This window comes from Drosophila bipectinata, chromosome XR (assembly GCF_030179905.1).
Source record: "Drosophila bipectinata strain 14024-0381.07 chromosome XR, DbipHiC1v2, whole genome shotgun sequence".
In the NCBI taxonomy this organism is placed as follows: domain Eukaryota; kingdom Metazoa; phylum Arthropoda; class Insecta; order Diptera; family Drosophilidae; genus Drosophila; species Drosophila bipectinata.
This window is the reverse complement of record NC_091735.1, coordinates 7,751,697-7,823,785: the sequence shown is the minus strand read 5'-3', so window position 1 is coordinate 7,823,785 and position 72,089 is coordinate 7,751,697. Positions and strand designations below refer to the sequence as shown.

At 36.2% G+C, this 72,089-nt stretch overlaps 1 protein-coding gene and 2 long non-coding RNA genes across 5 annotated transcripts; 1 reads left to right on the top strand and 2 right to left on the bottom strand.

Annotated features, from left to right (window-relative positions):
- Window positions 1–4,790: 4,790 nt before the first annotated feature.
- LOC122321383 (uncharacterized) lies at window positions 4,791–6,137 on the bottom strand. Its single transcript, XR_006246103.2, has 2 exons — window positions 5,507–6,137; window positions 4,791–5,448 (listed from the first exon to the last, which is right to left on the bottom strand). It is a non-coding gene; the product is annotated as an uncharacterized lncRNA (long non-coding RNA).
- A 15,550-nt stretch (window positions 6,138–21,687) lies between these two features.
- On the bottom strand, window positions 21,688–44,746 carry Rop (Syntaxin-binding protein Rop). Of its 3 annotated transcripts, XM_043211332.2 has the most exons (8): window positions 44,600–44,746; window positions 35,944–36,123; window positions 35,736–35,891; window positions 33,532–33,635; window positions 24,490–25,009; window positions 24,186–24,421; window positions 22,404–22,571; window positions 21,688–22,345 (listed from the first exon to the last, which is right to left on the bottom strand). In XM_043211332.2, the coding sequence occupies exons 1-8, from the start codon at window positions 44,625–44,627 to the stop codon at window positions 21,938–21,940; spliced, it is 1,800 nt and encodes a 599-aa protein (XP_043067267.1). In that variant the 5' UTR covers window positions 44,628–44,746; the 3' UTR covers window positions 21,688–21,937. The 3 variants fall into 3 exon arrangements, with proteins under 3 accessions (XP_043067267.1, XP_070132724.1, XP_070132725.1); XM_070276623.1 differs by lacking the exon at window positions 44,600–44,746 and having other exon boundaries at window positions 35,736–35,885; window positions 35,940–36,066; XM_070276624.1 differs by lacking the exons at window positions 33,532–33,635; window positions 35,944–36,123; window positions 44,600–44,746 and having other exon boundaries at window positions 35,736–35,875.
- LOC122321428 (uncharacterized) lies at window positions 42,934–43,644 on the top strand. Its single transcript, XR_006246110.2, has 2 exons — window positions 42,934–43,120; window positions 43,176–43,644. It is a non-coding gene; the product is annotated as an uncharacterized lncRNA (long non-coding RNA).
- Window positions 44,747–72,089: the final 27,343 nt, after the last annotated feature.

Below are 72,089 nucleotides of genomic sequence, written 5' to 3'. Positions count from 1 at the left end.
GCACGGCCCTATCCCGAGGGCATAGAAAATTTCTCTGCCCGAGCTCTGCCACACACACACTGGAATGAATCACACGCTAGACGCAGGAATGAATCAGATATAAATGCTCGATGTTCCTGTTGTCGTTGTTGGTCATTTGTTCTGCGTCTATTGACTGTGAAACGACGTGATTGTCGTTGCTCTAATCTTCTGACATTGCGTTCAGCTCGTGTATCTTCTGGCTCTTCTTAACGCAATTGCGCTATTCTAAAATTGATCAAATTACCCACTTCGCGTTTCCTTGGCATTGTTCACTGTACAAAACACTCACAACTAGAATTAATGTATTTACCTAATAATTAAGAATTTTTCCCCTTTTAAATTGAGTTTATGTTCTATGGTAGCGTGAGTTTTTCAGTATGATGAGGTAGTAACTCACATTATATGCGATTTTTGGTATGTCGAACAGGATTTAAGAGGATAATACGCTCATCAATACGATATTACTAAATACGCTCACAAAATTTCATGAGAGTCGGTATAGCCGTTTCGGAGGAGTATGGTAATAAAAACTGTGACACGAAAATTTTATATATATTGATTTTATTTCAAGTAACAAAGAATTTAAGTAAGATAATCTATAGATGAAAGTTATAAATACTGGAGTACAACACGCCATCAAAACTTTAGTTGAATTGCATATTTGACTTGAATAGGAGTATGCATATTTTTTAAATATTTTTTTTAAGAATAATATAGTGTACAATATATTAAACTTCTAAAACAATTCTAAATCGTAAATAGGTTTATATTTTTTCAATGCTAAATAAAACTAGTTAATCTTCCTTTGAAAGACTTCCCAAATCACTTAAAAAGATTTCAGGAGATAATACGTGCGAAGAGCCCACCAATACTTCCCAATTGCGAACTGAATTGGTAACTTCGTAAGCACATCTCATTTCAGACATACTTAAACCGCCAACAACAAATACGATAAGTCTGGGAACATTTTTGACTTGAGTCTGGCCTTTGTCTTTATGCCAGTGGCCGTATCGAGCACTCGTTGGCGCGTGGTAATTAGTATTTTGTGCTCGATCTTCAAGAAAAGGAAAATTACGCAAATCTAGCTTATCTTCTATGCAATCCTCCATGATGTCTTTTATTACTGGTGTCCAACGAGACATCTGATAGGTACTTTCTGTTATCCTTTCCTTTCGTGGAACAGAGTACAACTTTTTTCGTGACTGAAAAGAATAATTAACTAGCTTTTATTTGCGTTTAAAAAAATATGACTTTACTTACATCAGCAATGACATTAATTCCCAAATAACTCAGATTTCTGACCATATCCTGATCTTTAGAGGACAACTGGGCGTGTGTAAAGAGTTTAGTTAGATTTTCCTCCGAAATTCCATTTTTAATCATCACATAAAGAGCGATGATACGAACTTTGTCGTAGTTGGACACATTCTGTATAAAAATTTTATATGCATACGACATACCAAAAAATGTAAATCATACCAATGATTATAAAGTACACAGATGGGACAGGACATCTCATACAAAGAAAAATTTTCTATGGTGGGTTCCAGCGCTGGAACCCGCTGGAACGAACGGGTTCCACAGCGCGACAAGTTAAGTTTGAGAAATTTTTCGCGCGACAAAGAATGAGGAATAGCCGAGTGGTAGAGTGCTTGGCTGATGTGCAAAGTAAAACGAGTTCAAACCAGGCTCGGGACATCCATTTTTTTACATTTTAAATCTATTTATATTATATTTTTATTCTTTTAATGTGTTTATTTAAATATAAATTCTATTAAAAAAATATACAAAATTTTAAAATCGCCTTAACATCGTCTCAGTTCGTAGTTGAACCCGCTTTAAAAATGTCTATAAGTGCGGGTTCTACGGCATTTTGGCAGGCCGCGTCGTGGAACCCGCTCTCAGATGTTTTCATTTTTTCCGTCGTGGAACCCGCTATAAAAATGAAAACATTTGAGAGCGGGTTCCACTACAAACGTCTGGCAGATTAAAGAGGGAAAGAGAGAATTATATTTTTAAATCGTAACATCTTTGGAACGATGAAAGTTTGAAACGTTCAAATCGAACCAGTGTGAGAGCAATGAGATCAGATATACCCTATACTATCCTTATTCTTCAGGTCTGTTTTTGGTATGGATTCTATCTAGGGCTTACTTTAAAACAGAGGTCGGCACGGCCCTATCCCGAGGGCATAGAAAATTTCTCTGCCCGAGCTCTGCCACACACACACTGGAATGAATCACACGCTAGACGCAGGAATGAATCAGATATAAATGCTCGATGTTCCTGTTGTCGTTGTTGGTCATTTGTTCTGCGTCTATTGACTGTGAAACGACGTGATTGTCGTTGCTCTAATCTTCTGACATTGCGTTCAGCTCGTGTATCTTCTGGCTCTTCTTAACGCAATTGCGCTATTCTAAAATTGATCAAATTACCCACTTCGCGTTTCCTTGGCATTGTTCACTGTACAAAACACTCACAACTAGAATTAATGTATTTACCTAATAATTAAGAATTTTTCCCCTTTTAAATTGAGTTTATGTTCTATGGTAGCGTGAGTTTTTCAGTATGATGAGGTAGTAACTCACATTATATGCGATTTTTGGTATGTCGAACAGGATTTAAGAGGATAATACGCTCATCAATACGATATTACTAAATACGCTCACAAAATTTCATGAGAGTCGGTATAGCCGTTTCGGAGGAGTATGGTAATAAAAACTGTGACACGAAAATTTTATATATATTGATTTTATTTCAAGTAACAAAGAATTTAAGTAAGATAATCTATAGATGAAAGTTATAAATACTGGAGTACAACACGCCATCAAAGCTTTAGTTGAATTGCATATTTGACTTGAATAGGAGTATGCATATTTTTTAAATATTTTTTTTAAGAATAATATAGTGTACAATATATTAAACTTCTAAAACAATTCTAAATCGTAAATAGGTTTATATTTTTTCAATGCTAAATAAAACTAGTTAATCTTCCTTTGAAAGACTTCCCAAATCACTTAAAAAGATTTCAGGAGATAATACGTGCGAAGAGCCCACCAATACTTCCCAATTGCGAACTGAATTGGTAACTTCGTAAGCACATCTCATTTCAGACATACTTAAACCGCCAACAACAAATACGATAAGTCTGGGAACATTTTTGACTTGAGTCTGGCCTTTGTCTTTATGCCAGTGGCCGTATCGAGCACTCGTTGGCGCGTGGTAATTAGTATTTTGTGCTCGATCTTCAAGAAAAGGAAAATGACGCAAATCTAGCTTATCTTCTATGCAATCCTCCATGATGTCTTTTATTACTGGTGTCCAACGAGACATCTGATAGGTACTTTCTGTTATCCTTTCCTTTCGTGGAACAGAGTACAACTTTTTTCGTGACTGAAAAGAATAATTAACTAGCTTTTATTTGCGTTTAAAAAAATATGACTTTACTTACATCAGCAATGACATTAATTCCCAAATAACTCAGATTTCTGACCATATCCTGATCTTTAGAGGACAACTGGGCGTGTGTAAAGAGTTTAGTTAGATTTTCCTCCGAAATTCCATTTTTAATCATCACATAAAGAGCGATGATACGAACTTTGTCGTAGTTGGACACATTCTGTATACAAATTTTATATGCATACGACATACCAAAAAATGTATATCATACCAATGATTATAAAGTAAATAGATGGGACAGGACATCTCATACAAAGAAAAATTTTCTATGGCGGGTTCCAGCGCTGGAACCCGCTGGAACGAACGATATTTTTATTCTTTTAATGTGTTTATCTAAATTTAAAATCTATTAAAAAATAATACAAAATTTTAAAATCGCCTTAACATTGTCTCAGTTTGTAGTTGAACCCGCTTTAAAAATGTCTATAAGTGCGGGTTCTACGGCATTTTGGCAGGCCGCGTCGTGGAACCCGCTCTCAGATGTTTTTATTTTTTCCGTCGTGGAACCCGCTATAAAAATGAAAACATTTGAGAGCGGGTTCCACTACAAACGTCTGGCAGATGAAAGAGGGAAAGAGAGAATTATATTTTTAAATCGTAACATCTTTGGAACGATGAAAGTTTGAAACGTTCAAATCGAACCAGTGTGAGAGCAATGAGATCAGATATACCCTATACTATCCTTATTCTTCAGGTCTGTTTTTGGTATGGATTCTATCTAGGGCTTACTTTAAAACAGAGGTCGGCACGGCCCTATCCCGAGGGCATAGAAAATTTCTCTGCCCGAGCTCTGCCACACACACACTGGAATGAATCACACGCTAGACGCAGGAATGAATCAGATATAAATGCTCGATGTTCCTGTTGTCGTTGTTGGTCATTTGTTCTGCGTCTATTGACTGTGAAACGACGTGATTGTCGTTGCTCTAATCTTCTGACATTGCGTTCAGCTCGTGTATCTTCTGGCTCTTCTTAACACAATTGCGCTATTCTAAAATTGATCAAATTACCCACTTCGCGTTTCCTTGGCATTGTTCACTGTACAAAACACTCACAACTAGAATTAATGTATTTACCTAATAATTAAGAATGTTTCCCCTTTTAAATTGAGTTTATGTTCTATGGTAGCGTGAGTTTTTCAGTATGATGAGGTAGTAACTCATATTATATGCGATTTTTGGTATGTCGAACAGGATTTAAGAGGATAATACGCTCATCAATACGATATTACTAAATACGCTCACAAAATTTCATGAGAGTCGGTATAGCCGTTTCGGAGGAGTATGGTAATAAAAACTGTGACACGAAAATTTTATATATATTGATTTTATTTCAAGTAACAAAGAATTTAAGTAAGATAATCTATAGATGAAAGTTATAAATACTGGAGTACAACACGCCATCAAAGCTTTAGTTGAATTGCATATTTGACTTGAATAGGAGTATGCATATTTTTTAAATATTTTTTTTAAGAATAATATAGTGTACAATATATTAAACTTCTAAAACAATTCTAAATCGTAAATAGGTTTATATTTTTTCAATGCTAAATAAAACTAGTTAATCTTCCTTTGAAAGACTTCCCAAATCACTTAAAAAGATTTCAGGAGATAATACGTGCGAAGAGCCCACCAATACTTCCCAATTGCGAACTGAATTGGTAACTTCGTAAGCACATCTCATTTCAGACATACTTACACCGCCAACAACAAATACGATAAGTCTGGGAACATTTTTGACTTGTGTCTGGCCTTTGTCTTTATGCCAGTGGCCGTATCGAGCACTCGTTGGCGCGTGGTAATTAGTATTTTGTGCTCGGCCTTCAAGAAAAGGAAAATTACGCAAATCTAGCTTATCTTCTATGCAATCCTCCATGATGTCTTTTATTACTGGTGTCCAACGAGACATCTGATAGGTACTTTCTGTTATCCTTTCCTTTCGTGGAACAGAGTACAACTTTTTTCGTGACTGAAAAGAATAATTAACTAGCTTTTATTTGCGTTTAAAAAAATATGACTTTACTTACATCAGCAATGACATTAATTCCCAAATAACTCAGATTTCTGACCATATCCTGATCTTTAGCGGACAATTGGGCGTGTGTAAAGAGTTTAGTTAGATTTTCCTCCGAAATTCCATTTTTAATCATCACATAAAGAGCGATGATACGAACTTTGTCGTAGTTGGACACATTCTGTATAAAAATTTTATATGCATACGACATACCAAAAAATGTAAATCATACCAATGATTATAAAGTACACAGATGGGACAGGACATCTCATACAAAGAAAAATTTTCTATGGTGGGTTCCAGCGCTGGAACCCGCTGGAACGAACGGGTTCCACAGCGCGACAAGTTAAGTTTGAGAAATTTTTCGCGCGACAAAGAATGAGGAATAGCCGAGTGGTAGAGTGCTTGGCTGATGTGCAAAGTAAAACGAGTTCAAACCAGGCTCGGGACATCCATTTTTTTACATTTTAAATCTATTTATATTATATTTTTATTCTTTTAATGTGTTTATTTAAATATAAATTCTATTAAAAAAATATACAAAATTTTAAAATCGCCTTAACATCGTCTCAGTTCGTAGTTGAACCCGCTTTAAAAATGTCTATAAGTGCGGGTTCTACGGCATTTTGGCAGGCCGCGTCGTGGAACCCGCTCTCAGATGTTTTCATTTTTTCCGTCGTGGAACCCGCTATAAAAATGAAAACATTTGAGAGCGGGTTCCACTACAAACGTCTGGCAGATTAAAGAGGGAAAGAGAGAATTATATTTTTAAATCGTAACATCTTTGGAACGATGAAAGTTTGAAACGTTCAAATCGAACCAGTGTGAGAGCAATGAGATCAGATATACCCTATACTATCCTTATTCTTCAGGTCTGTTTTTGGTATGGATTCTATCTAGGGCTTACTTTAAAACAGAGGTCGGCACGGCCCTATCCCGAGGGCATAGAAAATTTCTCTGCCCGAGCTCTGCCACACACACACTGGAATGAATCACACGCTAGACGCAGGAATGAATCAGATATAAATGCTCGATGTTCCTGTTGTCGTTGTTGGTCATTTGTTCTGCGTCTATTGACTGTGAAACGACGTGATTGTCGTTGCTCTAATCTTCTGACATTGCGTTCAGCTCGTGTATCTTCTGGCTCTTCTTAACGCAATTGCGCTATTCTAAAATTGATCAAATTACCCACTTCGCGTTTCCTTGGCATTGTTCACTGTACAAAACACTCACAACTAGAATTAATGTATTTACCTAATAATTAAGAATTTTTCCCCTTTTAAATTGAGTTTATGTTCTATGGTAGCGTGAGTTTTTCAGTATGATGAGGTAGTAACTCACATTATATGCGATTTTTGGTATGTCGAACAGGATTTAAGAGGATAATACGCTCATCAATACGATATTACTAAATACGCTCACAAAATTTCATGAGAGTCGGTATAGCCGTTTCGGAGGAGTATGGTAATAAAAACTGTGACACGAAAATTTTATATATATTGATTTTATTTCAAGTAACAAAGAATTTAAGTAAGATAATCTATAGATGAAAGTTATAAATACTGGAGTACAACACGCCATCAAAGCTTTAGTTGAATTGCATATTTGACTTGAATAGGAGTATGCATATTTTTTAAATATTTTTTTAAGAATAATATAGTGTACAATATATTAAACTTCTAAAACAATTCTAAATCGTAAATAGGTTTATATTTTTTCAATGCTAAATAAAACTAGTTAATCTTCCTTTGAAAGACTTCCCAAATCACTTTAAAAGATTTCAGGAGATAATACGTGCGAAGAGCCCACCAATACTTCCCAATTGCGAACTGAATTGGTAACTTCGTAAGCACATCTCATTTCAGACATACTTAAACCGCCAACAACAAATACGATAAGTCTGGGAACATTTTTGACTTGAGTCTGGCCTTTGTCTTTATGCCAGTGGCCGTATCGAGCACTCGTTGGCGCGTGGTAATTAGTATTTTGTGCTCGGTCTTCAAGAAAAGGAAAATGACGCAAATCTAGCTTATCTTCTATGCAATCCTCCATGATGTCTTTTATTACTGGTGTCCAACGAGACATCTGATAGGTACTTTCTGTTATCCTTTCCTTTCGTGGAACAGAGTACAACTTTTTTCGTGACTGAAAAGAATAATTAACTAGCTTTTATTTGCGTTTAAAAAAATATGACTTTACTTACATCAGCAATGACATTAATTCCCAAATAACTCAGATTTCTGACCATATCCTGATCTTTAGAGGACAACTGGGCGTGTGTAAAGAGTTTAGTTAGATTTTCCTCCGAAATTCCATTTTTAATCATCACATAAAGAGCGATGATACGAACTTTTTCGTAGTTGGACAAATTCTGTATACAAATTTTATATGCATACGACATACCAAAAAATGTATATCATACCAATGATTATAAAGTAAATAGATGGGACAGGACATCTCATACAAAGAAAAATTTTCTATGGCGGGTTCCAGCGCTGGAACCCGCTGGAACGAACGATATTTTTATTCTTTTAATGTGTTTATCTAAATTTAAAATCTATTAAAAAATAATACAAAATTTTAAAATCGCCTTAACATCGTCTCAGTTTGTAGTTGAACCCGCTTTAAAAATGTCTGTAAGTGCGGGTTCTACGGCATTTTGGCAGGCCGCGTCGTGGAACCCGCTCTCAGATGTTTTTATTTTTTCCGTCGTGGAACCCGCTATAAAAATGAAAACATTTGAGAGCGGGTTCCACTACAAACGTCTGGCAGATGAAAGAGGGAAAGAGAGAATTATATTTTTAAATCGTAACATCTTTGGAACGATGAAAGTTTGAAACGTTCAAATTGAACCAGTGTGAGAGCAATGAGATCAGATATACCCTATACTATCCTTATTCTTCAGGTCTGTTTTTGGTATGGATTCTATCTAGGGCTTACTTTAAAACAGAGGTCGGCACGGCCCTATCCCGAGGGCATAGAAAATTTCTCTGCCCGAGCTCTGCCACACACACACTGGAATGAATCACACGCTAGACGCAGGAATGAATCAGATATAAATGCTCGATGTTCCTGTTGTCGTTGTTGGTCATTTGTTCTGCGTCTATTGACTGTGAAACGACGTGATTGTCGTTGCTCTAATCTTCTGACATTGCGTTCAGCTCGTGTATCTTCTGGCTCTTCTTAACGCAATTGCGCTATTCTAAAATTGATCAAATTACCCACTTCGCGTTTCCTTGGCATTGTTCACTGTACAAAACACTCACAACTAGAATTAATGTATTTACCTAATAATTAAGAATTTTTCCCCTTTTAAATTGAGTTTATGTTCTATGGTAGCGTGAGTTTTTCAGTATGATGAGGTAGTAACTCACATTATATGCGATTTTTGGTATGTCGAACAGGATTTAAGAGGATAATACGCTCATCAATACGATATTACTAAATACGCTCACAAAATTTCATGAGAGTCGGTATAGCCGTTTCGGAGGAGTATGGTAATAAAAACTGTGACACGAAAATTTTATATATATTGATTTTATTTCAAGTAACAAAGAATTTAAGTAAGATAATCTATAGATGAAAGTTATAAATACTGGAGTACAACACGCCATCAAAACTTTAGTTGAATTGCATATTTGACTTGAATAGGAGTATGCATATTTTTTAAATATTTTTTTTAAGAATAATATAGTGTACAATATATTAAACTTCTAAAACAATTCTAAATCGTAAATAGGTTTATATTTTTTCAATGCTAAATAAAACTAGTTAATCTTCCTTTGAAAGACTTCCCAAATCACTTAAAAAGATTTCAGGAGATAATACGTGCGAAGAGCCCACCAATACTTCCCAATTGCGAACTGAATTGGTAACTTCGTAAGCACATCTCATTTCAGACATACTTAAACCGCCAACAACAAATACGATAAGTCTGGGAACATTTTTGACTTGAGTCTGGCCTTTGTCTTTATGCCAGTGGCCGTATCGAGCACTCGTTGGCGCGTGGTAATTAGTATTTTGTGCTCGATCTTCAAGAAAAGGAAAATTACGCAAATCTAGCTTATCTTCTATGCAATCCTCCATGATGTCTTTTATTACTGGTGTCCAACGAGACATCTGATAGGTACTTTCTGTTATCCTTTCCTTTCGTGGAACAGAGTACAACTTTTTTCGTGACTGAAAAGAATAATTAACTAGCTTTTATTTGCGTTTAAAAAAATATGACTTTACTTACATCAGCAATGACATTAATTCCCAAATAACTCAGATTTCTGACCATATCCTGATCTTTAGAGGACAACTGGGCGTGTGTAAAGAGTTTAGTTAGATTTTCCTCCGAAATTCCATTTTTAATCATCACATAAAGAGCGATGATACGAACTTTGTCGTAGTTGGACACATTCTGTATAAAAATTTTATATGCATACGACATACCAAAAAATGTAAATCATACCAATGATTATAAAGTACACAGATGGGACAGGACATCTCATACAAAGAAAAATTTTCTATGGTGGGTTCCAGCGCTGGAACCCGCTGGAACGAACGGGTTCCATAGCGCGACAAGTTAAGTTTGAGAAATTTTTCGCGCGACAACGAATGAGGGATAGCCTAGTGGTAGAGTGCTTGGCTGATGTGCAAAGTAAAACGAGTTCAAACCAGGCTCGGGACATCCATATTTTTTAAATTTTAAATCTATTTATATTATATTTTTATTCTTTTAATGTGTTTATTTAAATATAAATTCTATTAAAAAAATATACAAAATTTTAAAATCGCCTTAACATCGTCTCAGTTCGTAGTTGAACCCGCTTTAAAAATGTCTATAAGTGCGGGTTCTACGGCATTTTGGCAGGCCGCGTCGTGGAACCCGCTCTCAGATGTTTTCATTTTTTCCGTCGTGGAACCCGCTATAAAATGAAAACATTTGAGAGCGGGTTCCACTACAAACGTCTGGCAGATTAAAGAGGGAAAGAGAGAATTATATTTTTAAATCGTAACATCTTTGGAACGATGAAAGTTTGAAACGTTCAAATCGAACCAGTGTGAGAGCAATGAGATCAGATATACCCTATACTATCCTTATTCTTCAGGTCTGTTTTTGGTATGGATTCTATCTAGGGCTTACTTTAAAACAGAGGTCGGCACGGCCCTATCCCGAGGGCATAGAAAATTTCTCTGCCCGAGCTCTGCCACACACACACTGGAATGAATCACACGCTAGACGCAGGAATGAATCAGATATAAATGCTCGATGTTCCTGTTGTCGTTGTTGGTCATTTGTTCTGCGTCTATTGACTGTGAAACGACGTGATTGTCGTTGCTCTAATCTTCTGACATTGCGTTCAGCTCGTGTATCTTCTGGCTCTTCTTAACGCAATTGCGCTATTCTAAAATTGATCAAATTACCCACTTCGCGTTTCCTTGGCATTGTTCACTGTACAAAACACTCACAACTAGAATTAATGTATTTACCTAATAATTAAGAATTTTTCCCCTTTTAAATTGAGTTTATGTTCTATGGTAGCGTGAGTTTTTCAGTATGATGAGGTAGTAACTCACATTATATGCGATTTTGGTATGTCGAACAGGATTTAAGAGGATAATACGCTCATCAATACGATATTACTAAATACGCTCACAAAATTTCATGAGAGTCGGTATAGCCGTTTCGGAGGAGTATGGTAATAAAACTGTGACACGAAAATTTTATATATATTGATTTTATTTCAAGTAACAAAGAATTTAAGTAAGATAATCTATAGATGAAAGTTATAAATACTGGAGTACAACACGCCATCAAAGCTTTAGTTGAATTGCATATTTGACTTGAATAGGAGTATGCATATTTTTTAAATATTTTTTTTAAGAATAATATAGTGTACAATATATTAAACTTCTAAAACAATTCTAAATCGTAAATAGGTTTATATTTTTTCAATGCTAAATAAAACTAGTTAATCTTCCTTTGAAAGACTTCCCAAATCACTTAAAAAGATTTCAGGAGATAATACGTGCGAAGAGCCCACCAATACTTCCCAATTGCGAACTGAATTGGTAACTTCGTAAGCACATCTCATTTCAGACATACTTAAACCGCCAACAACAAATACGATAAGTCTGGGAACATTTTTGACTTGAGTCTGGCCTTTGTCTTTATGCCAGTGGCCGTATCGAGCACTCGTTGGCGCGTGGTAATTAGTATTTTGTGCTCGATCTTCAAGAAAAGGAAAATGACGCAAATCTAGCTTATCTTCTATGCAATCCTCCATGATGTCTTTTATTACTGGTGTCCAACGAGACATCTGATAGGTACTTTCTGTTATCCTTTCCTTTCGTGGAACAGAGTACAACTTTTTTCGTGACTGAAAAGAATAATTAACTAGCTTTTATTTGCGTTTAAAAAAATATGACTTTACTTACATCAGCAATGACATTAATTCCCAAATAACTCAGATTTCTGACCATATCCTGATCTTTAGAGGACAACTGGGCGTGTGTAAAGAGTTTAGTTAGATTTTCCTCCGAAATTCCATTTTTAATCATCACATAAAGAGCGATGATACGAACTTTGTCGTAGTTGGACACATTCTGTATACAAATTTTATATGCATACGACATACCAAAAAATGTATATCATACCAATGATTATAAAGTAAATAGATGGGACAGGACATCTCATACAAAGAAAAATTTTCTATGGCGGGTTCCAGCGCTGGAACCCGCTGGAACGAACGATATTTTTATTCTTTTAATGTGTTTATCTAAATTTAAAATCTATTAAAAAATAATACAAAATTTTAAAATCGCCTTAACATTGTCTCAGTTTGTAGTTGAACCCGCTTTAAAAATGTCTATAAGTGCGGGTTCTACGGCATTTTGGCAGGCCGCGTCGTGGAACCCGCTCTCAGATGTTTTTATTTTTTCCGTCGTGGAACCCGCTATAAAAATGAAAACATTTGAGAGCGGGTTCCACTACAAACGTCTGGCAGATGAAAGAGGGAAAGAGAGAATTATATTTTTAAATCGTAACATCTTTGGAACGATGAAAGTTTGAAACGTTCAAATCGAACCAGTGTGAGAGCAATGAGATCAGATATACCCTATACTATCCTTATTCTTCAGGTCTGTTTTTGGTATGGATTCTATCTAGGGCTTACTTTAAAACAGAGGTCGGCACGGCCCTATCCCGAGGGCATAGAAAATTTCTCTGCCCGAGCTCTGCCACACACACACTGGAATGAATCACACGCTAGACGCAGGAATGAATCAGATATAAATGCTCGATGTTCCTGTTGTCGTTGTTGGTCATTTGTTCTGCGTCTATTGACTGTGAAACGACGTGATTGTCGTTGCTCTAATCTTCTGACATTGCGTTCAGCTCGTGTATCTTCTGGCTCTTCTTAACACAATTGCGCTATTCTAAAATTGATCAAATTACCCACTTCGCGTTTCCTTGGCATTGTTCACTGTACAAAACACTCACAACTAGAATTAATGTATTTACCTAATAATTAAGAATGTTTCCCCTTTTAAATTGAGTTTATGTTCTATGGTAGCGTGAGTTTTTCAGTATGATGAGGTAGTAACTCATATTATATGCGATTTTTGGTATGTCGAACAGGATTTAAGAGGATAATACGCTCATCAATACGATATTACTAAATACGCTCACAAAATTTCATGAGAGTCGGTATAGCCGTTTCGGAGGAGTATGGTAATAAAAACTGTGACACGAAAATTTTATATATATTGATTTTATTTCAAGTAACAAAGAATTTAAGTAAGATAATCTATAGATGAAAGTTATAAATACTGGAGTACAACACGCCATCAAAGCTTTAGTTGAATTGCATATTTGACTTGAATAGGAGTATGCATATTTTTTAAATATTTTTTTTAAGAATAATATAGTGTACAATATATTAAACTTCTAAAACAATTCTAAATCGTAAATAGGTTTATATTTTTTCAATGCTAAATAAAACTAGTTAATCTTCCTTTGAAAGACTTCCCAAATCACTTAAAAAGATTTCAGGAGATAATACGTGCGAAGAGCCCACCAATACTTCCCAATTGCGAACTGAATTGGTAACTTCGTAAGCACATCTCATTTCAGACATACTTACACCGCCAACAACAAATACGATAAGTCTGGGAACATTTTTGACTTGTGTCTGGCCTTTGTCTTTATGCCAGTGGCCGTATCGAGCACTCGTTGGCGCGTGGTAATTAGTATTTTGTGCTCGGTCTTCAAGAAAAGGAAAATGACGCAAATCTAGCTTATCTTCTATGCAATCCTCCATGATGTCTTTTATTACTGGTGTCCAACGAGACATCTGATAGGTACTTTCTGTTATCCTTTCCTTTCGTGGAACAGAGTACAACTTTTTTCGTGACTGAAAAGAATAATTAACTAGCTTTTATTTGCGTTTAAAAAAATATGACTTTACTTACATCAGCAATGACATTAATTCCCAAATAACTCAGATTTCTGACCATATCCTGATCTTTAGAGGACAACTGGGCGTGTGTAAAGAGTTTAGTTAGATTTTCCTCCGAAATTCCATTTTTAATCATCACATAAAGAGCGATGATACGAACTTTGTCGTAGTTGGACACATTCTGTATAAAAATTTTATATGCATACGACATACCAAAAAATGTAAATCATACCAATGATTATAAAGTACACAGATGGGACAGGACATCTCATACAAAGAAAAATTTTCTATGGTGGGTTCCAGCGCTGGAACCCGCTGGAACGAACGGGTTCCACAGCGCGACAAGTTAAGTTTGAGAAATTTTTCGCGCGACAAAGAATGAGGAATAGCCGAGTGGTAGAGTGCTTGGCTGATGTGCAAAGTAAAACGAGTTCAAACCAGGCTCGGGACATCCATTTTTTTACATTTTAAATCTATTTATATTATATTTTTATTCTTTTAATGTGTTTATTTAAATATAAATTCTATTAAAAAAATATACAAAATTTTAAAATCGCCTTAACATCGTCTCAGTTCGTAGTTGAACCCGCTTTAAAAATGTCTATAAGTGCGGGTTCTACGGCATTTTGGCAGGCCGCGTCGTGGAACCCGCTCTCAGATGTTTTCATTTTTTCCGTCGTGGAACCCGCTATAAAAATGAAAACATTTGAGAGCGGGTTCCACTACAAACGTCTGGCAGATTAAAGAGGGAAAGAGAGAATTATATTTTTAAATCGTAACATCTTTGGAACGATGAAAGTTTGAAACGTTCAAATCGAACCAGTGTGAGAGCAATGAGATCAGATATACCCTATACTATCCTTATTCTTCAGGTCTGTTTTTGGTATGGATTCTATCTAGGGCTTACTTTAAAACAGAGGTCGGCACGGCCCTATCCCGAGGGCATAGAAAATTTCTCTGCCCGAGCTCTGCCACACACACACTGGAATGAATCACACGCTAGACGCAGGAATGAATCAGATATAAATGCTCGATGTTCCTGTTGTCGTTGTTGGTCATTTGTTCTGCGTCTATTGACTGTGAAACGACGTGATTGTCGTTGCTCTAATCTTCTGACATTGCGTTCAGCTCGTGTATCTTCTGGCTCTTCTTAACGCAATTGCGCTATTCTAAAATTGATCAAATTACCCACTTCGCGTTTCCTTGGCATTGTTCACTGTACAAAACACTCACAACTAGAATTAATGTATTTACCTAATAATTAAGAATTTTTCCCCTTTTAAATTGAGTTTATGTTCTATGGTAGCGTGAGTTTTTCAGTATGATGAGGTAGTAACTCACATTATATGCGATTTTTGGTATGTCGAACAGGATTTAAGAGGATAATACGCTCATCAATACGATATTACTAAATACGCTCACAAAATTTCATGAGAGTCGGTATAGCCGTTTCGGAGGAGTATGGTAATAAAAACTGTGACACGAAAATTTTATATATATTGATTTTATTTCAAGTAACAAAGAATTTAAGTAAGATAATCTATAGATGAAAGTTATAAATACTGGAGTACAACACGCCATCAAAGCTTTAGTTGAATTGCATATTTGACTTGAATAGGAGTATGCATATTTTTTAAATATTTTTTTTAAGAATAATATAGTGTACAATATATTAAACTTCTAAAACAATTCTAAATCGTAAATAGGTTTATATTTTTTCAATGCTAAATAAAACTAGTTAATCTTCCTTTGAAAGACTTCCCAAATCACTTAAAAAGATTTCAGGAGATAATACGTGCGAAGAGCCCACCAATACTTCCCAATTGCGAACTGAATTGGTAACTTCGTAAGCACATCTCATTTCAGACATACTTAAACCGCCAACAACAAATACGATAAGTCTGGGAACATTTTTGACTTGAGTCTGGCCTTTGTCTTTATGCCAGTGGCCGTATCGAGCACTCGTTGGCGCGTGGTAATTAGTATTTTGTGCTCGATCTTCAAGAAAAGGAAAATGACGCAAATCTAGCTTATCTTCTATGCAATCCTCCATGATGTCTTTTATTACTGGTGTCCAACGAGACATCTGATAGGTACTTTCTGTTATCCTTTCCTTTCGTGGAACAGAGTACAACTTTTTTCGTGACTGAAAAGAATAATTAACTAGCTTTTATTTGCGTTTAAAAAAATATGACTTTACTTACATCAGCAATGACATTAATTCCCAAATAACTCAGATTTCTGACCATATCCTGATCTTTAGAGGACAACTGGGCGTGTGTAAAGAGTTTAGTTAGATTTTCCTCCGAAATTCCATTTTTAATCATCACATAAAGAGCGATGATACGAACTTTGTCGTAGTTGGACACATTCTGTATACAAATTTTATATGCATACGACATACCAAAAAATGTATATCATACCAATGATTATAAAGTAAATAGATGGGACAGGACATCTCATACAAAGAAAAATTTTCTATGGCGGGTTCCAGCGCTGGAACCCGCTGGAACGAACGATATTTTTATTCTTTTAATGTGTTTATCTAAATTTAAAATCTATTAAAAAATAATACAAAATTTTAAAATCGCCTTAACATTGTCTCAGTTTGTAGTTGAACCCGCTTTAAAAATGTCTATAAGTGCGGGTTCTACGGCATTTTGGCAGGCCGCGTCGTGGAACCCGCTCTCAGATGTTTTTATTTTTTCCGTCGTGGAACCCGCTATAAAAATGAAAACATTTGAGAGCGGGTTCCACTACAAACGTCTGGCAGATGAAAGAGGGAAAGAGAGAATTATATTTTTAAATCGTAACATCTTTGGAACGATGAAAGTTTGAAACGTTCAAATCGAACCAGTGTGAGAGCAATGAGATCAGATATACCCTATACTATCCTTATTCTTCAGGTCTGTTTTTGGTATGGATTCTATCTAGGGCTTACTTTAAAACAGAGGTCGGCACGGCCCTATCCCGAGGGCATAGAAAATTTCTCTGCCCGAGCTCTGCCACACACACACTGGAATGAATCACACGCTAGACGCAGGAATGAATCAGATATAAATGCTCGATGTTCCTGTTGTCGTTGTTGGTCATTTGTTCTGCGTCTATTGACTGTGAAACGACGTGATTGTCGTTGCTCTAATCTTCTGACATTGCGTTCAGCTCGTGTATCTTCTGGCTCTTCTTAACACAATTGCGCTATTCTAAAATTGATCAAATTACCCACTTCGCGTTTCCTTGGCATTGTTCACTGTACAAAACACTCACAACTAGAATTAATGTATTTACCTAATAATTAAGAATGTTTCCCCTTTTAAATTGAGTTTATGTTCTATGGTAGCGTGAGTTTTTCAGTATGATGAGGTAGTAACTCATATTATATGCGATTTTTGGTATGTCGAACAGGATTTAAGAGGATAATACGCTCATCAATACGATATTACTAAATACGCTCACAAAATTTCATGAGAGTCGGTATAGCCGTTTCGGAGGAGTATGGTAATAAAAACTGTGACACGAAAATTTTATATATATTGATTTTATTTCAAGTAACAAAGAATTTAAGTAAGATAATCTATAGATGAAAGTTATAAATACTGGAGTACAACACGCCATCAAAGCTTTAGTTGAATTGCATATTTGACTTGAATAGGAGTATGCATATTTTTTAAATATTTTTTTTAAGAATAATATAGTGTACAATATATTAAACTTCTAAAACAATTCTAAATCGTAAATAGGTTTATATTTTTTCAATGCTAAATAAAACTAGTTAATCTTCCTTTGAAAGACTTCCCAAATCACTTAAAAAGATTTCAGGAGATAATACGTGCGAAGAGCCCACCAATACTTCCCAATTGCGAACTGAATTGGTAACTTCGTAAGCACATCTCATTTCAGACATACTTACACCGCCAACAACAAATACGATAAGTCTGGGAACATTTTTGACTTGTGTCTGGCCTTTGTCTTTATGCCAGTGGCCGTATCGAGCACTCGTTGGCGCGTGGTAATTAGTATTTTGTGCTCGGCCTTCAAGAAAAGGAAAATTACGCAAATCTAGCTTATCTTCTATGCAATCCTCCATGATGTCTTTTATTACTGGTGTCCAACGAGACATCTGATAGGTACTTTCTGTTATCCTTTCCTTTCGTGGAACAGAGTACAACTTTTTTCGTGACTGAAAAGAATAATTAACTAGCTTTTATTTGCGTTTAAAAAAATATGACTTTACTTACATCAGCAATGACATTAATTCCCAAATAACTCAGATTTCTGACCATATCCTGATCTTTAGCGGACAATTGGGCGTGTGTAAAGAGTTTAGTTAGATTTTCCTCCGAAATTCCATTTTTAATCATCACATAAAGAGCGATGATACGAACTTTGTCGTAGTTGGACACATTCTGTATAAAAATTTTATATGCATACGACATACCAAAAAATGTAAATCATACCAATGATTATAAAGTACACAGATGGGACAGGACATCTCATACAAAGAAAAATTTTCTATGGTGGGTTCCAGCGCTGGAACCCGCTGGAACGAACGGGTTCCACAGCGCGACAAGTTAAGTTTGAGAAATTTTTCGCGCGACAAAGAATGAGGAATAGCCGAGTGGTAGAGTGCTTGGCTGATGTGCAAAGTAAAACGAGTTCAAACCAGGCTCGGGACATCCATTTTTTTACATTTTAAATCTATTTATATTATATTTTTATTCTTTTAATGTGTTTATTTAAATATAAATTCTATTAAAAAAATATACAAAATTTTAAAATCGCCTTAACATCGTCTCAGTTCGTAGTTGAACCCGCTTTAAAAATGTCTATAAGTGCGGGTTCTACGGCATTTTGGCAGGCCGCGTCGTGGAACCCGCTCTCAGATGTTTTCATTTTTTCCGTCGTGGAACCCGCTATAAAAATGAAAACATTTGAGAGCGGGTTCCACTACAAACGTCTGGCAGATTAAAGAGGGAAAGAGAGAATTATATTTTTAAATCGTAACATCTTTGGAACGATGAAAGTTTGAAACGTTCAAATCGAACCAGTGTGAGAGCAATGAGATCAGATATACCCTATACTATCCTTATTCTTCAGGTCTGTTTTTGGTATGGATTCTATCTAGGGCTTACTTTAAAACAGAGGTCGGCACGGCCCTATCCCGAGGGCATAGAAAATTTCTCTGCCCGAGCTCTGCCACACACACACTGGAATGAATCACACGCTAGACGCAGGAATGAATCAGATATAAATGCTCGATGTTCCTGTTGTCGTTGTTGGTCATTTGTTCTGCGTCTATTGACTGTGAAACGACGTGATTGTCGTTGCTCTAATCTTCTGACATTGCGTTCAGCTCGTGTATCTTCTGGCTCTTCTTAACGCAATTGCGCTATTCTAAAATTGATCAAATTACCCACTTCGCGTTTCCTTGGCATTGTTCACTGTACAAAACACTCACAACTAGAATTAATGTATTTACCTAATAATTAAGAATTTTTCCCCTTTTAAATTGAGTTTATGTTCTATGGTAGCGTGAGTTTTTCAGTATGATGAGGTAGTAACTCACATTATATGCGATTTTTGGTATGTCGAACAGGATTTAAGAGGATAATACGCTCATCAATACGATATTACTAAATACGCTCACAAAATTTCATGAGAGTCGGTATAGCCGTTTCGGAGGAGTATGGTAATAAAAACTGTGACACGAAAATTTTATATATATTGATTTTATTTCAAGTAACAAAGAATTTAAGTAAGATAATCTATAGATGAAAGTTATAAATACTGGAGTACAACACGCCATCAAAGCTTTAGTTGAATTGCATATTTGACTTGAATAGGAGTATGCATATTTTTTAAATATTTTTTTAAGAATAATATAGTGTACAATATATTAAACTTCTAAAACAATTCTAAATCGTAAATAGGTTTATATTTTTTCAATGCTAAATAAAACTAGTTAATCTTCCTTTGAAAGACTTCCCAAATCACTTTAAAAGATTTCAGGAGATAATACGTGCGAAGAGCCCACCAATACTTCCCAATTGCGAACTGAATTGGTAACTTCGTAAGCACATCTCATTTCAGACATACTTAAACCGCCAACAACAAATACGATAAGTCTGGGAACATTTTTGACTTGAGTCTGGCCTTTGTCTTTATGCCAGTGGCCGTATCGAGCACTCGTTGGCGCGTGGTAATTAGTATTTTGTGCTCGGTCTTCAAGAAAAGGAAAATGACGCAAATCTAGCTTATCTTCTATGCAATCCTCCATGATGTCTTTTATTACTGGTGTCCAACGAGACATCTGATAGGTACTTTCTGTTATCCTTTCCTTTCGTGGAACAGAGTACAACTTTTTTCGTGACTGAAAAGAATAATTAACTAGCTTTTATTTGCGTTTAAAAAAATATGACTTTACTTACATCAGCAATGACATTAATTCCCAAATAACTCAGATTTCTGACCATATCCTGATCTTTAGAGGACAACTGGGCGTGTGTAAAGAGTTTAGTTAGATTTTCCTCCGAAATTCCATTTTTAATCATCACATAAAGAGCGATGATACGAACTTTTTCGTAGTTGGACAAATTCTGTATACAAATTTTATATGCATACGACATACCAAAAAATGTATATCATACCAATGATTATAAAGTAAATAGATGGGACAGGACATCTCATACAAAGAAAAATTTTCTATGGCGGGTTCCAGCGCTGGAACCCGCTGGAACGAACGATATTTTTATTCTTTTAATGTGTTTATCTAAATTTAAAATCTATTAAAAAATAATACAAAATTTTAAAATCGCCTTAACATCGTCTCAGTTTGTAGTTGAACCCGCTTTAAAAATGTCTGTAAGTGCGGGTTCTACGGCATTTTGGCAGGCCGCGTCGTGGAACCCGCTCTCAGATGTTTTTATTTTTTCCGTCGTGGAACCCGCTATAAAAATGAAAACATTTGAGAGCGGGTTCCACTACAAACGTCTGGCAGATGAAAGAGGGAAAGAGAGAATTATATTTTTAAATCGTAACATCTTTGGAACGATGAAAGTTTGAAACGTTCAAATTGAACCAGTGTGAGAGCAATGAGATCAGATATACCCTATACTATCCTTATTCTTCAGGTCTGTTTTTGGTATGGATTCTATCTAGGGCTTACTTTAAAACAGAGGTCGGCACGGCCCTATCCCGAGGGCATAGAAAATTTCTCTGCCCGAGCTCTGCCACACACACACTGGAATGAATCACACGCTAGACGCAGGAATGAATCAGATATAAATGCTCGATGTTCCTGTTGTCGTTGTTGGTCATTTGTTCTGCGTCTATTGACTGTGAAACGACGTGATTGTCGTTGCTCTAATCTTCTGACATTGCGTTCAGCTCGTGTATCTTCTGGCTCTTCTTAACGCAATTGCGCTATTCTAAAATTGATCAAATTACCCACTTCGCGTTTCCTTGGCATTGTTCACTGTACAAAACACTCACAACTAGAATTAATGTATTTACCTAATAATTAAGAATTTTTTCCCCTTTTAAATTGAGTTTATGTTCTATGGTAGCGTGAGTTTTTCAGTATGATGAGGTAGTAACTCACATTATATGCGATTTTTGGTATGTCGAACAGGATTTAAGAGGATAATACGCTCATCAATACGATATTACTAAATACGCTCACAAAATTTCATGAGAGTCGGTATAGCCGTTTCGGAGGAGTATGGTAATAAAAACTGTGACACGAAAATTTTATATATATTGATTTTATTTCAAGTAACAAAGAATTTAAGTAAGATAATCTATAGATGAAAGTTATAAATACTGGAGTACAACACGCCATCAAAGCTTTAGTTGAATTGCATATTTGACTTGAATAGGAGTATGCATATTTTTTAAATATTTTTTTTAAGAATAATATAGTGTACAATATATTAAACTTCTAAAACAATTCTAAATCGTAAATAGGTTTATATTTTTTCAATGCTAAATAAAACTAGTTAATCTTCCTTTGAAAGACTTCCCAAATCACTTAAAAAGATTTCAGGAGATAATACGTGCGAAGAGCCCACCAATACTTCCCAATTGCGAACTGAATTGGTAACTTCGTAAGCACATCTCATTTCAGACATACTTACACCGCCAACAACAAATACGATAAGTCTGGGAACATTTTTGACTTGTGTCTGGCCTTTGTCTTTATGCCAGTGGCCGTATCGAGCACTCGTTGGCGCGTGGTAATTAGTATTTTGTGCTCGGCCTTCAAGAAAAGGAAAATGACGCAAATCTAGCTTATCTTCTATGCAATCCTCCATGATGTCTTTTATTACTGGTGTCCAACGAGACATCTGATAGGTACTTTCTGTTATCCTTTCCTTTCGTGGAACAGAGTACAACTTTTTTCGTGACTGAAAAGAATAATTAACTAGCTTTTATTTGCGTTTAAAAAAATATGACTTTACTTACATCAGCAATGACATTAATTCCCAAATAACTCAGATTTCTGACCATATCCTGATCTTTAGCGGACAATTGGGCGTGTGTAAAGAGTTTAGTTAGATTTTCCTCCGAAATTCCATTTTTAATCATCACATAAAGAGCGATGATACGAACTTTGTCGTAGTTGGACACATTCTGTATAAAAATTTTATATGCATACGACATACCAAAAAATGTAAATCATACCAATGATTATAAAGTACACAGATGGGACAGGACATCTCATACAAAGAAAAATTTTCTATGGTGGGTTCCAGCGCTGGAACCCGCTGGAACGAACGGGTTCCACAGCGCGACAAGTTAAGTTTGAGAAATTTTTCGCGCGACAAAGAATGAGGAATAGCCGAGTGGTAGAGTGCTTGGCTGATGTGCAAAGTAAAACGAGTTCAAACCAGGCTCGGGACATCCATTTTTTTACATTTTAAATCTATTTATATTATATTTTTATTCTTTTAATGTGTTTATTTAAATATAAATTCTATTAAAAAAAAATACAAAATTTTAAAATCGCCTTAACATCGTCTCAGTTCGTAGTTGAACCCGCTTTAAAAATGTCTATAAGTGCGGGTTCTACGGCATTTTGGCAGGCCGCGTCGTGGAACCCGCTCTCAGATGTTTTCATTTTTTCCGTCGTGGAACCCGCTATAAAAATGAAAAATGAAAATTTGAGAGCGGGTTCCACTACAAACGGCTGGCAGATGAGAGAGGGAAAGAGAGAATTATATTTTTAGACCGTAACATCTTTGGAACGATGAAAGTTTGAAACGTTCAAATCGAACCAGTGTGAGAGCAATGAGATCAGATATACCTTCTACTGTCTGTTTTTGGTATGGATTCTATCTAGGGCTTGCTTTAAAACAGAGGTCGGCACGTCCCTATCCCGAGGGCATAGGAAATTTCTCTGCCCGAGCTCTGCCACACACACACAGTGTAAATGTGTGAAACGTCATGCTCACAGCCTTTTTTCTGCTATTCGAAACTAACACTAATGCTTTAAAATCATATCAATGTATTGGGGTGCCGACCACTGCTTTAAAACCAATTTTAAGTATCGTCAAATCAACTTAGAGGGTAGCCTAGATGAAAGGTGCGCGCTTCTTATTCTTGGGGTCCTGGCTTCGATTTCATAAGTGGACGGTTATTTCAATTTTTACAAAGTTTGAGTTTTATGATTATTTTTATATTTACTTTTATTTTTTTATTTTTTTTTTTTTTACTTTGCATATATACTTTATTATTGTTATTTTAAATTGCATTTTATTACAATTGTTGTAAATAAGGGACGGACGTGTCGGATGGCAAATGCCGGACTCCCTTGAACTTTATTAGCCGGACATAATGAAAAATGAAACAATCTTACGACTGTAAAATTAAAGAAAAATATTACATTTAAAAAAAAAATAACAATTATAAAAGAAAGAAAAAAGTCCTTACTAGGATTTGAAAATAGAAAAATTATACATAGAGCAACTACTCTATGCATAACGCTACCACCCTGTTTTGATATACAGCGATTAAAAATACTATTTGTTCTACTAACTACCAAAACATTTTTATGCCGTCGTGCGAGCAGTCACACATACATATGTACAAAGGCTCACATTTTTATTGACGGATACATGTAAAGAGTTCTAAAAATAGAACCGTATGCATGTGCGTTCCCCCCACCAACAAACTCGACGAAAAAAGTTGACCGTTTTGGGCCCTGATGTCCCATCTATGGTCTTTATAAACTTTTATCATACTTACCGCATCTAACAAAATGGGCACAATATTTCGCATATGATCCTTAATCTTCTCTCCTTCAGCATCGGTGCCCATAGCTAAATCTTGCTCCACACGACAAAGCTTATCGACATAGTTTTGGTACGATTTCATGCAGTCCTCTGCCAAATGTAAATGAGTAGAATATTTAGATAGCTCTTTCTGATACTGTGGCATCTTTTTTATCATTTGGGATAAATCTCGCATTGACGACTTATCAGCTGCATAAAATAAATCGAAAAATTACACATTATATGTTATACAATTTTTTTTCTAGATATTGACATACTGGAGCTCATCCGCTTTGAATCAGTAAATTTTTTCAAATTTTGAGTAACCTGTGTTGACACGACTGCGATGTGTTCATGGCGTAACTCAACCCACAAATCATCGTTTTCATCCAACAACACCTCTTTGTCTGGCTGGTTAGGTCCTGGTGTATAACGGTAAACGTCATTGACAATTGGAAGTAAATCATAAGCCATAGCTTGCAAAGTTAACTCATGAAGGAGAGGTGAAACACAATCAAAACCACGATCCAAAATTAGTAATTGTGACCGAGCCTTTTCTGGGCCCTCACCCATCGTTGGTTCATCTGCTTTATACGCGTCCAACTTTTGCTGCACTGATGCAGCTAAATCAATGTTTCGGTCCCAGTCACTACGATAGCGCACATTGGGGTATTCACCCAAAGTGGCACATAAAGTTGCAATTTGTTCGGCAATGCGTTCAATATGCTTGCCACGTATAGAAGCAAATGCTGGAGAATATAAGCACTGAAATGTGTCCGGAGAATCCAACGAGTAGACCTAAATAATTTATTATATTACAATTAGTTATCATTGTCAATAAAAGTAGGAATCACTTTTTAATCCATTAGATATTATAAGTAAAATTTTTACATTTATCTCGTTAAACAAAAAAAAATAGTAATGACAATAATAGTCTGTTTTCGTTAGCTTGAATTCAATAGCTATATAAGTGAGTAATTTACATTCTTTGTTATTTATAAGACAAAACTAGCCACAACTCAAACACAAAAATAAATTATGAAAAAAATTATATTTTTTAAAATGCAACTTTTTTAACTTTCCATTTGTTATTTATTCTAATGCGTACCTACATTTCGACAATTATACGATTTTTTTTATTTTTTTTTTAACTTTTAAAGATCAATTACAAATTGAGTATAAGAAAAATAAATTGAATATATGTATATTCAATGGTTGTGTTTAGTATTTTTGTTTATATTGCAGTTTAATAAGTTTTTTTATTTTTTATCAGTTTGTATAATATTTTTATATGTTTATTTTTATATTTATATGTTTTATATATTTTTATTTTAAAAACAAAATATATCAAGGGTATGGATGGGTGTGGCACATTGTCCAATATATATGTATACTTTATAGTCAGAAAATGACTTGGAAAATGCCTTTCAAATTATTCAATTATATTTGTTTCAACTTTTTGATTTTTTTCAACGAAGAATGAAAAAGGCGCAACTGTGCAAATATTATATATGCATCTTAAAATGTTTAAAGGTGCTGCGAAAATATTTATACATGAACGGACTTCATAAAAATAGCCTCTACTTAAGTGACTAATGCATTCAACTTATTAGTGTAAATACTCCTTAACTCGCAGTTAACTCATCATTGGATTTTTAACTCTTGTTGGGAATCATCCTTTATAATATCCGCATTTCTTCTAGTCCAAATTACGTATTTCCATTATAGCCAAAATGGCTCAAGCCATTTATAGATCTTGAAATCACAGTTTCACTAATATCGTGCCTACCGTAGTTGTCACATAACAAGTTTTGGCTTTTAAAAACAATCTTAAACGGAATATTTTGTTTTACTTATCCAGCTAAAGCTTATTTTTTTCAAAACTTAATGTCTTTTAAGGAAAAAGTTTGAACTACACATAATATACATACTCTCGCCATGTAAGCAGCAAATTATGTTTGAAAACAGAAAAACAATTTCCGCATGCGGAAAAGGACTAGTTTAGTTCGTCTACATATAAGTTTGTCAAAACAGTCTTGTATTTTTATTCTTCAATATTAGGGCAAAGGCAAAAATTTATATTAAGCCGACAATAACATTTGGATCTTCTATGAGAGACATAATGAAGTTAAAATCTGGTTGGAAACAAATGATCGAACAGAACAAAACGGCAAAACCACTTGTATAAACAACTAAACATTCAATAAAAATACAACAGAACTTTTTTGATACCCTTATATTTACAAGTCACTCCACGTGGTACATCCTTAAAATTTGGCATTAGCAAATCCACATTAGGAGCCAACGCCTCTGTAGAATTAAAAGATACTGGGGAGCGTTCAGCCGCCCAAGAGGTTCTTTGAAAGCGTTTTACTTTAAGCACGGTGTTTAAAATAGGCACGCACTATAACTAAAAAACAATTTCATTATTGAAATGTTTATCAAAGCTTAAGGCTACGAAAAACTGAGAAAGACACGGTTGTTACGCACTTAATAAAGTTTAACGCAAAATTTTTTTATTTAATTAAATAATTTTTTCTTTTATATTTTAGTCTCCTAATCATCGCCTCTCACCTCGCCTCGCCGTTGGTTAATTATCTATTACTTATTATCTATCTATGTAAAAAACTTAACTTTGATCTAAGATTTCAGTACCTTTCTTATTTATTTTTGTTTACTTAAAATTTTTTTATTTAAAATTTATGTTATTAAAATGTACTATTTTATTTAATTAAAACATCTTATGGTTTTTTCACATCATTTTTTGGTTTACAAATTCAAAAACAAGAATAAAGCCTATTCACCATAAACCAATGGGTAAATACAAATTGTAATGCTATCGAGCTTATTAATATTTATTTCTTTGCAATTTCCTAAGGTACAATCTTTAACTTAAAAAATATATATATATATATGTATATTTATTCGTACTATATTTAATATTAGCCAAATGTTTTAAAGAATTAAAAATTTTAAAGTCTTTAAATATTTTTTTTTAATTGGCCTCTGAAAGCGGCACGCACATAAATTCATAAATTCCTCATATTTTAGTTTCAATTGGTACAAAATGTTTCCAAACTTGGGAATAATCTAGAATAATTCGTACCCAATAAGGGGTTTAAATGCTTATCTACATTTTTTTATTTGAATATTGAGCTATATTTGTTATCAGGTTTTTCTTAAGTTTAAAATTTTGTTATATTTTTTTATTATATTCGTACAATAATGCCTGTTCCGTAAAAAGGAATTAAATTTGTATTATTATTATAAAGACAAATAAATGATGAACCTTATTATGTGCATTTAGCATAGAGCTTATAAAGTGGCAAATGTTCCCAAGTTAAATGCTAGTATATGTTAATAGTATAAGAAAATACTAAACAAATTCTTTTTTCGCCATTCTTTTTTTATATACATATATATACCAGAGACCTGCATTGAGTATGATCGAGTCGGTTCGATCAGCCTCGATCAAACCCTTCACAACTCAAAAAGTTGTTCGCTACAAAATTGTTCGATCGATCTTCGTGCACAAAACAAACAGTTCGTACAATTGATTTGATTGCTCTGCTTACTGATTCAAACTGATTTTTGCATACCGGTTTGATAATCGGAAATGATTGTACAGAAAAAGACGATCAAGTCCAACGATGCAAACGAAAGCTCAGACATCTATCAAGTTGCGTTTGATTTGATTGTGAGTTAGAGGTCTGCATGATTGCACTCAAAATTTTCGGTTATTTGAGTACAATAAGTTTAAGTCTCAATTGAGCGTGCCAAACCGTTTCAACAAAGTGAATTGCGGATTGGTAAGGGTTGTTTTCGTTGTATGCGAAATGAGTGAATATCAAACCAATGTGGAATGGATAGAATGAGTGAATGCAGAGTAAATGCTTTGAGTACTCGGATAAAATTTTGGCATTCTCGTCATTCATGGCAGTTAGAGCAGAAGCTAAAACTATTTGCACAATACCTGCAAGCAGCTCGGCAAGCAGGTAGCAAGCAGCTACCTGCAAAGAGCCTTTTCAGATGCTAGAAATTTAATTTCTGAAAAGCGATGTATTATTGCTAAAAATGCAGATACAATAAAAAAAATTATGTTTTTGCATTCTGTTATGAAAAATTAAATAAATGACATACATATGTATATATAATAATTAATCCATGCCTTTCTATTTTTCTATTTCTTGTATTGAAAAGCAACACAAAAACAAAAACAAAAAATAAATTTGACGTCACAAATGCGACGCACAACTAACCGAGTACTCGGTTACAAAACTCATTTGGTTATTGCGTCGCCGTTCGGATAGAGTAAATTTTTTACTCATGCCTTTACCACATTTGCCAAATCCGTTTTACTCAATGTCTCACTCAGTCAGTCAGAACTTTGATTGAGAGTGCCAAATGCTGCTTTGACTGTATTCATGCAGACCTCTATTGTGAGTGATGCAATCAGATCGAGAATTGCCCTGTGAATATGTGAATGTGTGTGTAGTTTGTATGTACAAATTTGTATGTTGTAACGGAAAAACGTTGCGATGCGTAAAATTAACTAAAAAATCACTTTATTTATTTCTTCAGTTTTAACGCTTAAAATTAAAATTCAAATATTGCTGATGATGAAATAAGTAGATCGGGATGAATCGAACCACCCGGTATGACCAAACGGTATGAGCGTGATCGATCTGAATGCAAGCAGCGTTCTCAATCATTCTTTGCTGCTCACACAAAGCGTTCGATCAAAGAACATCATTATGAACCAGGCATGAGTGATTGGAACTGAATGTTCGATTTGAACACGCTTGCTTACGATCAATTCATGTTCGTTGAAGCAATGTTTTGCGTCACAAAAAATCCGAGTCAACGATCGGGTATGATTGACAAAATTTTGATCGTTGCAGCTCTCTGATATATACCTTTCTTGTTTATTTTTGTTACATATATATATAACAATATGTATATATATTTTGTAATATGTAAAAAGGTATTAATAAGATTACAAAAACATTTTTTTTTGATAATATTTGAAAAAAAAATTTGGTGCCGGTACATGTGTGAAAGATTTTCTTGGCAGCAGAACTTGCGCAAATGTATATACATATATTGGAACTGATATATACATCTTCTTTTTTATTTCTTATATTGAGCCCCTTTTCCGAAAATAACGGAAGCGCCAATTTTCGGAACCATTTTTTTAATGTAAATTTGTACATATATAATTACCAACCGCATTTGAAATTGCATCTATTACTGAGATATCAAGCGTCCAACGCCATTTGTAGTGCTCGCGAAAATACCGCGAAAAACCTCTCTCCTGTAAAATGTGATTTTTGGCGCTTACGTTATTTTTGCAAAAAGGGTATATGCATATATAGGCTATACACCAAATGGGTGTTATGGTTTCAAAACAATTATTTAGTTTATTTCAGCCATTATTATTAGATCATTAGTTCGAAAATTTGATACCACACTTTGTTATTTTGTTGAACAACAACTTATTTCGAGCGTTAAATTTCTTTGGAACATTAATCATTATTACAATTAAATGTAACAACTTTTATTAAATAAAGTTATCAGAAAAACTTTATACTAGTTCAAATGAAGAATTACAATTTGTATTCAAAACTTCTTTATAAGAAATTAATTGAAATATGAAGTTATAGTTCGATTTGTTTTTATGTATATTTCTTATACATTACATCCCAGTTTCTCAATGTAAAGTTAAGGTCGTAATGCGAGTCACCAAAATAAGTTAAATTTATATAAAAAATGGAATGAAAACCCACTTTGCATGTGTGGTTACCTAACTGGATTATTTTAACTCCATATTGAGAAACTGATGTTAAATTGAACACTACAAAAAAAACGACGCAAAACTTGAGGAGATGTTTTTGAAGCCAAACTAATTTTTTTTTGTAATTTTGTTTTTGTATAATAATAACAATAATAATTATAAAAAAAAAAAAAAAGGAAAGCTAAATTTATGTATATATATATAAAGAAATATCTCAAAAATCGGATATAGTCGGCCGATCCTTAAGAAATTCGGCAAGACGTTATACCATTTAAAGTTATACCATTTCCGATCGTTCAGTTATGTGGCAGCTATAGGATATAGTTGGCCGAACCCGGCTGTTCCGATTTATATACTGCGCGCAATGTTAGGAAAGATGTGTGCAAAGCTTTAAAACTGAAAAATTAGTTCACTTGGGAACAGATAGACGAACAGGCTTTAATCGACTTATAAGTCATCCTGATCTAAAATATATCAACGCATTTCCGGGTAAGTAACGTATGAGGACTAATTTTATATTAAAACGTAAAAAAATGTTTTTTAATAAATATTGAATTTTATAAATACTTTACAAGAAACTTGCTTCGAAATTTTTATTTATAAAATTTTTTTAAGTATTGAGAAAAAAAAAATTTTGGTAGATCAGTATTTTAGGTAAGTTATGCCCAATACTCATAACTTCCACACATAAGTTTAAAGGTATGGACTCTCAGCAAAAAAAAAATTTTGTTGCATAATTTATTGCTCGTGGAAACAAGAAGCTATTAAGTTGGGAAGCAGAATAATTTGTAGGTACGGCTTAGGCATTGGAAAAGTTTGGCATCAAAGCTCTTTCCAAAAAAAATTGTTTGAACTGGCGCTACAACAAGATTTCCGTTTTAGGGGCTTCCTGTACTGAAGCTACAAAAATATAGGGGCGGGAGGGGGCGTGGAAAAAATTTGAAACAAACTTGAACTGCGTGGGTATTATAGAAGTGGTACTCTGCTCGGTATTTTGTTATACCCATGTGGAGGGTATTATAATTTTGGTCAAAAGTGTGCAACGCAGTGAAGGAGACATCTCCGACCCTACAAAGTATATATATTCTTGATCAGGATCACCTCCTGAGTTGATATGAGCATGTCCGTCTGTCTGTCTGTTTCTACGCAAACTAGTCTCTCAGTTTTAAAGCTATCGACTTGAAACTTTGCACACACCCTTCTTTCCTTTGCACGCAGTATATAAGTCGGAACGACCGGGATCGACCGACTATATCCTATAGCTGCCATATAACTGATTGATTGGATAGCTGCCATATAACTGATTGATCGGATTTGGTATAACTTTGGTGTTTTTAGAGTTAGAGAGTTCAAATTTGACATGAAAGCTATTTTTGGCAACATTTGACATTATGACATGCCAAATTTCATAAGGATCGGCCGACTATATTCTATAGCTGCCATATAACTGAACGATCGGAAATGACCCAACTTTCGTGTTTTTGAAGATAGAAAGCTGGAACGTGGTACAGATTATATTTTTGGTCAGTTAATCCGACCTACCAAATTTTATAACGACTGGCCGACTATATCCTACAGCTGCCATATAACTGAACGATCGGAAATTTTTTTTGGTAGAAATACCAACTTTGGTATTTTTGAAGATAGAAGTTTGGGACTTTTTTTTAGACTTTATATTATAATAAATTGGGTTATATTATATAATTGGGTTATATATTCTCATAAGAATCGGCCAACAATATCCGATGTTTGCGATATATACCCGCTTTTAACTGCAGGGGTATATCAACGTCGGCTCCGCCCGAAGCTAGCTTTCCTTTCTTGTTTTTTTTTCATGCGCCCTTTGCGCAGGTCATGGTCAGGTCAAAATTTTTCAAATAAATATTATTTTGAGTTTCACACTTTTCATGCGATACATGTACATACATATGTATATGTATAAAAAGATAAAATCCTATATATTTATCAGTGGCGGATTTAACAGGTGGGCAAAGGCGCGCTTGCCCACTGGGCCCCCCCCCCCGACGAAAGGCTTTCAGGGCCCCTCTTGCTGAAAGTTACACCTGCGATTTCTTATTTATTTTTTTGTTGAAAAAATGATTCTGTGAGTCTCTTGTGGACAGCACAAGTTAAATTTTCATTCAGGGGCCCCCTGTTATCAGAATAATTGCAATGCTTGATAACTATCGTAAATTGAATATAAAATCCAAAAACTTTTGGGTGCCATCCTAGAATACGATCCCAGCGTATTTTCGGAAATTTTTGGTATTTTTGGCCAAATTTGGGGTGGATCGAAAGGGGAAAGCCTGAGCTATCGACGTAGGCCCAAAAAAACCGATTGCGATCATTCCTTACCTTTTAATTTACGGTTATGTCCGGCAATGTCAGGGGCAATTTTTTCCCATATTACGGCGTCGGTATTAAACGTTTTGTAAGGTTTTCCGACAGGAAAAACACCTCGACGGCAAGAACCAATCTCAATGATTGCATTTATCACTTTACTCATTTATTGCCGGGGCAAAATCGAGAAATATCCAACTTTTTTTACAACTGCCTTAAAGTATGAGTTAATCAGTTTTGCGGATATATATATCTCACAAGAACAAGATTTTACCAAGCATAGTCCATTGCAATATTTTAACTTCATCGTTGAAAAAAATTGGATCAGCAGTTTCCCGGAGTGCTGCACTGCCAGTGCCGAACGAACAATGAGTTCATTGAAGAGAGTCAAAGATTGGCAACGTTCCACAATGAGTGCAGAAGCATGATACGATTTGGGGCCCTGAAAAAATTTTGACCACTGGGCCTTTTTCCTTTAATCCGCCACTGATCTTTATCTTTTATAAACTCTGAGATCAAGGCGTTCATACGGACAAAGGTACAAACGGTTGATGTTGATGCTGATAAAAAATATATATACTTTAAGGGGTCAGTAATGATTTCTTTTCTATGGTACAATACAACCTTTGTACTTAACGAGTAACGGGTATAAAACTCATTATTTTCGAAATTATTTTTTCTTTCAATACAATAAAAAAGTCGGTAAGTCAAAAGATCTCCTGTTCATCATGTATGCATGTTTGTCTTTCAGATTAACAGATATCGGTCTTAAATTTTGCACACAACAGTCTTAAAGTGGTACTCTGCTCGGTATTTTGTTTTTTGCTCGCGCCCCTTGCCCAGGTCGTAGTCAGGTCAAAATATTAAAAAAAAATATTTTTTTTAGATGTACACTTTTCATACAATACGTACATGTACATATGTATATTTATAAAAATTTGAAATTTTTTATTATCATTCAAGACCTTCACCAATGATTATATATATTTAATTTAAAAGACAGCTAAGAACCATAAATTTTTTTTTTTTTATCATTCAAGACTTTCACCAATGATTATATATATTTAGTTTAAAAGACAGCTAAGAACCATAAAATTAAGTTATTATATATATCGTAAATTCATTCAATTCAATTGTTTAATTGATTCTCACTTTATTAGTTTAAATTATATTATTAAAGTCGCACCTGGCATTCGTAAGGAAGAAATGCGATATTTATCTCCTTTAGAGTTTTGATCTTTCTTGCAGCGCACGATTTACACAAATCGTTAAATAATTCCTCTGGGCAAACTATAATTATACGCACATTGAAATTTTATGAATCAATACAAATATGGTTACAACAGAATTTAAATTAATCTATCTTTTTAAAGACTTATTCTAGAAACTTTCACACATGTATTGAGTCCGAAGTTATATATATTTTTATATCCTTTTGCTCCTGAAAAAATCGATTAAATAGCACTGAAACCTGAAATAAATCAATCTAAAAATTTGATTACAAATTCATTTTCGATAATACTAATTAGTAAAATTATAAACATATAAATTATAAAATTTAAAAAACGAATCGACGGATATAATCGAGCTTCCCGACTATATTATACCTGGAACTCATCTCTTTCATGCAAACTTTAACTAACCTTTTAAGTTTAAACTTCAGGAGTATGTAGGGAAGCCTACAGAATCCTCTAAAAATTTTCCGATTTGGCTGAACTTTGATTTTTAGATTGTGTAGATTTGTGAGGGCGGAAAGGGGTTTGCCAAACAATTTGAAACAGACCTGAACTGCGTGGGCATTATAGGAGTATCCATTCCAAATCCTATAGCTTTATCTCTTCTAGTCTCTAAGAACCACGCGATCAGACAGACAGACACGGCATTACAGACTCGGCTGTTGATGCTGATTAATTATATACAATATACATTATTGACTCAGAGATGATTTCTTCTCTATGTTACATAGTACTACGAGTACGAGTGCTACATAGTACTACTCTACGGGTACCGGGTATTAACACCAAAGTTGTGGTACTTCCGATTAATCATTATATGGCGGCAGCTTATGACTATATGCTAGTCGGCTGATCTCGGCCGTTCTGACATATATAATGCGTGCAAAGTTTCAAGTCGATAGCTTTAAAACTGGGAGACTATTTCGCACAGAAACAAACAGACAAAACGACAGACAGACAAACAGACCGCCGACATGCTTATATCAACTGAGGAGGTGAATCTTATCAAGATTATATATACTTTACAGAGTCGAAGATGATCAATCCTTGCGTTTCCCACTTTTGACTGCTTTGCAAGGGTATAAAAATGTCGACAGCCAAGCCTAAACAGTATATGGTATATATGTACATGTATAAAAACTAAATTAGAGGCAAAAGAAAAATATGAATACCAAAAAATATACTCTACAAAAACTGTAACCCAACAATTCAAATTATTTTTTATAATTAAAATTATAAGCTATTTTTTATTAATATTTGTAGATTTGGCATTCTGGTTTCCTATTTCGGTGGTAAAAAAAACTGTCAAAAACTGCCACTACTAAATCCACTACTAAATTAGTATTAGCATTTTTTATTGTAAATTTGGTAAAAAGTGTTTTTCATTTTAAATTTTTTTAAATTGTTAAATTTTTTTTTAGCTTCGTAACCTATCAAGATTTTAAAGTTTTTTTTTAGCCCTATCCCCAGACACACCCCATCCCTAAGTTGATTAATATTCAAACAAACCGTGTGATCGTGAACGTGTACATGAACTGCCCACCATAAGGGTTATGTGTTAGTTTAACCATTGGATTCATATTCCCATAAGGATCGGCCAACTACATCCGTTTTCCTTTCTTGTTTTATTTTGATTTGTCTGGCAAAAATTATGACGTTATGACATACATAGCTAATAGAAAAATAATTCCTATAGTACTCATATATAAAAATAGATATTTAAATTATACATAACAGTATAGACAAGATAGGACGGCTATAGTCGAGTTTCCCGACCATATAATTTTATATAAAATAACTAACCTTTAGTTTAAACTTTAACGGTATGAATTTTCAGCAACACATTTTTGTTGCATACTTTTGCGCTTTGGCAAAACAACAAAAACAAACCCACTGGCCATACTACCGATTCGTATTAAATCTATTAAAATATATTAAAATCTCTTAATTCTTTTCGTCTTTCATTTAAAGTTTGGTATTAGTCCCAATTGTGACTCTGAACTTTGAAAATTTACTTCTGTAAATTTAAAAACAGTAATAAATTAAATATAATAATATTAATTCTACATTACTACATCACATCATAAAATTGTTCATCTCATTATAAACAATTTAGATAAAGAAAGCTATTGAAAAAAAGTTGTCGCAATCATACCCTCTGTAAAGAAAACGTGCGCAAAGCGGTACATAGGGCGCGCTGGATTTTCAAAATCGCGTATTAACGCACGAACACTCTCATCGGAAGGAGTTATCAAATAAATGGCATCCATAGTAGGTAACGGCTCACGTTTTTTGTTAATATCTTCTACCACTAAAATAAAAGTATCACATATTACGTTCAACAATAGTTTTTATTAACTTACATGTTATTCCTTCAGCACTTATCTCATGCATTTTAGTGCAAGCCGAGACCATGCGCATGCCAAGCTTATCTACAACTAGAACTCGCCATTCTATTCCACCGGGTCCCGTTTTAGGCGTTGCTGACGAGCCTTGTTTTTTTACTACTGTTGGTTTATACTTTACTACCTCGTTCATTATCTCTAAAAATGTTTAGAGAAAATTGTATTAAAAATTTCAGTTTTTTGTTCCTGTATGTATGTACTGACTAGACAATGATAATAAAGTAAAGGGTCAGATTAAATACAGCCTTAAAAATAGAGACTAAAGAATAAAGGATTTAATTTTCTAGTCTTTTTTTTAATTCTCATTATTGCTGGGTGAGGTTATGTAGGAAAACGAGACCCAGTATCTTTCTACGATTTGTAAGGGGGAGTAATTTTATTAGTAAGAGTGTGCTTTGATAAGAAAGAAGGTGAAGATTTGCATCGCGGTTGAGCCCATTAGACCAGGGTTGAAGAACGAAGAACGCAAAGCAAAGTAAGAGTGTATTGGTGAGAGAAACGATCACCTGCACTGACCGCATCGCAGCGTTCGCTGGGTATGAAATTATTTAGCTTGTTAAAAAAATATATATATAATACAAATTTATCTTTTTTCTATTTCTTTTAAAAGATTTGTCTCATAATCCATTAAAACAAAAAGTTTCGGTAAAGCAGAAAGTCTAATTCTGTCTTGTAAATTCTAACTGTTGCCATTATATTTCAAACTTATATGGGCTATTCCTGGGGTCGCGAACGTACGTTCGTACGCAATAAGTGCCAAAAAATTAAAGAAAAACACATTTTCTGAAACTTTTTTTTTTTGTTTCCGATATCACCTGGATCATGGATCTAATGGATTTTTCATTTTCATAATATCAAGTCGATAGCTTTAAAACTGAGAGACTAGTTCGCGTAGAAACAGACATGCTTACATGAACTCAGGAGGTGTTCCTGATCAAGAATATACATATATACTGCGTTGCACACTTTTGATCAAAACTGTAATACCCTATGCAAGGGTATAAAAATAAAAAACAGAAAAGAGCCGTCATCGTCATGAGGTTTTAAATTCTAAGAGAATATAGACCGACTTTTGATGCGTTAGTTCAAAACATTTGTATGTACAGTGCCGAGCACATGTTTGTCACTTCTGACATCAAGCTGTTGTAAATTCCGTAAAAATGAATAAATGATTTTTGTTTTCCAGTAATTTTTATTAATATCTACTAGATATAAAAATAACTAATATTTAACCCTTTATATGGCATCAACTCCGATTTTGATGCAGTTTTCGTTATTAGATAGATACGTAAAAATAAAAAATACTCTTTTTTTTCGTTTTCCCAATTTTTGAATTTTTACCCTTTTATTAAGGATAAACGGTATGTTGCATAAATACATAAAATACGCTTGGGTTCAGTAACATCATCAAATAAGCAGTAACATCATCAAATAACTGCTCATCAAATAAGCAGATTGATGTATATCTGTAACATAACGAAACTCACTATTTTCACGTAACACTTAACACATAACATAATAACTTGACTGCATATGCGTTATAAACAAAAATACCTTTTCAACTGTGCAGTTTTGTTTAGAAAAATAACTTGTATTTTAGGAAATATTTGTAATACAAAGTGTGGAACGGAGGTCACGAGAGTGCTTCACAAAAATTGGCGGGAAAAGTAAACATATGTTGTGAAAACACATAGTTGAGTATGACCATGTCTTACAATTAAAACAAGAAAGGAAAGCTAACTTCGGGCGGAGCCGAAGTTTATATACCCTTGCAGTTAAAACCGGATATGTATCGCAAACATCGGATATAGTTGGCCGATCCGATCAGTTAAGCAGATGCGAAAATAAACTTTGGTACTCCTTTTGGGTACGACGGTCGGACCACCACAAAGCGCAAACGAACATTTTCGCTGCTTTTTGGTGCCAGAAGCAGATAAACAGTACCAAGCAGATTGGGAAAAACTGTTTTTTGTTATTTCGTTTCTTATTCTTCTCTTTTTTTGATTTTTGCTTCAGTATAACTTGAGCATATTTTGTCACGCGACGTGAAAGTGTGGTAAATATTAAATAAATAATGAAAACACAAAATAAATATTAAAAACAGTGACAGTGAATCAGTGATAAACAAAGGATTAAAAAGGTAATAATTATAATTATGGTTGGCAAAAGGCAACTAGGTAGACTCAAAAAAACAAGAAAAAGACAAATATGCAGGGCGACTAAGGCAAAGTGCCCGACGAAGACGAGGACAAATAAATGAAGAAAATAGTGAAGAAATAGAACAAATTAAACTGACAATAAACAATGACAATAACAATGTAGTTAATATTGAAATGAAACTTGCAGACTGACGAACCCAATGACATTTTAAACCAAAATTTAAAAACGTGGTTTATTAAGCATAAGCCTAAGCGTGACTGTGTGTTAGATTTAATTAAAGTTCTAAAGACAAGTAACATCAATGTTGACGGCTTTTACAAATTTAATTGTAGTTCTAAGCCACAAATAAACCGAATTAGTGGTGGAAATTATTTAAATATTGGTGTTGCTCGTCAAATAAAAAAAGTTCTTAATGTAGTTGATTGTACAAGTGATTTAAGTGTTGATTTTAATATTGATGCCTTAATATTGATTGCCTTTATTTAAAAGCTCAAGCACGCAACTTTGGCCTATTTTGTGTAATAATTAAAATTAATTTTAAAAATTCACATGTTTTGCCAGTACGAGTGTTTTTAGGAGAAAAAAAAACCAGACAGTTTGGATGAATTTTTAGGATTTCTAGTAGATGAATCGAACGATATTTTAAAAAATGGAATAGACACAATGGTAAACATATTAAAATAAAAATTCGGGGATTTATTTGTGATGCACCTGCGAGAGCCTTCATTAGCGGTGCTCCTGGACACACTGCTTCTGATGGCTGCGCAAAATGTACACAAAAAGCGCGAAAAATTTACCATATCTTAACATACAGATTAGTAGCGGAAGACATTATTACCGATGCGGATTTTTCGAGTAGAAAATATCCCTTGCATAACACTCCTCAATTTCAGAATAAAAAAAACTCCTTTAGAGCGAATCAATCTACAGATGGTATCGCAAATACATACCTCTAGATTGTATGCATCTAATGGATTTAGGAGTTGAGATAATTTTTGATTCGTTTAATAGAAAATAAAATGCGTGTAAATATAAATAACGAAAGGAAGCAAAATATATCAAAATCCTTGGTTTCTCTGAGAAAACATGTTCCAAAAGAGTTCCAGAGAAAACCAAGAGAATTGTCAGAAATTTCGTATTGGAAAGCAACTGAATTTCGTCAATTTGTTTTGTATACTGGTAAATTTGTTTTAAAAACCGAAATTCCGTCTGATCATTATTATGTCTTCCTGTTACTTCATTGTGCGTATAGATTGTTATGTTCCGCAAAGTATAGTCCGTCCAACTTAGGTATGTGTCAAAATATGCTCGAGCTCTTTGTCCAAAATTTACCAGCCATTTTTGGAGACAACAGTGTAAGCTATAATGTGCACAGCTTGCTTCACAAGACACTGTTGATCTGGTGGGAGATCCCGTAGAAAGCTCAGCATATAAGTTTGAAAACTATTTACAAACGTTGAAACGTTGTATACGCAAGCCTACAAAAATTCTGCAACAAATTCAAAGAAAAATTGAGGAAGACTTAATTGAGTCTTTCACTGAGGATTATGGGCCCAAAATAAAATTACAGAATTACATTGCATTTAAGGGGTTTACAACAACAAACACATCACCAAATAATTATTGTTACATAAAAGACAATACACCAGTTATTGTAACAAAAATTTCAACCGAGAATGGGGGAGGTTTTACTGGACGAAAATTGCAAAACATTCGAAGTTTCTATGACGAACCCATAAATTCAAAAGATATAGGCGTACATTTAGTTGACGTAGCTACGACTGAAAATGACAAAAATTTTATTTTGGAAGACCTTACATGTAAGGCTTTTGCCATCCCCCATGAAAATAGTATTTTATTGTTGCCTTTGCTCCATAATTTTTAATTAATATCCTTTAATGTATCCTGAAATTTATCCAAGATTTCCGAAAGCCCTCGAAAAATTCAGCGTCTTGCTTTCAACAATATCCGTAAGTTTTTAATGATTAATTTTTAAGTGTTTAAACTAATGTTTAAAAAATTCATATTCTAAAACCACAATCAAAATGCAATTGTCTGGCGAACTTGGAGAAAAAATTAGATCTTCTCATCGATAAAGTTGAAAAATTGGAAGGAAAGTATTAATTTTATTTATATTGTATTCACATATCGGCTATTGCGGCGGATGGACCGAAAAAATAATTGTCCATATTCCTCGATTCTTTTTTGGTATTTTCATAAATAAATATCTAAATTTTCATAATCTATTGGATTCATAGCATATCTCAGCTTTTTTTAAAAAAAAAAAGCCCGAAAGGTAAAAAATGTAATTTTTACCTTTATTTTTACTTTTAAAGACATTTTTATGTTTATTTATTTCTCAAGGAAAACATATGATGTGTTTGCTCTTTTCGTACTAAATCTCTTAATAACAATCTAATAAGACGAGAAAAATTTAAAGAGGGCGAAAAAATGTTCAACTACCTCTTAATTTGTACTTTGATTCTTATCTATGTTCTAATCGTACGTTCGCGACCCAAAACATTATTTTTTTGTAATTGCTTCGCATTAAGTGAAAGCAGGTGGATGAAACTTCATGTGTTAAGCCATTTTAGTGTAAACTATTGAAACTTTAAAAAAATTCCGACTTTTTAAAGAACATTTTTTTTATATTGAATTTTAAAGTGGCGTACGTTTGCGACCGTATGTATGACGTACGTATATAAAAAATAATATTATTAAAAAAAAATTTTTTTTTTGTTTAACAAGCTTATTAATAGTTTTAGATGAATAAAAGAAGTGACAATTGAAATTAAATAAAATTAAAATTTAATTTTTAATAAATTAAAATTTAGTTTTTAATATTATTTAATTAAAAAAAAAAATTGGTGAAACATGATTTTTTAAGAAAATATAAACTTATTTTTAAAAAAAAGAGGTAAAAAAATAACAAAAAAAAATTTTATATGGGGAAAAATGCTTTCGGTTTTCGACAATGATTCTCGCAGCTTCTACGTCATATTTTCGGAGCAGAGCCACGCGACAGAGAGGCAATTAGAGAGATGTAGATGGATGGAAGGGAGTGAAAAAAAATCGGTGTCGAAAACCAAATGAATGGAAGCGACGTCAGAATACCCTTTTTAAAATATGTTGAAATATTTATATATATTTAAGATTATATTTAATTAATTTTTCTTATCTAATCATATGGTATATTGAAATGTTTTAATAATTGGCTTTAGGCAAATCCAAAATGTTCACGTTTGATTATTTGCCTTGTGTGATTCTAATTACAAGGCATTGCGTTGGTCGACTATACCCTGGCACGCGCCAGAATTATCGGTTGTCAATTTTCGGTTTCATCTTGCCTCTCCCCTTCTCTTTGCATTTGATGTTCAATTTGCATAAAAGTTACACGCGTTTGTTTGTTGCGTTTAAAGTTAAATTTTTTAAAAAACGTTGAAGTGATAATACCTGGTGATAATAATTAATTCTGGTGAGTAGTGCATATAATGAACTTATTTATTAGGAAGGCCACCAGCACCGACGAGGCATTGGCAGCGTTAGAATTCGCCTTAGGCCGCGGCATGAAGGAAGAATGTGTAAGTATAATATTTATAAATTAAATATAAAAAAATATTTAATACCTATTAATTTTTGCAGACCACCGCAGTGACCAATATATTGAAGCGCGGACCCCTTACCAAATCGTTAAAATATATTTTCGTCGAGGACCTGATCGTCCAGTACAATATTGACGGAGTTAGTGGGAAGACGAGATTAAAGGCGTTTCCAAATATTTATGGAGTTTTGATTGGTTTGTATTTTAATTACAAATAATGTAAGCAATATCTAATTTCTATTTATTTTATTTACAGATAGTATATCTATGGTGGATCCGGGTAAATCGCCGGAGAAAGTGTTGGGGCACGCTTTGACGTGCATAAAAAATAATAATAAAAAACAAAAAAAAAAGAAATAATAATTAGTAATAATAAATAAATAATAAAAATAATTTGTAAGGTGGGGGGGGGGGGGTGAAATTCCTTACAGATTCCTCACGGTATACCACAGGGATTCCTTGGGGTATTTCCTCAAAGATTCCTCAGAGTATACCCCAGGGATTCCTTGGGGTATTTCCTTAAACATTCCTCAGAGTATTCCCCAAAGATTCCTTGGGGTATTTCCCCAAAGATTCCTGAGAGTATACTCCAGGGATTCCTTGGGGTATTTAGTTCTAATTGCTCTTCGAATAACTGCAGGAATCCTGCAGTATTCCTTGAGGTGTTCGAATTCTTCGATGCGAGGAACTCTTCTATGGAAATTCCTCGATGGTTTCTATGAAACATGCCCCGAGGATTCCTTGGGGGGCAATACTATTACCTCGACGTTTTCTTGAGTAATCCTTGAGGTATGGTACTGAAGGGTACTTTCTGCTATTCGTTACTAACTCTAATGCGGTAAAATAATATCAATTTATTGGGGTGCCGACCACTGTTTTAAAAGTAAAGTTATTGCATTAAAATATTCCATTCCAATTCGCAGATTTATTGATTTTGCTGGAGCAAGCCAAAACCGACTTCCATTTCGCGTACGTTCGCGACCTCATGTTTTTTGCCAATATTATGAAAATGAAAAATCCATTAGAATCATAATTTACACTAAGAAAAGAACTCACCAAATGCTATCGGAAACAAGAAAAAAAAGTATCAGAAAATGTTTTTTCCTTTAATTTTTTGGCACGAACGTACGTTTGCGACCCCAGGAAATGCCCATATACTAATTACAATTTTTATTTCTTTTAGTGTAACACAATATAACCCACGACCAAATTCAAATAGTTGTGGAAGCGCTAGCCGAGCAGAAAACGGATATTGAATTGCTTCAGCGAGGTCACATAAATGTGAATGAACTGCGAAGCCAGTTCCCAATAAAAAACGGAGAGGAGCTTAATATTCTTAATTCTAAAATAAACGAGGACAACAAAAATAACTATGTGAGTACTATCAAAAAGCTGCCTTGAATTATTAAAAAATGAAAATTTATTTCAGGTGTCAATTATAAGGCATTTGTAGCAGCCTGGTGGAGTTGCTAAAAAACTTGAAAAATATAATAAGCGATTCTTTAATGATGGATTATAACGTAGATGGAGTGCAGGGGAAATCCTCATTAAAAACAGCGCAAAATGTATTTTTTGTACTACTTGGTAAGAATTTAAAAACAATATTGGTTTTAATTTTAATAATGATTTTTTTTATAATATAAGATGCAATTACTGCTGATGGCGGCAATGGAACCGCAGACAGCATACTTCGCCGGGCTATTCAATTGAAAAAAGGAAATTTAAAAAAAAATATGCCTCAAAAAACAACGACAACAACAGAAACAAAAACACAATTTTTTCACACATAACACAAGTATTTTTAAGCCAAATGAAATGGTCTAATTCTGTGAATTTATGATATGTAAAATAATTTTATAAATTTTTAAAAATGAATAAAATGTATTAATAAAATGTAAGATTTTTTTTTCTTATAAACTTTTGTTTTTTATTTATAAAATTATTTAATATAATAGAATTAAACAATTTTATAAATAATAAAAAACACAAATTTATATAAAAAAAAAAAACTTTTTCTGGGTATGTAAATCGATGTCCCTTGGTAGATACCCAAGTGGCTATACTGTATAGAGTACGCAATTCCGTACCTAAATCGATGTCCCTTAGTAGTATGTATTTGGGTACTCTTTTTGAGTACCCCAATTCGGTAGTCATTGGTATACCAAGAGGTGACGATTGTACACCACCTATGACATGCCTTAGTTAAATTCGCCTCTAAAATACATGTCTTAGATATTGACTGGTGGGTACTCGTCTACCCTATAGGCATAGTGAATTCGACACCCATGCACTAGTGCTGCGAACTGCTGGGAAGCTTAAATGAATATACACATATGTATGTACATACATAGGTATCCATCTATTCAAAGTTACATATGTATGTACACACATACGTAGTATCAGTGTAAAGTCAATACTCGGAACAATGTTAAGAGTTACCATACAACAGTTTTTTTTTCTTGTTACATGTATATACGTTGTTGTATGTTTATAGGATGCTTAGGTAATTAATAATAAGTTTCCCCTGGGATTCTTAATCATAATTACATACATGTATATGTATGTAAGCAAGCCAAGAGTATTGGAAATTAAGTTTCCATACAACAATATTATCAGACATATAATATGTCAGACTTAAAAACCAGATGTGACTAGTCATCTATTTTTTTTTTTATTCAATTTTATTTTAATTTTTTTTTTAAACACTAAATATGTTAAAATGAATATGTATGTACGAACAAAACAGTGTACCTCGATTATTGATGTTTGAAAAAATCAATTTTTTTTCACATAAGTATAATTATTTTAAAGTATCTTTATAGTAGTAATTGATTATTAAACGCAAGAACTTACTCTGGCCCACTAAAACTTTCAAAGCCATTTTTAATTGAAAATGTTTTATGTAAATCAATGAATCTTTTTTTTTTGGTGGAGAGTGTTTAGGACAATCTTAAAAACAGTTTGGTTAAAAGAAAAAGTGTGACCACAATAGAAATATAAAAATATACCTAATGTGTTTAAAATAATGGTATATTTGTGTGATATACCATATATTTATACATGTATTCATAAAGCCTAGTGCTGAGATAAAAAAAAATGTCTGAAGCAATACTGAGATCGAAAAACATGATTGACGAGTATAAACCAGTGGTCGGCACAGCCCTATCCGCGGGTACAGAAAATTTCTCTGCTCTGGCACACACACAGTATAAATGTCTGAAACGTCATTCTCAGTCTACTCTCTGCTATTGGTTACTAATGCCACTAACCTTACAACAGGAAATTTTTGCGTTCATTTTCGTTGTGCGAAATGCTGTATGGTTAGTGATAATACTAATGCGTTTAAATCATATCAATGTATTGAGTGCCGAGCACTGGTATAAACGTTTAATCTTGCCAGTGTGGACTTATATATTCAAGTTTTGCACTACGTTCCTTCCTAAAAATTATTCGAATTAGAAGGTAAAGCATAGTACTGAGTTGTCGAAAATCCGCTGTCCAACGAGTTACAGCTGTCAAACTCCATATAAAAAAACGGTGTAAAAAAGGAAAGAAGAAGAAATTTTTGCCTTCTAGATTTTGCGGGTACTGAGTTGACGAAAATTTTTTTATCGATTTTAATGGTGTTGCCGGATCAAAAAAAATAAACAGCTGCTCTCGGGGTGTTAAAATAAATATTTCAATTTATTTTTATAGGTGTGACATGGAGGGTCAATTGACCAAACAAAAAAATAGTCGGCCCGAAACATTTTCGACGCGCCAGGACAAATTAAAATTAATTTCTGCGGTCAAGACGAAGCCCATAATATGGGATTTGACCCATATTGCATTGAAATGATTTGTGATTGATTTTGATTTTGACCCAGTTTTCTATTTCTTAATCAGCTCCTTAGCGGCGAAATACATAAACAAAACACCAACATCCAATCGTTTTGAGTTAATTTTTGCTTATTTGTTTTTTGTTTACAAACAACAGCTGTTCAGTATTACCTTATTTCTTCATTGTTTTGGTCACACTACCTCGGCAGCCTAATAAAGTGCAAAATCGCTATCAGAATTTCAACAGCGGATTTTCGTCAACTCAATACTATGCTTAAACATTGACAATATAAAAAAAATCAGATTTAAGTCATTTGTGGATTTAAAACTCATTTGGGTGTAAATATATCAATTTAAAATGATTTTTTTTCAAATTGGCGCTGTTGGTGTCATAAAATTGGCATCAAAATATGGTTTGTCAGACAAATCTGTTATGACGAGAAAAATTTTTACTATTTTATAAAATATATATAATATTTAGCGCATCGGATTCAAAAAGTTGACTTTGGCAAGCCTTAACTTCTTGATTTTTTTCATTATTACAACAAAAAAAAGACGAAAAATGTCTTGCAAGTATATCACTGACCCTGTCAAACGGGATGAAACATTAAATTGTTTTATCTTTTCGCTAGGACCTATAAAACGTTCCTTAGTTCCGGTTGGCTTCCCCATGTAAATTTCTGGTATTTTTTTTTGTATTTGAGTCGGTGTGGTGAAAAAACCCTTTCAGAACCCTTTATGAAAAGACCCTGCCAAAAACAGTTTTTCACCTTTTTGGCTATCGCTCATTTCCATAGCTGGAAAACAGTCATTCCAAACGCTTCGTCTCCGGCCTATTTTTTGTTAAACAGGGTTCTACATACCGATTGGGAAATGGCTAGTTCTGGCGATCACCATGGAGCCCTAATTCGTTATTTTTGTTTTTTTTTTTTAAGCATGATCTTTTTAGAGCAATATTGCAGGCTTGGGTAAATTGTTAAACCAGGGAGTTAAGACTTTTCATGGTTTGCGGGTAGTCTGATGGTTTTGGTGAGATGTTCTTTTGAAGGTTTTGTGAATATTTGGTCTTGAAAACTTCTGGGTTTTCAAAAACTTCTGGCTTAAAGCTTTTCAAAAGTAGGGATGTTTCTATGTATGTATCTATGGTCGAAGAAATGGTGGAAGTTTATCTGCAGAATTCGCAAGAACATCTGCTAAACTTCCCTCCACCACTGTAATGTCCGCCTCTTCACGGTTCAATTCTGGGTCAATTTCTTTTTGGAGGCCGGCATCCAGATCTTCACTTGGGGCCTACAGGCGACGTCTCACCAGCTCAGCGCAACAAGTCTGACACCATCGTAGACCTCGCCAAGCTCCGTTACTGCAGTTTTATAAAGCTCTGCAGATTGCTTGTCGTCGCACGCTACCACGTTAACGCTCTCCTGGAACCACCCCGCGTCTTTGAAACATTTCGTGGCAAAGGCGGCTACTACCCATCTCCATTTGTGTCGACGTATCTTGCCGTCAGGGTTGCCTTGGCCGACATGGCCGTTCTTAGAAATTTCCGCAAATGACCTTTTCGGCTGAGTGGGCAACCGCTGTGCCGTAATCTTCTTGCACGTCTTTTGAGCGTTCTCGCTTGGGTTGCGGTCGCTCCTTTTTGTTCTCCTATGGCGGCAAAACGCTTCTGGCCCACTCCATCATTTTCGGCCACTCCTCTGAGCTTCTAGAGGTTTTGGGGTCTTTGTGGCTTCTTAGTATTTATAAAATAGGTTTTATATATTTTATATAGGTTGGCTATCTACATTACCATTTACGCGGAAAGGCCGTTTTTATTAATTTTGGAGTTGTTTTTGAATTTGAATGGTTATTGTTATTATTGAATGGTTATTGTTGTTTTTTGAATTGTTAGTTTTTTAAAATCTAGTATAAGATAACTTAGGGAGGAGCGGGAGCCAAAGCTTATATTCGTTCTTGTGCCCGCTTCGCCGCAATAGATAAGTTAGGCTTATGGTTAGAGAAAAATATAGAAATCGAATTATAGCATTGAAGAGGCAGCATCTTTCGTTCTCTTACTTATCGTTTTATATTTAGCAGCCACCAATTATTTTGTATTTTTTGATTTGTGAGAGATAAAACTATCTCAATAAAAATAAGGAATCTAGTGCTTAATATTAACAAAAATGAAAAGCTAACTTGGGGCAAAGCCGAAGTAAAAAAACCTTTTGGGTCGGCAGCAGCCTTTTTTTTTTTGTGTTATGTTTATTTATTAGGCTTAAGAGTGTACAAATCGCTTAGTTGGTCGCAAGCCGACTCTCTCTCGGCGGCTTGACTCCAACGGGCCTTTCTTTAGGGAGTTTTAACTCCGTCTAGGTCGGGCCGCCCTTTCCGTTATCTTTAGCTTCGCAATGTCTAATCGGGCCGCAATCTTTTTACATAACATTAAGACCCTCCATGCACCAAAGCTGGTCTATCTATGTTGATCTATCTATAGTTATCTATAGTTAGCCAAACTTATCAGAATATCATAAAACAAATTTATAACAATACGAAATCTAAAAACAAGTCCCTAACTTCTATCTTCTAGAAAATCTATGTTGGTATTTTTACGAAATACCATTTCCGATCGTTCAGTTATATGGCAGCTATAAGATATAGTCGGCCGATCGTTATGAAATTCGGAAGGTCGGATAAAGTGACTGACCCTGACTGACTGAAATCTGAACGAAGTTCCAATTTTCTGTCTTCAAAAACACGAAAGTTGGATCATTTCTAATTGTTCAGGTACATGGCAGCTGTAAGATATAGTAGAAACAGACAGACGGACATCCTTATATCAACTCAGGGGGTGATGCTGATCAAGAATATTTACACTTTATAGGGTCGAAGATGTTTCCTTCACTACGTAGCACATATTTCAATAAAATGATAGTACTCTCTGTGAGGGTAGAAAAAATTGCTTACAAAATTAAAGGTGGCAGTGACACAGTGTTTACATAAAAAATATATTAAAACATTCAAAACAAAAACAAAAAGCTGCTCGCAACGCGTCTGTTAAGTGTAACTTCAGTTTAAATAAATTCACCGCGTCGTGAAATCAGGACAAGCCTGGATCCACGATCATCGCATCACCACCATCCCCATGTCCTTCACCTGCATCGACTTCAAGAGGAAAGTGGCAACGGAATGGAAGGATCCTATGGCAGAACCACAAGATTTTGTGCAAAAAATTGAAAGTCAAGAAAAGACAAATTAAATTCAAATTTTGTGCTGAAATATGCACCCTCCTTTTAATTCATTGCGCATACGTAGTACGTATTACGTAGTACGTATTACGTACTTGAAAATTAGTAGAGCTACAATATTTTGAACATAAGTACATACATACAAAAATAAATAAAAAATTGCCTGTGGACAAAAAACATAACATAAACATAACAAGAAAGGGAAGCTAACTTTGACCAAAACTATAACGGTAGACAACGCGTTTTCCGCTCCTCTTTATGTACATTTATGTACATATATACATGCATGTATGTATATGCAAGTTATCCAACCCCTAAATACAGGCCACTTATGGCTTTTATAAACAATATTTTCAATCTCTGCATTTGCCTTTGGCTTGATCTTTGGCTCAATTATCCAACCCATAAATCCAGGCCACTTATGGCTTTCCACTTATGAATTTTATAAACAATATTTTCAAACTCTGCATTTGCCTTCGGCTTTGTCTTTGGCTCCGAAGCCCAATCAATTACGCCTTTTGCGTTTCAAGTACCCACCAAATTGCATCGATCAGCTTAATCGAATTTCACAATAAGATGCGACAGTTTCATCTTAAGCCTCTAATCTAAACACAACTGATGGCTGAGATCTTTGGATCAGATTTAGAACTAAGAAGTCAGTCCTATTTTGACCGAGACCGCGAACGGTTGACAAAAAATATTTAAGAGAAATCAAGTGTCTTGTAATTGTTACGTTTGATAAATAAAGGATTAACACCAAGTTGTATAATTAAAAAATAAAATTTACATTTTTTTAATTCACCGAACTACAAACAATTTAACTTGCATTACTATTTTTTTTTAGATACTCAGTGCCTCGACAATCAACATTATTCGACTTTTAATTAATTATTTTCATTTTTAAATAATTAAAAACAAAAATAAAAAATATATTATATTATTAACAGTTTTTATTTTATAACTAATTGATAAAATAAAACAAAAATGTATTTAAAAATAATAAATATTGTAAAATTTTTATCGATATCTGTTTATTAAAAAATGGATAAAATCAGACTCTTGGTGATTTAAGAAGAAGATTAAATGTCGGAGTAAAAAGAGGAACGTTTGGAAGCTAGGTCAATTCCTTTAGTAAAGACCGAGCTAAAGTGCAGGCTTCAGGTTTTAAATGAGACAAATTTTAAGGCAAATGGGTTGTAAGAAAAGATCGAGCAAATAGGTGGGGAAGATGAATTTGGAACCGAGTTAGAAGAATTAGAAATAACGACTAAGGCAAGGGTTATCGAGAAATTTAACCATTTAATTTCTTGCCTTTCTGTTGAAGCCTTAGAAACTATCAAGGCATTTCAAGTCACCAAGAGTAATTATGACAAAGCAATCGCTAGTCTAAAAAGAGTTTACGATAACGAATGTCTCATCCAAAGACATCGAACCAAATAAGCAACTAATTCAGCCTTCCGAAAGTTTCCCAGCCGTCTGCGTCGTCGTTGAAAGGTTTCATCGACACAGTGTCATCGATCTATGGGTCACTATTATCCATAGGAGAGGACTCTAAAATTGCAAACTCAATGACCATTCACTTAGTTTTGAGTAGAGTAGATCCAGTTACTAGAAAAAAATGGGAAGAATCACTGGATTATGAGAAACTGCCGCTATGGACCGAAAACAATATTAAATCGTAGGTAAGCCAAAATAGGAAAAAACTGGTTTCAGCAAGCAACATAATAGAAGTTCGTTGGCTTGCTCCGCTTTCAACCATAGGCAAGCTTGCAGTTATTGTAACGAACAAGACTATAGTCCTGCCCAGTGGAGTTCGTTAGCTCGCCTTGCTGTACTGCAACGGGTTTGCAACGTGGTTGTAATTTGAGTTTGTAAAGTCAGCCTCACTATGTGTAAATACTTCCATACTTCCAGTTCCTAAAGTCGTTCTTGGAAGACCGTAAATTTGCTGTTAGATGTGGCGAGGCCATCTCCGGTATTAGAGAAGCTCACGCTGGTGTACCCCAAGGCAGCGTTCTTGGCCCGTTGATGTACAATGCTTACACGGCCGACCTCCCTGTTCTTCAGAGGCCTGACCTGCTTGCAGCAACCTATGCAGACGACACCGCCTTCCTTACCACCGCCGATAGCGCATTGGGGGCAGCCGAAACGATGCAATTGCAGCTTGACTTGCTCAGCGACTGGCAAAAGCGATGGAACATTGCCGTCAATAATGAGAAGTCCACTGCCTCCACATTTTCTCTCTGCAAAGGCAACTGCCCTCCAGTTAACCTTAACGGCTCTCCAATCCCACAAGTAGACAATCCCAAGTACCTGGGATTCACCCTAGACAGGAGGCTCACCTGGAAGCCCCATCTGATTAAGAAGAGAAAACAAGCTAATCAAAGACTTCGATCCTTCTACTGGCTTTTGGGTAGGAGATCGAAGCTGAGAACTTCCACTAAACTCCTCATTTACAAGGCAATAATACGCCCAATCTGGACGTACGGCATACAGCTCTGGGGCACTGCGAGCAAGACGAATGTCCGAACTATGCAAGCTTTCGAAAATAGAGCCCTTCGAATCGCCACTGGGGCCCACGTCTATCATGACAATCGCACCATCCACGAGGTTCTCAACTTCCCTTGGGTCAAGGACGAGATACAAAGAAGCAGCGCACGTTACATGCAGAGGCTTCATAATCACCCGAACCGGTTGGCCAGCTCCCTGCTGGACAGCAGCGAGCAACCCAGAAGACTTAAAAGGACACACCCGCTGGACCTCCCCTTACTACTCTAATTTTTTTTTTCTACCATATTAATATTTAAAAATATCTATACGTGAAGTTTACGTGATAAAATTTAATGGTTGTCCCTAATGGACAGTTTTAAATAAACATTACCCTGCTATTACAAAAAAAAAAAAAAACTATGTGTAAATCGACTAGGTGTCAAATTTGTGCAAGATCAGACAACAAACTTTTCACCCATTAACTGTGGCCGAAATTAGCTTAGCGTTATCACCACCGATTAAAGTCCTCCTCCTGCGCTAAATCTTGATGGTCCTTCTTTGTCACATGCTTTCCATGCGTCATCCCTAGAAAGGGTTTTGTTAGCGACGTTGATCGTAAGCGTTCGAACTCTTAGTGGCGAGCACATATTGGCCCGAGCATTACTTGAGTTCTGGGTCACAAATGAACTTCATTACTGAAGATCTTGCTCAATGCTTACAGATCCATAGGGAGGAATCGTGTATCCACTTGCTTGGAGTTAGTCAAGCTAATTCACAAGTTACGAAAAAGATACACTCTGTGGGGACGTCAAGAATTAATGGCAGTGAATTTCCGTTTGACTTTTGGATTTTAAGAACAATTTCGGGTTATCAGCCTGACCAGTAAGTGAACGTGAAAGATTGGGACCTACAAAGAGCTTACCTTTAACAGACACTTATTTTTCTGAACCTCAACGGATAGACATGTTAATTGGAGCTGAGTCATTTTTCGAACTGTTGTCCGTTGGCCAAATAAAACAAGGTCCGAACCATCCCATTCTTCAAAAAACTCCTTGGATGATTAGTATCGTGAAAATATAAGGATAATTCCTGAACTCCTTAACAGCATGTCTCTACCCTGGATTGGCAAGAGGAATTGCTAGCATAGATAGATAGCATTTTGAAAAATTCGGATTGAATTCCTGAAAAATACATTCCTCCGAACTTTCGAAGTTATTAAGTCCGACTTTTACGTCGACAACGGCTGACTAAAGCATTAGGAATCGTTTGGGTTCCAAAAGAAGATATAATTACATTTTAAATTGATGCTGGCGACATGGGTCAAAGGGCGACAAAGCGAAACATTCTTTCAGTGACATCGAAGCTGTTCGGGAAGAAAAGGGAAGATAGGGCTGTAAAAGAGAAGATCCTATTGCATAAACTTTAGTTAAATAAGCTAGATTGGGATGAGTCAATTATTCACATGAGTTAAAGGACATCTCAATTCTCAAAGTATTTAAGTTTCGTTGTTGACTGCAAAGTCTAAAGTAGCGCCGCTCAAGACAAAGACGATCTTACCTTATGAAAATTGAATCGGCACGTGTTGACAGGCGCCTAAATCAGAACAAGAACAATACGTTTTTTTACTTTTGCCTTTTCTTGTCACTTTCTTCAGTTTTTTTTCTAGAGCTACCTGTGACGGTTTGATATCCCCAAGCTAGGCCTCCTCAGAGTTATATTACAAAGTTATTACAAGTTAGGTCTTTGGACCTAATGCACAAGAAAAAACTCTCTCTGCGAATGAGTTAGTACTATTAGTACAAACATTAGTGGGTCAACAATTTAAGAAATCTGCCAAAACTAGACATGAAACACCAAGTACTCCACCAATCAGTCTGTATTCATTTGTAATTATTAGAAGAAAGAAAAGTGGATCCAAGGACTTATTAATTGCTCAACCTGAAACAATTTGTACGTAGCTTACACCAAAAATGGCTATGTTAAGTTCCATTTCAATCCACAAACAGGTCTTAAGCTGACGATCAAACCATCAGCCAAAACGTACAGCACCTGTATAAAAGCCCAAAAAAGAGCGACCACACCCAAAGTAAGAACGCTTCCAATAACGCCAAAACAAAAAGCTACTGACAGGAGCTGAAAAAGAACGGCCGTAATAATCAACCGAACCAACCCTGATGGCAGGATACCCCGTGATAAGTGGAGAAGGGTGAAAACCGTCTTAACCCAGAAATTTTTCGAAATCCTGGCTAGGAAACCAGGCCCAGCACCAGTCTACAAGGTTGTCAGGTGGTTCCAGAATAGAGTCACGGTGGTGGCGAGATTTGGGGGTGCTAAACTTGTTGTGGTAAGCTGGTGCGACGTCCCTTGTACGCCCAATCAATCAAGATGCAATCCACAACGGTCTGGCAAGTATTAAAGGTGGAAAAAATGGACGAAGTCGTCTTAAAATTAAGGAGTCGCTGGCTCCCATACAAGGGACCGTAGGTTAGGTTAGGACGGCTTTCAGTCATCCCAAAGAAGTTCCAAAACACTTAGACCGAGTTCGGTCCCTTGGGACACTGTTTGTGGATTTACTTCACTTCACCGCATAAGGAACTCAACTTTCCCAACTTCTCAAAAACTCCGAAATTTACGTAGCGTCACGTAGCGTATTTTTATATAGCGTATATTTACGTAGCGTATTAGGCATATTCTTCCTCCATTATTATAATGATGCAGACAACGCGGCAACAAATGTTCAGTCACCTCCAATCCATGTACTGTGACAAAACTAGCAGAAGACAGAGCGATGCTCGATATAGGCCTCCTAATAGAATGCGACTTCAACTCTCACCATTCTGATTGGATGAGCGCGAACACTAATGCCGCGTCGAGTCTCTTTTTAACTTAATACTTAGGTCAAACAAGTTTCTCTATAATAGTTAAAATTAACACACTTGTGTTACTAAAAGCCGTTTAGAATCAATCAATTTCACACTTGTATTAAAACAGATAATCAGTGGCTCAAGTCTTGTTTTTTGTTCATACCCAAAGCGGGCAATCCATCGCATACGACCCCAACATATTTAGACCAATCAGTAAATCATGCTTCCTGCTTAATATCTTAGAAGGAAAGACCTTCCTTCTTAAGATTATAGGAAAGGATCTTACTCTATTAATCCTTAATCTTAATCCTTTTTTAGGCCAACCCTTACATGTTACCCATATATTACCACAACTTGCCATTCTGGTAGGTAAATAAGAAAATGTTTTCCTTGTCTTTTTAGACATTGAAGGGACATTTTATGGCCTGACATCTGTTTCTAATCAATTGCTTATTTGCAGAACAGCGACATATTAGGCACATCAACCCTCTCAAGAGCCGCCTGCAGAGGAAGGAAGGGTCATCTTCCCTCTTCAATGGAAGAAGGTGGTTGCGAATTGGTTGGCGTGCGTCCACGAAGTTTTTATTATTTTCATTGGAAAATACCTTCAGTACTTTTGGCAAAGTCCGTGCCAAACCGGCAAGAAGTTACGGCCTGGGGATGAAGGCGCAGAAAAAGCATAAATAGTAGGAGATATAAATTTCCTCCCTTACCCTAAAATGGGGCATGACCCCTACATTGTGAGTTGTACGCCGAAACGCCATAACCTTCACAATCCAGAACTAGCTGGTATGAAACCAGCTGGTATAAAAAATTCATTGCTGGTATGAATTTTCACACAGACAGCTCACAACAAAAATTAGAATTTAGAATTAAATTAGAATTAAATCCTTTTCTATTAAATATATATTTCTTACAACTTAATTAATGTTTTGCCCATACACTCTCAATTTTACTTTTCGCTCTTCTTTCTCGGCCCTGTTTTAGAACCATTTGTTGTAACGGACGTACAGTTTGCTATAAGATTAGGTACAGTAAACTATCCCTTAACTCCACGGAAGGTCACTGTCGCACCTCCTCTGTCTACTTAGGAACCGGCTTGGCTCAGTCGAATAAAGCGTGGGTGAGGGCACGGCAAATTGGACCACGTACGTTACGGAAATTGTCGCACACAGAGATTGTGAAGTTGGAAAGGAAATCGTTAGGAGTTCACCGATTCTTAGGTGGTTGCTTCTACTGACCCTAAAGAATGAAAGACTGGATGTTGTGGTCTTCCGTCTATACCAGTGGTCGGCACGGCCCTATCCCGCGGCCATAGAAAATTTCTCTGCCCGAGCTCGAAATGTGTGAAACGTAATCTCACAGCCTACGTTCCCTTCAGTACCATTCCTCAAGGATTACTCAAGGAAACCTTAGGGAAATGAAATTGCTACCCAAGGAATTCTCAGGATATATTACATACAAACCATCAAGGAATTTCCATAGAAGAGTTCCTCGCATCAAGAAATTCGAACTCCCCAAGGAATTCTCAGGGAATACTGCAGGATTCCTGCAGTAATTTGAAGACAATTTCCAACTAAATACCCCTGGGAATCCCTAGGGTATTCCCTGAGGAATCTTTGAGGAAATAGCAGGGATTTGTAGGGAAATTCACGGTGGAATCAGCGAGGAACTGTAAGGATTTCCAACCCCCCTTTCCTTTCAATAAAAAATAATTAAATAAATAAATTACAAACTATTACTAATTATTTACAAATTATTTTTTTATTACAAATTTCATTTTTTTGTTTTATTTTTTATTAAAAATTTTATTACAATTACAAATTATTAATTATTATCTGCGTCTCCGCAGTTAGGTCATCGTATGAAAACAGAAATTAATAAAAAATTAATATATTAGATTTTATTTAATTTACTTACCATCGACATTAAACGCCATTTTTTAAATTTTCTTGGTAGGCTCCATCTTTGGTCTAGAAAATAAAAAGAAAATAAATAATAACAAAATATGTACAAGCGGCTAATGCCGTTTAATAAATATATGCACATACATATATACAGGGTGACAATAAATAACCCGGACAAACTTTGAAGCAATCTATTATAAATGTATTATGATGCTGACCTTAAAAAAATGCATTTATCGATAGCTTGTACTTTTCTAAAACAAATATATTTCCATTTTTGTGATTCCCATCAATTTGATATTTGTTTCGGGATGTCTAAAAATCGTTGTGAAATTTTAAAACTGTTTCAACAAGGAAATCGCCAATGCGACATTTTTCGTTTGCTTGGAATACCAAAACAAACGGTCTCTGACGCTATCCGGCGATTTAATGAGCTTGGCCATGAAGGTGACCGTCCCGGACGAGGCAGACCATGTACCGCTAACACTTCCAGAATTCGTCAGATAGTGAAGACGCGGATCACTCGGAATTGCAGAGTCTCGGTCAGAAAAATAGACCGTGAAATCGAAGTGAATCGAGAAAGTGTTCGGTAGATAGCAAAAAATGAACTTAATCTCCAGCCCTACAAGCTCCAAAAAATGCATCTTCTTACGGATGACAATAAGCGCGTGAGACTCCAAAGATGCCGTCAGCTAAAGCGTCGGGCCGCAGGTCAAAAATGGGAGCGTATTCTTTTCACGGACGAGAAGATATTCACCATCCAAAAGGCGCACAATCACAAAAATTACAGAAGCTGGTCTGCTAAAGCTCCAGGTACCTCTAAAATTATCGAGCGCCGTCAATTTGAGCAGTCTTTGATGGTTTGGGGAGGAATATGCGCCACTGGCAAAACACCCCTTGCTTTCATCGATCAAGGGGTCAAAATCAATCAGGAACTGTACCGCCGGGACGTTTTGGAAACTGTTGTGCTTCCTTGGGGCCAGCAGCACTTCGGTGATACGGAGTGGACGTTTCAACAGGATTCAGCGTCAGCCCATAGAGCCAAATTGACTCAGGACTGGTGCAAAGCCAATTTCCCGGACTTTATCACATGCAGTGAATGGTCACCTTACTCGCCAGATCTTAATCCGATGGACTATAGTGTGTGGTCTATTTTGGAGTCCAGCGCATGTGCTTAATGCCACATAAGTTTGGAGGCGCTGAAGCAATCATTGCTCCGAGAATGGGATCGATTATCGGAAGAACCTCCTGCGGCCCATTGCGCTAAATTTCCAGAAACGTTTAGGGCTCTGCATCGCAGCCCAAGGAAGCCACTACGAAACCAGCTGAATATAAGTTAACACAATACCTATTTAATAGTTGTGTATCTGCATTTTTTCTCAAATACAGTTCCTTAAAAAGTTATGATCAAAAATGTTTGTCCGGGTTATTTATTGTCACCCTGTAAATATGAAACACTTTTCCGAGCGGCTAATGCCGTTTAATAAATATATGTACATATGTATGTACATATATAAATATGAAATACTATTCCGAGCGGCTAATGCCGTTAAATAAATATATGTACATACATATATAAATATGAAACACTATTCCGAGCGGCTAAGCCGTTTAATAAATATATGTACATATGTACATATATTGAACGACTGCTCGGTATTTAATAAATAACTTTATTATATGCACATTACTTTTTAATTGTACTCACCAGAATTAGTTTTTTGGTCACTTAAATTTTTTTTTAAACTTTCACTTAAACTTTTCACAAACGCTTGTGATTTAGGTGCAACTTGAACATCAAATGCAATGACGCAAGGCAAGACGAAACCGAAAATTGACAACCGAAAATGCCAGGGCGCGTGCCAGGGTATAGTCGACCAAAGCAATGCCTTGTAATTAGAATCGCACAAGGCTAATAATCAAACATGAACATTTTGGCTTTGCCTAAAGCAAATTATTAATACATTTTAATATACCATATGATTAGATAAGAAATATTAATTAAATATAATCTTAAATATATACAAATGTTTCAATATTTCGACACCAATTTTTTTCACTCCCTTCCATCCATCTACATCTCTCTAATTGCCTCTCTGTCGCGTGCCGCTGCTCCGAAAATATTACGTAGAAGCTTCGAGAATCATTGTCGAAAACCGAAAGCAGGTAGAAGTTTCGTTTCCCCTTTCGTTTTGGACTTCAGTAAACGAAGCCCATGCAATTTGTTTTTGTTTTTCGAACATGTCGCCAGGAAAAGTCCAGGAAGGAATTTTGGTACTGAAGGGTTCTGCTATTCGTTTCTAATACTAACGCGTTCAAATTATGTCAATATATTGGGTGCCCACCACTGGTCTCTACCCTCCTTATCATGTAGACTTTTGCGAAGGGGTGCGAAAACGGCCAAAAAGGTCAAGCACTGTTCAACAATCGAGCGACCACGGGTAGTATTCCAAGGATCAGTACGGGGGAACGTAAAGACCAGGAGCCTAGCCGTGGGGCCGAAGGGGCGGTGAGACGCCGTCACTCCGTGGAAAGACAGAGTCAACGTGGAACGTAAAGAGTCCTGGAACGGCAGTACAACAATGGAAAGGCAGTAGAGACGGTAAGGGGCAAAGCGCCGCCACTCCGTGGAAAGACGGAATCAATGTGGAACGTAACGATTACCGGAGCGGTAGTTAAACAATGGAAAGGTAGCCAAAAGGGGGGTGGGTGGATCAGCACGCCGCGCAGCCGTGTTTAGAAAGTATGGCGGGGCTAGCAGCAATGAAGGAGCAAGGAGCGAAGAGGGTGGGACGCAAAGTGTAGCGGGCCCTGGAAGCCCACCAGTGCACCACATAGCAACAGCAAAGGTCCGTGGCCAAAAGGGCGAGGGACGAACGGCGACCCGCCAACTGGAAAGTGGCGTGATCTTGGAAGCAGGAATAACGGCAATAGCAGAATCCAGGAATATGAACGGGCGCTCCAGTCAGTATTTAAGGAGGCCCTTATGCCCTTAATTGGAGCGAATCGGAACGAGTATTTTTAGGAAGCTTGTATCGTTGAGTTGGAGGACCACCTTTGGAGAGTCCGACATTCAAGTGTTAGAGCGTTTCTGAAAAGGTAGTTTGAGTTGAAGGACCGCCTCAGGAGAGTCCAACAGCCCAAGGAGAGTAGAGCGTAAAGGATGAGCTAAGAAAGGATCCGGGATTTCGGGACGGTTCCTCTAAAAGCCCAGGGTATCAGAGTCGAGTTGCTACCACGGCAGGTAGCTTTTCTACGAAGTGAGGAAATGACAATTGTGGCGTAGGCCATACCGACTCCTGAATCGCGACGAACAAGTGTGGTCCTGCAAGACTAGGATAGGCCGACTCGTGAACTCACGCGTGATGTTTTCCTGGTATAGCGAGGCGACCCTAGTGGCCCTTGATACTATTGGCCCGTACCAATAGCACGCACGATTTACCGGCATGTCTAGTCGGCGCCTACGTACTAAAGACACCCCCGCACACACCACAGACCCCGCGGTACCACTGCAAAGTATTACTTCGCGGGGAAGGGTTGCCTAATCTAGGCATTCTCCCTTAAGGGGGGACATCTGAGTAGAGTTTTGAAAAAATCGAAAATTTTTTTTTTCGCTTAAAAAATTCTTTTGGGTCTTAAAAATAACATATCAAAAGATTGAGTCCGGCCAAAGTGTCTAAGTGTCGAAATTTTCCATTCTGCGGCGATGCCTCACAGGTATATCCCACAGTACTTAAAACTTTAAACGCGTTTTTCTCGAAACCACTTTTTTTGAGTTGGCCGAACACCTAACTCGAACAACTCTTAACCTATCGATCTAAAATTTTGACAGTATACTTTTTTTTTTTTTTTTATTTTGCTTACTTTTTTCTTATCAACAATTTTGTGACGTTTTTTGTTAGTGAAAATTGAAAATTTTGTTCAATCATTGCCATTTTGGAAAAAATCAATATATCGAAAAAATCCTACGTGTGTCGATAGCCGTTGAGATAAAGAAACTAACCAAACTTGATTTTTTGTTCTAGATCAAAAATTAAGGACGTTAGGTGTTCGGCCATGGACCCCCTTTAAAAAAATAGGGCCTACGAATAAGGGTTGCAGGGCCGCCATTTTGTTTTCGATTTATTAAAAAAAAATTTTACTGTGTAGTTTAAATATAATATAATAAAACCCCATTTACAAATTTTCGATTAGCTGTTTTGATTTCGCCAAAAAAAATTCGAGAAAAACCGCTTGGCCTGTTACTCAGATGTCCCCCCTTAAGCGAGGTTCATTTTCAAGTCTTCTTAAGTCGCTCTGTGTATAAGCTATCAACTGGCTTGTCCAGTCCCATTGCTCTTGTGGGCTATACATGAATTTTACAAGCAGCTCCGGAACTGGTAGTGAACCAACGGAGCTTAGCCTGGGATTAGCCTGTGCGTCCATCTACCTTTCGTCGTTGAGTTCCACATCTCATGCCATGAGAATAATGCCGCTTATCGGGCTGACCTCTTGATGGCCTCTAGGGATGAGTTCCTTTCCCGTTGTTGGTACGATGCCCCTAGCTTTTTCTTAAGCCCCTGTTGTCTTCTGACTGATGCAGCCCATATCGGCGCTGCGTACAGCCTTCCTTTGAGCCTACTACGTTTGGCGCATCCTTGAGAGTGCTCCTTGGATCCTTGCAGCTTTTATGGTAGAGTATTCCACGTGCGCTTTTCCTATTGTCCAGCATTGCCCCTACGTATTTATTTGCCTCCTTTAACGAGATGCAGCAGTTGCCCACCTGGTCGTCCGCGAAGCCGATGAGTTTGCATCCCGTCGGTAGTTTGGTCCTGAGTACTTCGTCGTATATGATGTTCCAAAGAAACGGGCTGAGGACCGATCCTTGCGGCACCCCCGCAGTCACCTCATAGGATTTTGATCCTTCGTTCGTGCCGTAAAGCAGAGTTCTATCTGAAAGGTAGCTGGATATTATTACTTGCAGGTATCTAGGGGTGCCTGCCAAGAACAAGGCTCGTTGGATACATGTCCAATTAGCCGAGTTGAAGGCGTTGCGGATGACTATTGTTACCATCGCGCAATACTCCTTTTCTCCCCATTTCCGGATCTCCTCCTCCGTAACTGGCGTAAACGGCTCCCCATCATCGGCTGGTATAGTCTCCCTTTTTGGCGAGTCCTTCGGGAATAGAGCCTCCACTATTTTCCTTAAGGGGAGGGTAAGGTATTAAATTTTTTTCTTTTTTTTCATTTTTTTTTTATTTTTTAAATTGAATGCATAATATCTGAAGAATATTTTGTCAAAATTTCAAGTCAATTAAAGCAAAATTGACAAAGTTATTAGTTATTGACGATGTTGCTTGCAAACGTTTTACACTGGATTTTGTTTTGTTTAAAACTTTAAAGCGTTATTCCCACAACTCACGTTTTCAAAGTCGGTGCCACTCATAACTTCAAAACTACTGCACCGATCCTTTTGAAATTTTAATCACTATTTCTGTACATATTTTACGAGGTAACGCTGTAGAGTTTTTTTTTTTTGTTCATAATTTCGATTTCGCAATGACAAATTAACCGATTTTTTCCCAAAAAATTGAGTTTTTCACTTCAAAGTCTTCGAAAAAATTAAAAAATTGCAATTTTCAAAAAACCTTCACAGCGTTACCTGGGGCGAACTATTATTTAACGAATGAACTTTCATTTTTTGATTACAAATGATCCAGCACCGAGTTATGAGGGGCACCGCAATTCAACTTTTTTTGGCGACACGTCCGGACAATTGCTACCATTGCCACATTTTTAAATATTTTTTTGTAAAAATTTGATAAAACATTCTTCTAATGTCATACTTTAATATACCGCTGGTTGAATAAATAAATTTTAACTGTGTCGTCAGGAAAAAAATCACAAAAACATGGCTTTTTTCGCATGATTTGACCTTACCCTCCCCTTAATAGGGTAGGGCATGTTAGTCTAAAGTGTTCTCGCCCTTTAATCCTTTTCATGACGACCTTGTAGGCTGTGCGCCATGGGTCCACCTCCGCCTCGCCGCAGATTTTTCTGAAGCATTCGCGTTTGCTGGCTTTTATAGCCAGTTTCAAGGCCCTCTTAGCTGCCTTGAACTCCTCCGTTCTGGTGATCAGTTCCTCTGTGCCTCTTGCCTTTTGGAAGCGTCTTCTTGCCCGGAGGCAGGCGGTCCTTAGTCGCTGAATTTCCTGGATCCAGTATACTGATGCTCCACTTCTGCTGGGGTTCCTTCAAGCATCTGTTAGCGCTGTGTCAAGCATCTGCTAGTGATACTGAAAGTTCCTCCGCTGCTCCCTCCGGGTAGGGTGATGAGGTCCGGTCCAGCGTCTGCAGAGTTACCGAGAGTGTCATGTCACTTTTCGGTCATGTCACTTTGGGAATCAATTTGCGAAACCCCTCCATCGGTGAAGTGTATGGCCTGGTGGTCGCTGAAAGTAAAATCATCACTGACCTCCCAGTTGCACCTTCTTATTAGTGCGCTGCTAACGAAGGTGATGTCGATGATTGATCCACGCCCTGCCTTGCTGTACGTCTAGTGCCTCAAAAAGTTCCAGGAGAATGGTGCCCCTCTCGTTTGATAGTCGGCTTCCCCACTCTGGGGACCAGGCGTTGACCAGTCCCCTCCATTGACCACCGGCGATCTGCCTCTTGCATCCGCAACCAAGCTTCTTAGCATCCTTAGGTAGCGCGAGATTGGCGGGGCGTAGCAGCTGTAGAATGTAACGCCATTTATTTTGGCTTGGACAAAACCTTCGCTGGATGTCCTAATGTTCTGGGGAGCCGTCTCCGTTGACCACAGAGCCGCTCCCTTGCAGCTACTTGCCATCCATCCATTTCCTGGGATGCTTCTATATGGTTCCGAGATGAGGACTACCTGTGTCTGCTCGTCTGTGTCTGCTCGCGAACCTCTATCTGATTAGCTACCGATTCCACGACCAGTGCTTTGCTGCTGTTTCCTCCCTTGACTTCAGTTAAAGCAGTACATCTCTTTTCTGGGTCCTCCTAGTCCTCGATACTGCTTACTGCTAACTCCTCGATATACCATGGCAGGATATCGGCGTAGCTTGTTTCGCTCTCTATGGCGTCCCTCATTGGCTGGTAGATAGATCTCCTCGCGATCTCCTTTCCGAGGTCCCGCAGTATTGTTTAGTTTCCTGAATTCTGAATTTTGCTCCTGTTCTGGTCCACGCGGATCATTGAAATAAGAGGGGTTCCATCCAGCTTGCTGCTGGATGATGTTGTTATTTTGCAGCTTTTCGCGAAAGCCGCCTCTCCATCTGAATTTTCAGGTTTAAAGTGGCTCATTTTAGTGGGTTTCAATTCCTAAGCCGTTGTTCTTAGGTGTTGTGCAGGCCATGCTATGCAGTGTGGTCCATGCTAGGGTTGACTCTAGCGCTTACGAGGTATAGAGTTCAGAGCCAGATCCACGTTGGTTAGTTAGTTGCGACAACTAAGGAGCGTTTTCTGGAGACCTGCCAAATTTTAGCGGGACGGGGGCAGAAGCTGCATTAGCCTGGCAGTCATTTCATTGGGAGTTCACTCCGCGTACTAAGGTACCAGAATACAGCTGTCCGTCAGCCCAGGGTTCGTCGTCTCAAGTTCCTTTATTCCAGTTACCAATCCCAGGGCTTTACTGGTCTCTGTCCTGGTCGTTTTCTCGCTATTTTTGAAGGGGATGCAGTTCGGACTATGAAAAAAGGTTGCGATTAGCTCTTTCCCTGCTTTCCTGCAGGGATTTCCCCCGGCCCTGTCAGTCGCCTCTTACGACAAACCAGAGCTTGTCCCGGTAATATTCTAGGCTCCCGCTGCCGGGTTTGTGGTTTGTGAGCTGGTTTATCCTGTATGAGGAAAAAAGAATATAGCCCTAACGCTAGGCTAAGCGAGCGACAGGTATGCTCCATTTGGGGGCATTTTTTGGTAGTGCCATCTAACGCTCTTCCATCTCCGTTGCCCCACACTGTCAGGGCTGCATAATCAAACAGCTGGCAGTGCAGTGCTATTTTTGGTGGGTGGCCAAGCTCGTGTTCGTTCCGGAGAAACTATCTCACGGAAGCAAGAAGAGCTGCAAAGAGAGTGACCGGAAGAGAAAGTAATCTCCCTGACTCTTACCTTAGCGTTGGCTCCATCAATCCGGGCGCGTCGGATGGACCCGGATTTGGGCGTTTCGAGGCAGGCCTCGATGTTCCCTAACTGGTAAGACCTTCGCGCACCTGATGAGCACCTTTATTTATTACTATGTTTCGCGAAGTACTACATGCGGCTTACGCTTTGGGGAGCGCCACACTACACGTCTGTCCGCTTCGACCTTCGACCTCCGACCTCCACGACCCAGAGGTGTGGTCTGAAAGGTATGAAGGCCTTCTGTGGCCAACGAAAGGGCGACTGTTAGGGGAAACTACGGCAACGCAGCAAGAGGAACAGCAGCGGCGACGAAGCAGCGGCATCAATAAGAACAGCCAACAGGAACCGCCAACGACAGATCCGGGCTGAGGAGCAATCAAGGAGCAATTAACATTGTATTTGGGAAAAGCCTCTGAATAAAGAGTTCGTCAAGTTTTATGCTGTTTGTAGTATTTCTAGACTCGAGCAATCACGTTGAACTATAAATTCGATGGAACAGACCCACAAACTCTGTGAGGTAGCCGCGGCAAATTGTTGCGAGCTGGAAGCAGAATAACAGTTCGTTACAGGTCTACCTATTTTCAACGACCATGTTAGGATAGGTTCTACTAACTGTTTTTTATATCTTCGATCGGGACAATTTGCCGCAGTTAGCACACAGAGTTTGAAGGTTTATCCCACCAACATTATTGTTTGACGTGATTACCCGAGCACAGCAATAAAAAATGAGGGCGTGGTCGCCACGCGCGTATGAAGTGAAGTTTCTTAGGAGAGATATTAGCCAAAATTCATAAAAAATAATTTGATTTTGTATTTTTCATTTAATGCAACATTACAAGGGTTATGTTAAAGCTTGTACAAATATTTACAGTGGCAGTATCTTAATCTAAGAATTAAGACATTGAAAATTCAAGTATGGAGTCACATTTATCCGTGGTGCTTTAAACAAATTTTGATTTTCGTCAACTTTTTGGTTTTTTTGCTGGCTTGATATTCTCCTACACGTTCCCTTGCACCGGCCGAGGAGGCGGAAAAAGATGGTCAACCACCGGTCATCAACCCGGGCAGCCCAAGGGAATGCCGCCAGGATCAGTAAGGGGGTTGGGGGAAAGTTCTGAAAAAAAACTATTTATATTATATTTTTATTTATTTAATGTGTTTTCTTAAATTTATAATCCAGTCAAAAAAAAAATACATATATTTTTTTTTAGTTTTATATTTTAATATTTTTGCATATACATAGATGCTAGATAGCTAAATTTCGAAAACTTAGAAATAAGTACATAAACTTGTGTTAAGGGGTTACGCCACCCTGACCGCGTGGAAACGGGACGGTTTTTCAGGAATTTCTTGTGACTAAACTAGTTGAGATAGGATTTTTCCACTTTTATTTCTATTTAATACAACTAATGAGCTTTATAAATTCAAAAAAAAAATTTGTTTTCAATTCAAAATGGCGGAGATATGAACATCGGCGATCATAGGTTTTTCCGGAGTGCTCCTTGATGGTGGGCATGATTCACGTGTCAATTTTCATCAGAAAAAAGTAAACAAAATTTTTTTTTAAAAAGTGATAAATTTGGAACAGAGTGACGTAGCCGTTTTAGAAAAGAAGAAAAATTACGCAAATGAGAGCACTTCAAAACTTGACTCAATGTTTTGGGCAAAAAATTTCGTACTAAAAATTGCATAAAAAAATTTCTATCCATTGGATCAAAAAAATCCTACGTCACTCTGTGGAAAATCTATGTAAGAAGATGTGTTTCAATTTTCAAGTCAATCGGTTGAACAGTTTTTGAGTTATCATGCCCACCGTCTTGAAAAAAGTGGTTTCGAGAAAAACGCAAAAGAAGAAAAAGAAGTGTCTTAGGTGCCCTCCTGCAGTGCCGCCTTGAAATAAACATAACTTCCATAATTATCAAGATATTGTCTTCGGGGACGTCTTAAAATACGCGTAAGAATATAGTCTTTTAAATTAAGTAAAAAAAAAAAAATCGATTTTTTGAAAATTTCAGGGTGGCGTGACCCCTTAATATAAACTTTCTTCTAAATCAAAATAAAAAAAATATGGTATACTTTTAATCTCGTCTTCAACACTATATATGTACTTGGGCTTCATCTTCCGGCTTTGGACAAACTAAAAATGCAATAACTTCACTTGATAATGAGTGTGATTTTGAACGTATTTTTTGCCTTCTAAGCAAACATAGCAGCTGCTTCAACAAGTAGAAGTGTTGAATTTTCCTTTGCATGTTCGGAAGCAAATCTCCTTTTATGCCGCAAATTTCCTTCGTCATAAGAGACCCGAGGTCGTCCACCGAGATTATGATTACAACTATCTTTTGAATAAAATATTAGCTCCGATGCAAGCAAGCTAGCATTTTCTTATTTGAAACGGCGAATATTTCTGTATGCTTTGTTCAGCAGTCTCTTAATTTGAACAATAAAGTTTTTTATTTTGTTTTTAATCACCTCGTTTAATCACAAATCTTTTTCAGGAAAATCATTTGGAATTACTTAGACGCCAACCCAGTCAAAAGTAGCGTTGAAATGGCGATTTACATCCATCCAAACTTCTAGTGTCACCTCGTTGAATAGCAACCTTGCTTGACATATTTAACCCCCTTGCAAATTCCCGCAAATTATTTAAATGCTTTCTGAATATACACATAATAACTCATACTACCACATAAGTTGTTATTTGAATCTTGCTAGATATGCTTCACGAAACACAAATATTTTCAGGTTAGAATCAACAAAACTACTGTTTACGTATTGTATTAAAAACATGACAACACAAAAGCACATATAATTAAATACTTATACAAATATTTTCTACACACCATGCGGAACATTTTCCATTTTAAGGTATTTTAATTGGTCAAACTGTTTCAAAATTCGAGAACGCAAAAATTTAGGAACTTCACTAATCAGCGAGCTTGCACGCACCACGTGGCAAGAACAGCTCACTTTCAAGAGCTGGTGCAAAACGAGGGCTCCACAATAAAATACAAATTTCATATTTTCGATGTCTTAAGACTTTTCTTAGCTTGAAATAATTGTAACATTATTGATATATTAAAACGAACTTTTCAGGTTTTGGCCAAAATAAAGGCATTTCATCGCAATGTGCAACTTTGTTTTTGGTATGGATTCGAGCTTACTTTAAAATCAATTTTAAGTATCATAAAATCAACTTGGAGGGTAGCCTAGATGGAAAGCGTGCGCTCCTTATTTTATTATTGGGCGGTTATTTCAATTTTTAAAAAGTTTTGTTATGTTATTTTTTTATTTACTTTTATTTTTATACCCTTGCAGAGGGTATTATAATTTTGGTCAAAAGTGTGCAACGCAGTAAAGGAGACATCTCCGACCCTATAAAGTATATATATTATTGATCAGGATCACCTCCTGAGTTGATATGAGCATGTCCGTCTGTCCGTCTGTCTGTCTGTCTGTTTCTACGCAAACTAGTCTCTCACTTTTAAAGCTATCGACTTGAAACTCTGCACACACCCTTCTTTCCTTTGCACGCTGTATATAAGTCGGAACGACTGGAATCGGCCGACTATATCCTATAGCTGCCATATAATTTATTGATCGGAAATGGTATAACTTCGGTGTTTTTAGAGTTAGAGAGTTTTACATGAGCGCTATTTTTGGCAAAATAATACGACATGCCAAATTTCATAAGGATCGGCCGACTATATCCTATAGCTCAGTTTCACTCCGAGCTTCAAAGAGTTAAGACGTGCAACTAACCTACGCTCCAAGCTAAAGCTTATCTGTTTAATCTACAAACCGATCATCCGATTCAAAAACTACTTTGCGATTAACCGCAAAAAAAAAAAAAAACAAAAACTTTTAACAAGTGAACTTGCTTTACTTACGCACCAAGGGCCCGAGCCCAAAACAACTACAATGTCTCGCCCACCCGACCGACCGCCCGACCGACCACTGACAACGATTAACACGATAAAAAGTGAACCAAAGTACATAATTATTACCAGAACTGATAATGGGATAAAAAATATCACCTTTTATTATTAAAAAAAGTGATAGACTACACCTGTAATGGATCAGTCGAAACATGCAAAAAACTTAGATCTGGTACCCTTCTCGTCAAAACAAAACACCATTTTCAAGCTCAGAAATTACTTAAAATGCAATTATTCCACAACTTTCCGGTACACGCCGAAGAGCACAAAACTCTAAACTCCACCAAAGGCATTATATACTCTAACGATTTAAGGAACATTGATGAAAATGAAATCTTGGAAGAACTGAAACCTCAAAACGTTATTAACGTCCGAAAAATATTAAAAAAAGACAAGAACGATAGCAATAAAACGACAGAAAATGGCCTTATCATACTTGCCTTTGCAACAATTACCCTACCCGACAAACTCTGGATAGGATACGAAGTGGTTAACATACGACCATACATTCCACCTCCAATGAGATGCTTTAACTGTCTCAGATTTGGACACCCCTCGTCCTACTGTAAAAGCCCTAAAACATGCGCCAACTGCTCCAAAGAAAATCACACAACAAACGACGAACCATGTACCAATACCCCAACCTGCATCAACTGCAAATACGATGATGACCAAATCAAACACCACAACGCTATGGACAAATCATGCCCCGCCTTTATCAAACAAAAAGAATTAACGGCCATCAAAATAACGCAAAAAGTAGACCACAAGACAGCCCTTTTCAAATACAACACACGCCATACCCACCCACCAATATCCTACGCCCAAAAAGCTATCACTACACACAAAGAACCAGCTACCGAAACAACAACGCGCGCAACCACTACATCAAAAACAAGCCCACCAGCTCCAAATCCTATAACTAGACAAATTATCACCCATGAAGACTCCCCTGAAGAACACATGGACACCACTGCATCAACATCATTATACTCCACACGCTCCGAAATTTCGGAAGAACTTAAAATAAAAATATTCACAGCCAAATCAAATAAGTTAGGAACTACCTTGAAATCAAAAGACAAAAACAACCAAAAAACTAAATCCGAAAAGAAAACTAGTAAGAAATGTAAGGTATCTGAGAACATGAATATAATGAGCACAGATGAAGATTTAGACCTATGAAATGATACGTAACATATCAATAGAAAATTATTTTACTTCTAGTTATCCTTAAACTATCCCTTAACATGCTTAAAGTATTACAATTAAATATAAATGGATACCTCAATAATTATAATCACCTACAAATACTCATAAAAAAAACAACCCTAAAATAATTTCCAAGATATTCAAGATACTCACCTTCACTCTACCAATCATATTCCCACCCCAATAAACTACACTCTTTACCACATAAATACCTCAAACAACCCGTACGGCGGAGTAGCCGCCTAATCCACAACTCTTTGCAACAAGTACAAACCAAATCCACAATATAAGCTTTGACTCAGTCGCCGTAACAGTACAATCTAAAGTACAATTTACAATAATTTCTAGCTATATACCTCCCAACAAACCTTTCACCCTACAAGAATTAAAAGACACTTATAACAATATTAACACTCCTTGCCTAATAACAGGCGATTTCAACAGCTGGCACAAAAGTTGGGGATCACAAAATAATAACTCACGAGGTAACATGTTGTTTTAATTTATAAACCAATCCTTGCTAACCACACTCAATAATGGCTCCCCAACCCACTTCACCACACACCACACATTTACACATATTGACCTCTCCCTAGCTTCCCCTGAACTATTCCTACACGCTAAATGGACAATTGACAATCAACTCTCAGGTAGTGACCACTTCCCGATCTCAATCCAACTTTTTGGAAATGAAACAACCGACTCCTCCATTAGCAAACCAAAGTTCAATATTGATGAAGCCGACTGGCCTCTCTATAAAAAACTTAGCAAACAGTTCTCCGATGACAGACCACTCAGCCAACAAATAAACCAAGAAACAGCACGCCTTTGTACCATCATAAAGCATAGCGCCCATTTATCCATACCACAATATCACCCTAACTCATCTAAGCAGGTCCCCTGGTGGGACTCCGATCTACAAATTCTAAAAACCAACAAAAAAATAGCCTGGAAAAACATGTGTCGCAATATAAACACAGCCAACATAATAGCTTACAAAAAAGCCAACGCCATTCTTAAACGAGAAATAAAACAGAAAAAACGCAAAGCCCTGTACGAATTTACCTCAGACGTAAACGCACAAACCCCAATTCCAACAATATGGAAAAAAATCAACAGATTCTGTGGCCTTAAAACTAGCACACAGATACACTGTCTCATTAACCCTAACAACCCATCTGACATCCATACAAGCAAATATGACATCTCCCAAGCCCTTTGCGAGTTCTGGTCAAATGCATCACTTAACAATAACTTCCATCCTACTTTTATATCACACAAAGAAAACATTAGCTACAATTTCTCCCACAGTACATCTCCACTAATTAAAAAGCGCTTTAAACCAATTAAAAGGAAAGACACCAGGTAGAGACCGTATTAGTTACCCGATGATCAAAAATCTACCAGATTCTGTAATGGAAAGGCTACTTAAACTATATAATAATATCCTCGATGCACATATTCCGCAGCAATTTAAATTAAGCAACATAATACCAATATTAAAACCAGACTCAAACAAAACCGAAATATCTTCCTATAGACCCATATCCCTAAATAGCCGTCTATCTAAAGCAGTGGTCGGCACCCCAATACATTGATATGATTTTACCGCATTAGTGTTAGTAACGAATAGCAGAAAGTAGGCTGTGAGCATGACGTTTCACACATTTATACTGTGTGTGTGTGGCAGAGCTCGGGCAGAGAAATTTCCTATGCCCCCGAGATAGGGCCGTGACGACATCTGATCTAAAGTCATGGATAAAATAATATCTAAACGACTATGGTGGCTAGTCAACAACAGCCAGCTACTCGATAGTCTTCAAATGGGTTTCAGAAAGGGTAAATGGGTATCTGACTCTCTAGCAACGCTAGACTATCTGACTACCACCTCCCTCTCTAAAAAAAAGCCACCTTTCGATAATTTCACTAGACTTCTCTAAAGCATTTGACAAAATAGGAATTCACACAATCCTAGACGAACTCGTATATTGGAAAATAGGACCAAAAATTATGAAATACATAATAAACTTTCTAACCAATCGAAAAATTTGCGTTCAAATTCAAGACATACAATCTCAACCCTTGCCACTTGAAAATGGAATCCCCCAAGGATCACCATTATCAGTTATCCTGTTTGCCATTGCCTACAATAAAGAGAATAGAATCATAGTTCTTCACAAATCATTTGAATTTACAGCATACGCTGATGACTATACAATTATAAATAGGCACAAAAGAACAGACACAACAATAAACCTAAACCCACTGCTTACTGACATTCAAGAATGGTGTAATTACTCTGGAGCCAGTCTCCCTATACCCAAATCTAAATTTTTACACATTTGTCGCAAAAAAAAAATGCAACTTTAAATTGCTTAGTACCTTTAACTTAAAAAACGTAAAGTCTCTAAAAATACTGGGTGTTACCATAACCAATAATTATAAATGGGATGCGCACATAGATCGACTAACAACACAAATTTCTAAAAGACTAAATATAATAAAATGTCTATCTAGCACTAGTTTCAACTGCCACATTAAAACTATTATCTATATAATCCACTTAATTATCATGTCAAAAATTTATTATGGGTTATTTCTATACGGAAAAGCACCCAAATCAAAACTTAACAAAATTAAAACAATATACCATTCAGCTATTAGAATAGCCTTCGGGACCTTTCGCTCCTCACCAATAAACAACCTACTATACGAATCTAACATAAGACCAATTGAACAAAGAATTAAACATGCTACATTAAAAA

Excerpts from the sequence above, each read along its gene's own strand:
- Rop (XM_043211332.2), bottom strand. The coding sequence starts at position 44,627 with ATGGCTTTGAAAGTTTTAGTGGGCCAGA. Across the intron at positions 35,892-35,943 it reads AAGTGCTGAAGGAATAACAT|TGGTAGAAGATATTAACAAA; the intron begins GTAAGTTAATAA and ends CTTTTATTTTAG. Across the intron at positions 24,422-24,489 it reads TTCAAAGCGGATGAGCTCCA|CTGATAAGTCGTCAATGCGA; the intron begins GTATGTCAATAT and ends TATTTTATGCAG.